We start from the raw sequence: 71912 nt of genomic DNA, 5'->3' as shown, positions 1-71912 counted from the left end.
GCGTGCCCCTAGCGTGTTGTCAGAGCAGGTCTTCAGTGCTGCTGGTGGCATCATCAGTCACTAATAAGCGCACCCGCATGTCAACTGACAGGCTGGCGTTTATTAATTTTATTATTTCTTTATTTCTTATTGCAGCCATATCCAAGCTCACTGCTAATTACCCTGTGTAGTGTATCGCCCTGTGTAGTGTATCGCCCTGTGTAGTGTATCGCCCTGTGTAGTGTATCGCCCTGTGTAGTGTATCACCCTGTGTAATTAGCAGTGAGCTTGGTTGTGTGTGACAATGGGCGGAACCTGGCGGCGGCTCTGCAACTCGGCAGCCTCCCACATGTACCATGCCTGGCCCACATCTTCAACCTAGTGTTGCTGCGCTTCCTTAAGACCTAACCCAATGTGGCTGACTTGCTCACCAAGGTGCACCACATCTGTGCGCATTTCTGCAAGTCAACCAGGGAATGTTACCCTAACTGCTACAGTCCAATTCAAAGTCGAAGCAATGGTGGGGGCAGAGAAGTGGGGAGTCACATGATGCAGGGAATGTTACCCCAACTGCTACAGTCAAATTCATAGTCTAATTCAATTTACCTTCCTTGTCTTGTCCATTTCGAACCATATTATCTGTGGATGTCATATTACGGGTGTCCTCTGCCATCCTTTCACCAGTACCGTCTACCTTCCTTTGATGTTGTAGCCGTTTTGAAGGCAGGATTGACCAGGTCTTTTTAATAGACAGGCTACTGCACTTGCCCTCTCTTAGAGACTCTTTAAAGGATTGAAAGTGTATTCATTCGATCAAATCAAATTCCGGGGCCTCTTAAGAAGACTGTATTGTTATTCTTTGTCCCTACCTCCATTGATTTTGCCTCTCAGGCACAACTGCATGAGGGTGTGAGGCTAAATCTAACCATAATCTGGCTATTTTTATTGGATGATTGTTTTGTCCATCTTGGTCTGGGTCTGTGGTGTCAGGCTAAGTTTTTGGGGTGGTTCATATGCTACCTCAATTTTTAATGGTTCTCCGTGTCCTCGCCGCCATGTTGTATCTGGCCTAATTTTTGGGAGGCTCAATTGCTTCCTCACTCGCTTTTAATAGTTCTCTGTGTCTTTGCCGATCGCGTCCCCGGCAACCAGCCTGCTGTGTTATCTTTTCTTTTGGGTGTAGCCGCGGCCAGGGCCTCACCCCCCCCTGTCGATCGGCATCGGGTGTACCCTTCATGGTAACTGACAGCTGGCTTAGCCAGTTAGCTGTCAGCACCCGGGTTCGTGTCCACTATAAATCCCAGCCCCTGGCCTCTCTCCAATTTTTTGGATGCCTCACTTGCTTCCTCACTCACTTTTAATGGTTCTCTGTGTGCTCACTGCCATGCTGTGTCTGGCCTAATTTTTGGAAAGCTCACTGGCTACCGCTTCTACTTTGGTCACTCTGTCCTCACCGCCATGCTGTGTCAGGCTAAATATTGGGGTGGTTAATCATATGCTACCTCTGTTTTAATGGTTCTCTGTGTTCTCACTGCCATGCTGTGTCAGGCTGAGTTTTTGGGTGGTCCATATGACTACCTCTGTTTTAACCAGACTGTCTCCTAGAATTCGGCGTAATGGTGCGATAAGGCAGCCTCAGAGGCATGCATACATGCTGCCCCTGCTGTTTCCTGTCCATTTCTGTGGTGTTTCCATCATTTTCTGAGGTTGACAGGTTTTTACACGACCTTCCCTCTACCGAACTTGGGTCCCCTGCAAAAATTCTCGATTTTCCCATTGACTTCAATGGGGTTCGTTACTCGAAACGAGCACTCGAGTATCGGGAAATAGTTGTCTTGAGTAACAGGCACCCGAGCATTTTAGTACTCGCTCATCACTAGTAAAGACCCGTCCTGCATTGAGAATTGGCGTCCCATAGCGCTTCTCAATGTGGACAGAAAGATTCTGGCAAAAGTACTGTTCAGTCGTCTGGTGAAGTTTGGCCCCCAGCTCCTCTCGGGCCCAGCATTGATCTGTTCCAGGCCGCAGTACCTTTAGTGCTGTGCTCTGTGTCCGGGAGGCTGTGGAGCAGGGTAGAGTGAGTACCTCTGGTCTGTCCTTCTGAGATATGGCCTGCCGGGGGGGTTGTTGATTGGCTTAAGACCTTATATGCAGGGGCAGAGAGTTTCCCGCTTGTGAATGATTGGGTTGGCCGTTCTTTTGAGGTTTGGTCTGGTGTCCGTCAGGGTTGCCCTTTGAGCCCGCTGTTGTACGTGTTTGCCATTGATCCATTCCGGCCGTTGGCAGGGGTGAGAATGGACCCTGCGGTGCCGGATTCCACTCTGAGGGTGGTAGCGTACGCCGATGATGTCACCATATTCGTCTCCTCGCAAGAGGGGGTGCAGTGTGTGATGTCAGAGGTGGAGCGCTACTCAGAGGCATCTGGGTCCAAGATCAACCAGGATAAGTGTGAGAGTCTCTGGCTGGGAGGTGGAGATCCTGGATTTGATCTCCCGGACACCATTCCAGAGCCCCAGGAGTCTGCAAAAGTCCTCGGCATCGAATTCGGCCAAGGGGATTACCCCAAACAGAACTGGGACAGCAGGCTTAAGATCACCGCTCAGAAGGTGGATCAGTGGAAGGGTTGGTCTGTGATCCTCAGGGAAGGGTTAACCTGATCAGCACCTTCTGGCTCCCTTTGGTGATATATCTGGGCAGTGTCTGTATCTCACTAGCCTCCAGTCTACAGCCTGCGGGTGTGGGGGGGGGGGGCATGGTCATTACTTACCGTATGAGGAGACTGGGGGGGGGGCATGGTCATTACTTACTGTATGAGGAGACAAGGGGGGGGGTGTATGGTCATTACTTACCGTACGAGGGGGGGGTGTATGTCATTAATTACCGTACGAGGAGACAAGGGGGTTGTGTATGGTCAACCCCGTGGTGTTCCTGGTGATGGGGGAGATTAGGACTCTGTCGAGGAAATTCCTTGACAATAGGGTCCTGTCGTCCCATTTCCAAAAACCGCTGGCGCTCAAGGATTGCCCAAGCCGGGATCTGGAGGTTGGTTTGGGCCTATTGAATTCCATCAGGATCCCCTTGAAGTTTTGGGACTTGGCTTGGCGCTGCTTCCATGGGAAACTGTATGTGAGGGACAATCTGAAGTGCAGGAGCTCTGAGGATCGGGGATGTCCCCGGGAGGAGTGTGCGGGAGCTGTGAGGATGGGGGACAGTGGCGAATTATAATATGGGCGGTTCGGGCGGCCGCCCGGGGCCCAAGGCTCCGGGGGGGCCCACGCCACGCCGCCCACATTATAGTCCGCCACTGTGAACTGTTCCCCGGCTGATGCGTGGCTGCCGACGGTGTCCCGTCCTATCCCCGGCAGCGCGCGCATCAGAGAGCTCCCCGTGCGCCTGTGGCTGTGACTTCCGGCGCACGGGGAGCTCTCTGATGCGCGCGCTGTCGGGGATAGGACGGGACACCCTCGGCAGCCGCACATCAGCCAGAGGCTGCAGAGGGAGAGAGGCTCGACGGGGGAACGGAAGGCAGGTGAGTTGTTTTTTTTTTTTTTTTTTTTGTGTTATCTGCTGGGGGGGGAAGGGGGACCATCTATAAGGGGGGCGAAGGGGAGAGGGGGGACCATCTATAAGGGGATAAGTGAATAAAATAAAAAGTCATGCACTTTGTTTTATCTGATGAAGAGGACGTATGTCTTCGAAACGCATCATATTTGTGCTATATTAAATATATTTTTCAATATATTTTTCACTATATTAAACTCATTTATTTAAGCTTTCGGCCACTTCTCTGTGTGGACAGCGCTGACCGTGAGAACCTTAATTCCTTTTTATTTTATTCACTTACTCTCTGCACGGGCCCCATTATTTTGGGAGTATCCTGTGTTTTTGGTACAGTCAGCTCAGCAGTCCCTGGAGGTAGTGGGCCCCTATACAGTGGACTGTCACCTAACAAGACCCTGGATTTGGATATGTGTATCCTGTTAAGGGGTGATATGCACAAAGCCCAAGTGGCGGCCAGGTGAGCACCTTCTCACATAATCCTTATCCTTGGTGTATTGAGGTATCACACGAGGCGCCGGTGCCCGCTGTCTTCTTTTTCTCTCCCTCATCTATAAGGGGGGAGAGGGGGGACCATCTATAAGGGGGGGGGGGAAGGGGAGAGGGGGGACCATCTATAAGGGGGGGGAAGGGGGACCAGCTATAAGGGGGGGAAGGGGGACCAGCTATAAGGGGGGGAAGGGGAGAGGGGGGACCATCTATAAGGGGGGAGAGGGGGGACCATCTATAAGGGGGGAGAGGGGGGACCATCTATAAGGGGGGGGAGAGGGGGGACAGGCTATAAGGGGGTGAAAGGGGGACCAGCTATAAGGGGGGGGGAAAGGGGGACCATCTATAAGGGGTGCGGGGGGGGAGAGGGGGGACCATCTATAAGGGGGGAGAGGGGGGACCATCTATAAGGGGGGAGAGGGGGGACCATCTATAAGGGGGGGGGGAGAGGGGGACCAGCTATAAGGGGGGGGGAGAGGGGGGACCAGCTATAAGGGGGGGGGGGGGAGAGGGGGACCAGCTATAAGGGGGGGGGGGAGGGGGACCAGCTATAAGGGGGGGGGGGAGGGGGGACCAGCTATAAGGGGGGGGGGGGAGGGGGGACCAGCTATAAGGGGGGGGGGAGAGGGGGACCAGCTATAAGGGGGGGGGGGGGGGACCAGCTATAAGGGGGGGGAAGGGGAGAGGGGGGACCATCTATAAGGGGGGAGAGGGGGGACCATCTATAAGGGGGGGGGAAGGGGGACCAGCTATAAGGGGGGGGGGAAGGGGAGAGGGGGGACCATCTATAAGGGGGGAGAGGGGGGACCATCTATAAGGGGGGAGAGGGGGGACCATCTATAAGGGGGGGAAGGGGAGAGGGGGGACCATCTATAAGGGGGGGAAGGGGAGAGGGGGACCATCTATAAGGGGGGGAAGGGGAGAGGGGGGACCATCTATAAGGGGGGAGAGGGGGGACAGGCTATAAGGGGGTGAAAGGGGGACCAGCTATAAGGGGTGGGGGGAAGGGGGACCAGCTATAGGGGGGGAAAGGGGGACCAGCTATAAGGGGGGGGGGAGGGGGACCAGCTATAGGGGGGGAAAGGGGGACCATCTATAAGGGGTGCGGGGGGGGAGAGGGGGACCAGCTATAAGGGGGGAGAGGGGGGACCATCTATAAGGGGGGGGGAGAGGGGGGACCAGCTATAAGGGGGGGGGGGGAGGGGGACCATCTATAAGGGGGGGAGAGGGGGGACCAGCTATAAGGGGGGGGAGAGGGGGGACCAGCTATAAGGGGGGGGGAAAGGGGGACCAGCTATAAGGGGGGGGAGAGGGGGACCATCTATAAGGGGGGGGGAGAGGGGGACCAGCTATAGGGGGGGGAAGGGGGACCAGCTAAAAGGGGGGGGGGAAGGGGGACCAGCTATAAGGGGGGGGAGAGGGGGACCAGCTATAAGGGGGGGGGAGGGGGACCAGCTATAAGGGGGACCATCTATGAGGGGTGCGGGGTGGAGAGGGGGGACCATCTATAAGGGGGGAGAGGGGGGACCAGCTATAAGGGGGGCAAAGGGGGACCAGCTATAAGGGGGGAAAGAGGGACCATCTATAAGGGGGGGGAGAGGGGGGACCATCTATAAGGGGGGGAGAGGGGGGACCATCTATAAGGGGGGGGGAGAGGGGGGACCATCTATAAGGAGGGGGGAGAGGGGGACCATCTATAAGGGGGGGAGAGGGGGGACCATCTATAAGGGGGGGGAGAGGGGGGACCATCTATAAGGGGGGGGGAGAGGGGGGACCATCTATAAGGGGGGGAGAGGGGGGACCGTCTATAAGGAGGGGGGAGAGGGGGACCATCTATAAGGGGGGGGAGAGGGGGGACCATCTATAAGGGGGGGGGAGAGGGGGGACCATCTATAAGGGGGGGGAGAGGGGGGACCATCTATAAGGGGGGGAGAGGGGGGACCATCTATAAGGGGGGGAAGAGGGGGACCAGCTATAAGGGGGGGAAAGGGGGACCAGTTATAAGGGGGGTGGAGAGGGGGACCAGCTATAGGGGGGGAGAGGGGGACCAGCTATAAGGGGTGCGGGGGGAGAGGGGGACCAGCTATAAGGGGTGCGGGGGGAGAGGGGGGACCATCTATAAGGGGGGGAGATGGGGGACCAGCTATAAGTGGGGGAAAGGGGGACCAGCTATAAGGGGGGGAAAGGGGGACCAGCTATAAGGGGGGGGAAGGGGGACCAGCTATAAGGGGGGAAAGGGGGACCAGCTATAAGGGGGGAAAGAGGGGGACCATCTATAAAGAAGGGAAGGGGGGGACCATCTATAAGGGGGGGGAGGGGGGGGACCAGCTATAAGGGGGGGGGAGAGGGGGACCATCTATAAGGGGGGGGGAGAGGGGGACCAGCTATAAGGGGGGGAGAGGGGGGACCATCTATAAGGGGGGGGGAGAGGGGGACCAGCTATAAGGGGGGGAGAGGGGGGACCATCTATAAGGGGGGGGGAGAGGGGGACCATCTATAAGGGGGGGGGGAGAGGGGGACCAGCTATAAGGGGGGGGAGAGGGGGGACCATCTATAAGGGGGGGGAGAGAGGGACCAGCTATAAGGGGGGGAGAGGGGGGACCATCTATAAGGGGGGGGGAGAGGGGGGACCATCTATAAGGGGGGGGGGAGAGGGGGGACCATCTATAAGGAGGGGGGAGAGGGGGACCATCTATAAGGGGGGGAGAGGGGGGACCATCTATAAGGGGGGGGAGAGGGGGGGACCATCTATAAGGGGGGGGAGAGGGGGGACCATCTATAAGGGGGGGAGAGGGGGGACCATCTATAAGGGGGGGGAGAGGGGGGACCATCTATAAGGGGGGGAGAGGGGGGACCGTCTATAAGGGGGGAGAGGGGGACCATCTATAAGGGGGGGGGAGAGGGGGGACCATCTATAAGGGGGGGGGAGAGGGGGGACCATCTATAAGGGGGGGGAGAGGGGGGACCATCTATAAGGGGGGGAGAGGGGGGACCATCTATAAGGGGGGGGAGAGGGGGACCAGCTATAAGGGGGGGAAAGGGGGACCAGTTATAAGGGGGGTGGAGAGGGGGACCAGCTATAGGGGGGGAGAGGGGGACCAGCTATAAGGGGTGCGGGGGGAGAGGGGGGACCATCTATAAGGGGGGGAGATGGGGGACCAGCTATAAGGGGGGGAAAGGGGGACCAGCTATAAGGGGGGGGAAGGGGGACCAGCTATAAGGGGGGGGAAGGGGGACCAGCTATAAGGGGGGAAAGGGGGACCAGCTATAAGGGGGGAAAGAGGGGGACCATCTATAAAGAAGGGAAGGGGGGGACCATCTATAAGGGGGGAAAGGGGGGAGGGGGGGACCAGCTATAAGGGGGGGGGGAGAGGGGGACCATCTATAAGGGGGGGGGGAGAGGGGGACCAGCTATAAGGGGGGGAGAGGGGGGACCATCTATAAGGGGGGGGGGAGAGGGGGACCATCTATAAGGGGGGGGGGAGAGGGGGACCAGCTATAAGGGGGGGAGAGGGGGACCAGCTATAAGGGGGGGAGAGGGGGACCATCTATAAGGGGGGGGGAGGGGGGACCATCTATAAGGGGGGGGGAGGGGGGACCATCTATAAGGGGGGGGAGAGGGGGGACCATCTATAAGGGGGGGGAGAGGGGGGACCATCTATAAGGGGGGGAGAGGGGGGACCATCTATAAGGGGGGGAAAGGGGGACCAGCTATAAGGGGGGTGGAGAGGGGGACCAGCTATAGGGGGGGGAGATGGGGACCAGCTATAAGGGGGGTGGAGAGGGGGACCAGCTATAAGGGGGGGGGAAGAGGGGGACCATCTATAAGGGGGGAGAGGGGGACCATCTATAAGGGGGGAGAGGGGGACCAGCTATAGGGGGGGAGAGGGGGACCATCTATAAGGGGGGAAAGGGGGACCATCTATAAGGGGTGCGGGGGGAGAGGGGGGACCATCTATAAGGGGTGCGGGGGGAGAGGGGGGACCATCTATAAGGGGGGGAGAGGGGGGACCATCTATAAGGGGGGGAGAGGGGGGACCAGCTATAAGGGGGGGAAAGGGGGACCATCTATAAGGGGGGGAAAGGGGGACCAGCTATAAGGGGGGGAAGGGGGACCATCTATAAGGGGTGCGGGGGGGGAGGGGGGGACCATCTATAAGGGGGGGAGAGTGGGACCATCTATAAGGGGGGGGGGAGTGGGACCATCTATAAGGGGGGGAAAGGGGGACCAGCTATAAGGGGGGAAGAGGGGGACCAGCTATAAGGGGGGAAGAGGGGGACCATCTATAAGGGGGGGGAGAGTGGGACCATCTATAAGGGGGGGGAGAGTGGGACCATCTATAAGGGGGGGAAAGGGGGACCAGCTATAAGGGGGGAAGAGGGGGACCAGCTATAAGGGGGGAAGAGGGGGACCATCTATAAGGGGGGGAAGGGGGACCAGCTATAAGGGGGGGAAAGGGGGACCAGCTATAAGGGGGGAGAGGGGGGACCATCTATAAGGGGGGGAGAGGGGGGACTATCTATAAGGGGGGGAGAGGGGGGACCAGCTATAAGGGGGGTGGAGAGGGGGACCAGCTATAAGGGGGGTGGAGAGGGGGACCATCTATAAGGGGGGAGAGGGGGACCATCTATAAGGGGTGCGGGGGGAGAGGGGGGACCATCTATAAGGGGGGGAAGAGGGGGACCAGCTATAAGGGGGGGAGAGGGGGGACCATCTATAAGGGGGGGGAGAGGGGGACCATCTATAAGGGGGGGGGAGAGGGGGACCAGCTATAAGGGGGGGAGAGGGGGGACCATCTATAAGGGGGGGGAGAGGGGGGACCATCTATAAGGGGGGGGGAGGGGGGACCATCTATAAGGGGGGGAGAGGGGGGACCATCTATAAGGGGGGGAAAGGGGGACCAGCTATAAGGGGGGTGGAGAGGGGGACCAGCTATAGGGGGGGAGATGGGGACCAGCTATAAGGGGGGTGGAGAGGGGGACCAGCTATAAGGGGGGAGAGGGGGACCATCTATAAGGGGGGAGAGGGGGACCAGCTATAGGGGGGGAGAGGGGGACCATCTATAAGGGGGGAAAGGGGGACCATCTATAAGGGGTGCGGGGGGAGAGGGGGGACAATCTATAAGGGGTGCGGGGGGAGAGGGGGGACCAGCTATAAGGGGGGGAAGGGGGACCATCTATAAGGGGGGGAAAGGGGGACCAGCTATAAGGGGGGGAAGGGGGACCATCTATAAGGGGTGCGGGGGGGAGGGGGGGACCATCTATAAGGGGGGGGAGAGTGGGACCAGCTATAAGGGGGGGAAAGGGGGACCAGCTATAAGGGGGGAAGAGGGGGACCAGCTATAAGGGGGGAAGAGGGGGACCATCTATAAGGGGGGGAAGGGGGACCAGCTATAAGGGGGGGAAAGGGGGACCAGCTATAAGGGGGGAGAGGGGGGACCATCTATAAGGGGGGAGAGGGGGGGACCATCTATAAGGGGGGGAGAGGGGGGACCAGCTATAAGGGGGGTGGAGAGGGGGACCAGCTATAAGGGGGGTGGAGAGGGGGACCAGCTATAAGGGGGGTGGAGAGGGGGACCATCTATAAGGGGGGAGAGGGGGACCATCTATAAGGGGGGAAAGGGGGACCATCTATAAGGGGTGCGGGGGGAGAGGGGGGACCATCTATAAGGGGGGGAAGAGGGGGACCAGCTTTAAGGGGGGTGGAGAGGGGGACCATCTATAAGGGGGGAGAGGGGGACCAGCTATATAGGGGGGGAGAGGGGGACCATCTATAAGGGGGGAGAGGGGGACCATCTATAAGGGGGGAAAGGGGGACCATCTATAAGGGGTGCGGGGGGAGAGGGGGGACCATCTATAAGGGAGCTGTGAGGATGTCCCCGGGGGGAGTGTGCAGGAGCTGTGAGGATTGGGGGTGGGGGGTGGGGATGTCCCCGGAGGGAGTGTGCAGGAGCTGTGAGGATGGGGGATGTCCCCGGGAGGAGCGTGCAGGAGCTGTGAGGATTGGGGGGGGGGGGGGGGGGATGTCCCCGGGAGGAGTGTGCAGGAGCTGTGAGGATAGGGGATGTCCCCGGGAGGAGTGTGCAGGAGCTCTGAGGATTGGGGATGTCCCCGGGAGGAGTGTGCAGGAGCTGTGAGGATCGGGGATGTCCCCGGGAGGAGTGTGCAGGAGCTGTGAGGATAGAGGACGTCCCCGGGAGGAGTGTGCAGGAGCTGTGAGGATGGGGGATGTCCCCGGGAGGAGTGTGCAGGAGCTGTGAGGATGGGGGATGTCCCCGGGAGGAGTGTGCAGGAGCTCTGAGGATCGGGGATGTCCCCGGGAGGAGTGTGCAGGAGCTCTGAGGATCGGGGATGTCCCCGGGAGGAGTGTGGAGGCATGCTGGAAAGCATGGAGCATTTTCTGCTTCATTGTCCCTTTAATACAGAGGTTTACAACAGGGTGGGCGCTTCCATCGGGTGGCCCAGGTTGGCCCGTCTCTCCTATGCGGAATGGGCCTATGGAGCATTCAGAAACCTTGGTGGCTGGGACCGGAGCACTTTATTCCTAGTCAGCATAGTGGTCAGGTACCACACGTGGAGTGCACAGTGTTTAGTGTCGCCCTCTGTGGATGAGGTGGTTAGGGGCACAGCGCCCCCTGTGGATGAGGTGGTTAGAGGCACAGCGCCCCCTGTGGATGAGGTGGTTAGGGGCACAGCGCCCCCCTGTGGATGAGGTTGTTAGGGGCACAGCGCCCCCTGTGGATGAGGTTGTTAGGGGCACAGCGCCCCCTGTGGATGAGGTGGTTAGGGGCACAGCACCCCCTGTGGATGAGGTGGTTAGAGGCACAGCGCCCCCTGTGGATGAGGTGGTTAGGGGCACAGCGCCCCCCTGTGGATGAGGTTGTTAGGGGCACAGCGCCCCCTGTGGATGAGGTGGTTAGGGGCACAGCACCCCCTGTGGATGAGGTGGTTAGAGGCACAGCGCCCCCCTGTGGATGAGGTGGTTAGGGGCACAGCGCCCCCTGTGGATGAGGTGGTTAGGGGCACAGCGCCCCCCTGTGGATGAGGTGGTTAGAGGCACAGCGCCCCCCTGTGGATGAGGTGGTTAGGGGCACAGCTCCCTCCTGTGGATGAGGTGGTTAGGGGCACAGCGCCCCCTGTGGATGAGGTGGTTAGGGGCACAGCGCCCCCCTGTGGATGAGGTGGTTAGGGGCACAGCGCCCCCCTGTGGATGAGGTGGTTAGGGGCACAGCGCCCCCCTGTGGATGAGGTGGTTAGGGGCACAGCGCCCCCCTGTGGATGAGGTTGTTAGGGGCACAGCGCCCCCTGTGGATGAGGTGGTTAGGGGCACAGCGCCCCCCTGTGGATGAGGTTGTTAGGAGCACAGCGCCCCCTGTGGATGAGGTGGTTAGGGGCACAGCGCCCCCCTGTGGATGAGGTGGTTAGGGGCACAGCGCCCCCTGTGGATGAGGTGGTTAGGGGCACAGCGCCCCCTGTAGATGAGGTGGTTAGGGGCACAGCGCCCCCCCTGTGGATGAGGTGGTTAGGGGCACAGCGCCCCCCCTGTGGATGAGGTGGTTAGGGGCACAGCGCCCCCCTGTGGATGAGGTGGATAGGGGCACAGCGCCCTCCTGTGGATGAGGTGGTTAGGGGCACAGCGCCCCCTGTGGATGAGGTGGATAGGGGCACAGCGCCCTCCTGTGGATGAGGTGGTTAGGGGCACAGCGCCCCCTGTGGATGAGGTGGATAGGGGCACAGCGCCCTCCTGTGGATGAGGTGGTTAGGGGCACAGCGCCCCCCTGTGGATGAGGTGGTTAGGGGCACAGCGCCCCCTGTGGATGAGGTGGTTAGGGGCACAGCGCCCTCCTGTGGATGAGGTGGTTAGGGGCACAGCGCCCCCCTGTGGATGAGGTGGTTAGGGGCACAGCGCCCCCTGTGGATGAGGTGGTTAGGGGCACACTCGGTGACCTGGTGAAGGTGCGCTCCCTGGAGTGTGAGAGGCTGGGGGCTGGTAGGGCCTCTTGTCTTTGTAGTGTACATCTTACAGGGAAATGATGAGATGACGGCGCCGTTCCCTGAAGAGAAATGATGGAATTAATTCTATCATATCCCTCCTGTGACATACAAGTTCCTTACGGGAGGTCCGGTGCAGAAGGTTCTGGACCGGAAACAGAGCAGCGGCTTACATGCATGGCGGTAAGCGGCACGGGAAGGCAGAAGGCGCGCACAGGTGTGTATTGTATATAGTGTATATAGGTGTGTATTGTATATAGTGTATATAGGTGTGTATTGTATATAGGTGTGTAGTGTATATAGGTATGTATTGTGTGTGTATATATTGTATAGTGTGTATTGTGTGTATTGTATATAGGTGTGTATTGTATATAGTGTATATAGGTGTGTATTGTATATAGTGTGTATTGTGTATATAGGTGTGTGTGTGTATATAGTGTATATAGGTATGTATTGTGTGTGTATATATTGTATAGTGTGTATTGTATATAGTGTATATAGGTGTGTATTGTATATAGGTGTGTATTGTATATATTGTATATAGGTATGTATTGTGTGTGTATATATTGTATAGTGTGTATTGTATATAGTGTATATAGGTGTGTATTGTGTGTGTATATATTGTGTATAGTGTGTATTGTATATATTGTATATAGGTATGTATTGTGTGTGTATATATTGTATAGTGTGTATTGTATATAGTGTATATAGGTGTGTATTGTGTGTGTGTGTATTGTGTATAGTGTGTATTGTATATAGCAGGGGTCCTCAACTGGCGGACCGCGGTCCGAACCCGGACCGCGGAGGCCAGCTGTCCAGACCCCTGGTCAGACCTCCTAACCGCCCCGGATCCGGTCTGTCCCGGGGCGGTTAGGAGGTCCCGCTCCCCACCGCACTGCCTCCCGCCCCATAGGCGTACTGTCCTTAGATGTCAGTACGCCTGTGGGGCTGGGGGCAGTGTCGGTCCGGCCCCCCGGCTGATACGCGCTCTGTAGGGATGTCCCGGGGATTCCCCAGCAGTGCGCGCACCACAGACCTCAGTGTACGCTGCCGGCCTGTCCTTCCCGGAAGTGCAGGCCGGCGGCGTACGCTGAGGTCACTGATGCGCGCTCTGCTGGGGAATCCCCGGGACATCCCTACAGAGCGCGTATCAGCCGGGGGCCGGACCGACGGGAAGAGAAGAAGACAGCCGCAGCGGGGAACGAGGTGCTAGGTGAGTTGTTTTTTGTTATTTTTTTTTTCTGTCTGGGGGGCATCTACAAGGGGAGAGGGCACAGGTGGACTATATACTACAGGGGGGACCTCACAGGGGGCTATATACTACTGAGGGGGCTATATACTACTGGGGGGAGCGCACAGGGGGCTATATACTACAGGGGGACCTCACAGGGGGCTATATACTACTGAGGGGGCTATATACTACGGGCGGAGCGCACAGGGGGTTATATACTACAGGGGGGGACCTCACAGGGGCTATATACTACAGGGGGAAAGCACAAGGGGGGCTATATACTACTGGGGGGGACCTCACAGGGGGCTATATACTACTGGGGGGAGAGCACAGGGGCGCTATATACTACTGGGGGGAGCTCACAGGGGGCTATATACTACAGGGGGACAGCGCACGGGGAGGCTATATACTACTGGGGGGAGCGCACAGGGGGCTATATACTACAGGGGGGACCTCACAGGGGGCTATATACTACTGAGGGGGCTATATACTACAGGGGGGACCTCACAGGGGGCTATATACTACAGGGGGGACCTCACAGGGGGCTATATACTACTGAGGGGGCTATATACTACTGGGGGGAGCGCACAGGGGGTTATATACTACAGGGGGGGACCTCACAGGGGCTATATACTACAGGGGGAAAGCACAAGGGGGGCTATATACTACTGGGGGGGGACCTCACAGGGGGCTATATACTACTGGGGGGAAAGCACAGGGGCGCTATATACTACTGGGGGGAGCTCACAGGGGGCTATATACTACAGGGGGACAGCGCACGGGGGGGCTATATACTACTGGGGGGAGCGCACAGGGGGCTATATACTACAGGGGGGACCTCACAGGGGGCTATATACTACTGAGGGGGCTATATACTACTGGGGGGAGTGCACAGGGGGTTATATACTACAGGGGGGACCTCACAGGGGCTATATACTACAGGGGGAAAGCACAAGGGGGCTATATACTACTGGGGGGGACCTCACAGGGGGCTATATACTACTGGGGGGAAAGCACAGGGGGGCTATATACTACTGGGGGTAGCTCACAGGGGGCTATATACTACAGGGGGACAGCGCACGGGGGGGCTATATACTACAGGGGGAGCTCACAGGGGGCTATATACTACAGGGGGAGCTCACAGGGGGGCTATATACTACTTGGGGGGAGCTCACGGGGGCTATATACTACTGAGGGAGAGCGCACAGGGGGCTATATACTACTTGGGGGGAGCTCACGGGGGCTATATACTACTGGGGGGAGCTCACAGGGGGCTATATACTACAGGGGGAGAGCACAGGGGGGCTATATACTACTGGGGGGAGCTCACAGGGGGCTATATACTACTGGGGGACAGCGCACAGGGGGCTATATACAACAGGGGGAGAGCGCACAGGGGAGCTATATACTACTGGGGGGAGCTCACAGGGGGCTATATACTACAGGGGGAGAGCACAGGGGGGCTATATACTACTGGGGGGAGCTCACAGGGGGCTATATACTACAGGGGGAGAGCACAGGGGGGCTATATACTACTGGGGGGAGCTCACAGGGGGCTATATACTACTGGGGGAGAGCACAGGGGGCTATATACTACAGGGGGAGAGCGCACAGGGGGGCTATATACTACTGGGGGGAGCGCACAGGGGGCTATATACTACAGGGGGAGAGCGCACAGGGGGGCTATATACTACTGGGGGGAGCTCACAGGGGGCTATATTCTACAGGGGGAGAGCGCGGGGAGGCTATATACTACTGGGGGGAGCTCACAGGAGGCTATATACTACTGGGTGGAGCTCACAGGGGGCTATATACTACTGGGTGGAGCTCACAGGGGGCTATATACTACAGGGGGAGAGCGCACAGGGGGGCTATATACTACTGGGGGAGCAACAGGGGGCTATATACTACTGAGGGAGAGCGCACAGGGGGGTTATACACTACTGGGGGAGCAACAGGGGGGCTATATACTACCAGGGCAGTCACCCCCTTTGTACCTAATATCAAAGGCCTGGTGAGAGAGAAAAAAATGCCAGTTTTCCCGCTAATAAGCAGCAATTCTGTATATAAATAGTTGAACGTTTGTGACAAAGTAACAAAACCCGTTTCCTACTGATGTTCAACTCGGACCTTCACCTGACAATAGACCCCGGTAAGTGACCTTCACTAAAAGTTGTTGAGTACCCCTGGTATATAGTGTATATAGGTGTGTAATGTATATAGTGTGTATTGTGTATATAGTGTATATAGGTGTGTGTGTGTATAGTGTGTATATATGTGTATATTGTATATAGTTAGTGATGAGTGAACATGCTGGTCCGAGCTTGGTACTCGATGGAGTATTAGGGTACTCGATGGTACTCGTTACTCAGACGAGCATCTCGCGATACTCGAGGAAATCTCATCATCCGTTTCCTGTAAGTTTGGGCGCTATTTCTCAGCCAATAAACATGCAGGAGACTCTTTGGTACATCCTGCGATGACGTGGGACCCATACATGTCGATAGCAGCGATTGGTTGGCCAGATCAGATGACCCTGCCGTATAAAACTCTGCGCAGTTGCTGTGAGAGATCAGGGAGAGAGCTGCTGCTGGTCAGGGAGAGGGTCAGTGTAGGATATAGCCTTCCAGTAGGCCGGGTATATACCAGCAATACAAACACACAGACCTTTTATTAATACTATTTCTACAGACTGCTGGCTGGGACTTGCAGTGCAGCTACCACGATTTTACCAGCACACTGGTGACCGGCTGCTGGCAGAAAGGGGACATTAGGTGTTGCAAACACACCCCTAAGAAGTGCTGTGTACTCTTTTTTTGATTTTGGGGCTGGTGGTCCTGCTGTACTACACTGTATTGCTGGGATTTGTAGTACACCTGCATAGAACTTCACTGCTAATTGTAAGGGGGTATCACAGAGTGTATCTAGGTCCAGCCCCCCAAAACTTGTGGGAGCATAAGTATTTTTCCTGATTTCTGTATTTTATACGCAAGGCCTATCTAAGCTCCATACTGTGCAGTGTCCATAAAATGGTGAACCCCAGGGGTAAGGGTCGAGGGCGAGGTCAAACTCAAAACAACGGTGGGGGGAGAAGTGGGGAGTCACATGATGCAGGGAATGTTACCCCAACTGCTAGAGTCAAATTCATAGTCAAATTCAATTTACCTTCCTTGTCTTGTCCATTTTGAACCATATTATCTGTGGATGTCATCTTATCTTAGGGGTGTCCTCTGCCGTCCTTTCACCAGTACAGTCTACCTTCCTTGGATGTTGTAGCCGTTTTGAAGGCAGGATTGACCAGGTCTTTTTAATAGACACTTGCCCTCTCTTAGAGATTCTTTAAGGGTATATTCACACGGACGGGCTCGCAGCGAGATTCTTGCTGCGAGCCCGGCAGGTCCTGGCAGTTCCCATACACTACATACTCGCTGCGGTCTAAACGACCGCAGCGAGTATGTAATTATACCGCCCTTAACCCCTTCTGCTCCACCGCTGTGTATATACTTTACCTGTCCTCGCTGCACTGGTCCGGCGTCCTGCTCTCCCGCCCGGCCAATTAGTGTGTTGCCCAGCCGCAGCCACTGATTGGCCGGACAGGAGAGCAGGACGCCGGACCCGTGCAGCAAGGACAGGTAATGTATGCTTTTACAGCAGGGGAGCAGAAGGGGTTAAGGGCGGTATAATTACATACTCGCTGCGGTCGTTTAGACCGCAGCAAGTATGTAGTGTATGGGAACTGCCAGGACCTGCCGGGCTCACAGCGAGAATCTCGCTGCGAGCCCGCCCGTGTGAATATACCCTAAAGGATTGAAAGTGTATTCATTCGTTCTAATCAAATTCCTCTTAAGAAGACTGAATTGTTATTCTTCGTCCCTACCTCCAAAGATATACCTCTCACGCACAACTGCATGAGGGGTGAGGCTAAATCTAGCCATAATTGTATTGTCCATCTTGGTCTGGGTCTGTGGTGTCAGGCTAAGTTTTTGGGTGGTCCATATGCTACCAGTGTTTGAATGGTTCCATGTGTTCTCACCGCCATGCTGTGTCAGGCCTATTTTTTGGGAGGCTCACTTGCTACCTCACTTTTAATTGTTCTCTGTGTCCTCACTGCCTTGCTCTGACGTCACACTACACCTGCGGAGGAGCGGGACTGGTTGCAGGGGACCCGCCGATCGCGCCCCCGCCAACCAGACAGCTGTTTTTATTTTTATTTTTTTTTACTCTTACTCTGTGTCAGGCCTAATTTTTGTGAGGTTCTACGCCTGCCTCATCTAAAGGCCGGTAATGGCCACTTTGTTTTTTTATTTTCTAACCTTCAATTTAAATTTTAAAATCAAATTGACTTCAATTCAAGTGCAATTTTGCAGGTTTGTCTGGTAATCTATTGTATCTCCAAGATACACGCCACTGTTCAAAGGTACAGACAGTGATAATGGTGGATCCTAATTTAACATCCTTGTGTTGTCCATTTCGTACCATATGATCTGTGAATGTCAACTTGCGGGTGTTTTCTGCCGTCCTTTCATTTTTTAGCTCGGGGCCTCTTAAGAAGACTGTATTGTTATTCTTCGTCCCTACCTCCAAAGAGATGCCTATCAGGCACAACTGCATGAGGGTGTGAGGCTAAATCTAGCCATAATCCGGCTAGATTATGCACCTTCTACCTTCCTTGGATGTTTTAGCTGTTTTGAAGGCAGGATTGACCAGGTCTTTTTAATACACAGGCTACCGCACTTGCCGCCTCTTAGAGACTCTCCGGGGCCTCTTAAGAAGACTGTATTGTTCTCTGTGTCCTCACTGCCATGCTCTGATGTCACACTACGTCTGCGGAGTTTTTTGTCTAGCCGTGGCCAGGGCCTTACCACCCCCGGTCGAGAGGCATCAAGTGTACCCTTGATGGTGACTGACAGCTGGCCTAGCCAGTTAGCTGTCGTGTCCACTAAATATCCCAGCCCCTGGACACACTCCAATTTTTGGGTGGGCTCACTTGCTTCCCAAGTTTGGAGTTTTTTTTAAAGAAAGTACGGATGACCGACGGACTGTAGTGTGTAACGTGTGCCATGCTAGGATCAGCAGGGGAGCCACCACTACCAGCCTCACCACTACCAGCATGCACAGGCATATGAGTGCTAAACACCCCACTCAGTGGAACCAAGGCCGTTCAGTGACTGCAGTCGCACCCCTGCTCCTTCCCCTGTGTCAGGTGCTGGCTCTGTCAGTCCCCCCGCCCAGGCCCCAGGCACGAGCGCCTCCCGCCCTACTTGCACCCCTTCACCTCCACTATGCTCCACACCCTCCAGCAAGGTGTCCAAGCGCAGCGTTCAACTGTCCCTGCAGACCTTTAAACGGACTAGCAAATACACTGCAACTCACCTGCATGCACAAGCCCTAAATGTGCACATAGACAAACTGCTGAGCTTGGAGATGCTGCCCTATCGGCTGGTAGAGACAGAGGCTTTTAGGAGCCTCATGGCGGTGGCTGTCCCTCGGTACTCTGTCCCCAGCCGCCACTACTTTTCTTGGTGTGCCATCCCAGCCCTACACCAGTTGTTGAGCGTGTATGGCCTGAAGAGGAGGAATTGGTGGAGGATGAGGAGGAGGAGGATATTGAGGCTAGTCAGGAGAGGGAGTTCTTGCGTGTTGGGACCCTGGTGCACATGGCTGACTTTATGTTGAGCTGTCTTTCCCGTGACCCTCGGGTTAAAACATTTTTTGTCAACACCGATTACTGGGTGTTCACTCTCCTGGACCCTCGGTACAAACACAACTTTTCCACTCACTTTCCTGCCAAGGAACGTAGTATGAGAGTGAATCAATATCAACAGGCCCTGGTGCAGAAGCTGAAAATGTACTCCCCATCTGACACCACTAGCACCAGAGGACGTAGTTCTCTGGGCCAAAGAGCGGGGGAGAGGAGCGGTGGAGCAGGCAGCTTGTCAAGGGGCAGGGGACACTCTCCAAGGTCTTTGACAGTTTCATGGCACCCCAGCAAGACTGTCACCCGTCCCCAGTCTAGACAGAGTAGGGTCTGGCCTAATTATTGGGAGGCTCAATTGTTTCCTCACTCACTTCTAATGGTGTCCGGTCGAGAGGCATTAGGTGTACCCTTGATGGTGACTGACAGCTGGCCTAGCCAGTTAGCTGTCAGCACCCGGGTACGTGTGTAATTAGCAGTGAACTTGCTTGCGTGTGACAAGGGGCGGAACCTGGTGGCGGCTCTGCATATGGGCAGCCTCCCACATGTACCATGCCTGGCCCACGTCTTCAACCTAGTGTTGCTGTGGTTCCTTAAAACTTACCCCAATGTGGCTGACTTTCTCACCAAGGTGCACCACATCTGTGCGCATTTCCGCAAGTCAACCAGTTAAACTAATCCCAACTGGTACAGTCAAATTCAAACTGAAAACAACGGTGGGCGGAGAAGTGGGATAGTCAAATGCAATTTACCTTCCTTGTCTTCTCCATTTCGAACCATATTATCTGTGGATGTCATCTTATCTTACGGGTGTCCTCTGCCATTCTTTCACCAGTACCTTCGACCTTTTTTCGATGATGTAGCCATTTTTAAGACAGGATTGACCAGAGCAGTAATGGACATCCATGTTGACTACTGCTGGGCCTTTACTGGCATCCATGTTGACTACTGCTGTGCCTGCCCTTGCCTCCATGTTGGCTACTGCTGGGCCTTAACTGGCACCATGTTGACTACTGGTGTGCCTGCTCTTGCCTCCATGTTGACTACTGCTTGGCCTTAAATGGCATCCATGTTGACTACTGCTGTGCCTGCCCTTGCCTCCATGTTGGCTACTGCTGGGCCTTAACTGGCATCCATGTTGACTACTGGTGTGCCTGCCCTTGCCTCCATGTTGGCTACTGCTTGGCCTTAACTGGCATCCATGTTGACTACTGGTGTGCCTGCCCTTGCCTCCATGTTGGCTACTGCTTGGCCTTAACTGGCATCCATGTTGACTACTGCTGACTACTGGTGTGCCTGCCCTTGCCTCCATGTTGGCTACTGCTAATGCTGCCTGGCCTCCATGTTAACTATTGTTGCTCCTGCCTGGCCTCTATGTTAACTACTGTTGCTCCTGCCTGGCCTCCATGTTGGTTACTGTTGCTCCTGCCTGGCCTCCATGTTGGCTACTGCTGCTCCCGGGAGTTCTGTGTGTGCTCAATGCCATGCAGTGTCTGGCCTAATTTTGGGGAGGCTCACTTGCTTCCTCATTCACTTTTAATGGTTCTCTGTGTGCTCACTGCCATGCTAGGTCTGGTATAATTTTTGGAAGGCTGACTGGCTACCGCTTCTACCTTTTTCACTCTGTCCTCACCGCCATGTTGTGTCAGGCTAAATTTTTGGGTGGTTCATGATAAGCTACCTCTGTTTTAATGGTTCCCAGTGTTCTCACTGCCATGCTGTGTCAGGCTGAGTTTTTGGGTGGTCCCTATGCCTACCTCTGTTTTTAGCAAATACCAGAAGCACCGGCACTCCGGTCTCATCTGTGGTGCGGTGCACGTAGCAATAATATTGCATCAATGAAGAAATCCCGGCACTCGCAGCTGCAATTTCATAAGTGTAAATCTTTATTGCGTGAAAGCTGCACGCGTTCCGACCGCACAGGTCTTTATCAACAGCATACAGATCACTGATTATCGGTACAATTTAAACAGAAAAACTTGCGCCAAATGTGACATCACTATTACTGGTCTCCATAGTGACAACATCAAACAAAAACAACAACAAAAACAATCCAATCACATGGCTGTAGGAGACATAAACAGAGCGCATACAATGAACGTAATGGTATAGTGCTCCGTGGACTGAGCGGAACTAGCGTTTATCCTATTGTTCCATCTTGGATCTGAAAAGGAAACATAGTAAATAAATGTATCATATAAATGTATCTAACCCAAATTGCTGATCTCGTAATCTCTGTTTAAACCGTGCGGTTCTAGTGTACGGAGGCGATGGATCCAGTACGCTTCCCTTTTCCTCAATAACTGTTTCACATCGCCTCCTCTTCTCGGCTGTTCAACCTGTTCTATAATCTGATACCTTAGTTGTGAGATCTCATGTTTATGTTCATGAAAGTGTGCAGGAACAGGTAACAATAAATTCTGACGCCGAATTGAGGATTCTCCCTGACTCGCTGTATTGTTTCACCGATATATAGGAAACCACAAGGACATTTCAGACAGTATATGACATTTCTGCTGTTACAGGTGAAATGACCCCTGATCTGGAATGTCTTGCCCGTGTGTGGATGAAAGAAGGTGTCACCTTTAATAATGTTAGAACATTGTTGGCAATTTAGACAAGGGAATGTACCATTTCTCAAGGGTCTGAGTGTCATCTGTCTGGAAGTGTCAGACGTCTGTCCTAGATCAGCTTTAACCAATTTATCTCGTAAATTGGGTGGCCGTTTGTTGCACAGGCTAGGTGGTGATTTGAACTCCTCTACTGTCGGGTGTGCCTCGCTCAAAATGTGCCAATTTCTTTGCACAGCCCTATCAACAATATAATTCAAGGGATGACATTTCCTTACAAACGGGATCCGCGATAAGGGGTTGCGTATTCTGTTGGAACCACTGCCAGTGGTGTTAGTCAGTAACTTTCTGGGATACCCTCTTGTGCAAAACGTCCCTTCATCTCTTCTAACCGTAGTTCACATTTGTCAGGATTGGTCACTATGCGTTTCACACGCTGAAATTGAGATTGTGGTATGGATTTTTTTGTAGCGTGAGCATGACCACTAGAAAAATGAAGTAAACTGTTCCTATCTGTGTCTTTGCGATACAGATCTGTGTGTATCCTGCCCGTATTGTCCTTCAGTACGGTGGTGTCCAGAAAATTCACTTCGGTCTGACTATATGTTATCGTGAATTTCAATTCATCCCAGACCTGGTTAATGACGATGTGAAACAGGAGAAGAGTGTCAAGTGGCCCCTCCCATATGCAGAACACGTCATCTATAAAGCGAAACCAGCATTTAGCATGACTCAAAAAATCATCACGGATATATATGTATCTCTCTTCAAATGACGCCATGTATGTGTTTGCATAGGGAGGGGCCACATTTGACCCCATCGCTGAGCCCCTTTACTGTACGTAATAAGAGGAGGGTTGTATGTGCTACGATTACTCAGTCCCAGGTCTTTAACCCCTAGACAACCCAGGGCGTATAGTTACGCCATGGAAGTCTGTCCCCAGACGACCTAGGGCGTAACTGTACGCCCTGGGTGTTTCTCCCGCTATGAAGCGTGCTCCGGAGCGCAGAGCGCTTCATAGCAGGTGGGGGCCGGCTGCAATCAGCAGCCGGGACCTCACCGGTAATGACACGCTGCAGCGATCGCGCTGCCGCGTGTCATTAACTCCTTAAACGCCGCGATCACGGCGCGACCGCGGCGTTTAAGTGTAAGTGACAGGGGGAGTCCCCTGTCACTTACCGATCGGGACCCCCGCAGGGGTCCCAATTGGTAAAACGGACTGCAGGAGGTCTCTCACCTGCGTCCGTGCGGTCCGATCGGCGATCTGCTACTCTTAGCCTGCACAGGCAGGCTCAATGAGCAGAGCGCCGATAACACTGATCAATGCTAGGCCTATGGCATAGCATTCATCAGTGTAGAAATCCAAGTATTGTATGTACAAGTCCCCCAAAGGGACTTCAAATGTGTAAAAAAAAAACAGTTAAAAACACACACACACTACCCCAAAACCCCTCCCCCAATAAAAGTTGAAATCACCCCCCTTTCCCATTATATAAATAAAACATATAAAAATAAATAAATAGATAAACATATAATATACCGTAGCGTGCGTAATTGTCCGATCTATTAAAATATAACAAGCGTCATTGCGAACGGTAAACGGCGCACACGAAAAGAGGGATTACCGATTTTATGTTACATTATATATATAAAAAAATTAATAAAAAGTGATCAAAACGTCCGATCTTCACAAATATGGTATTAATAAAAACTAGAGATCATGGCGGAAAAAATGACACCCCATACAGCCTCATAGGTGAAAAAATAAAACCGTTATAAGCGTCACAATAGGCCCATTTTATTTATAATTAATTGCCAAAAAAAAGGATTTCATTTAAAAAATATATAACATTAGAGAATTTGCGTAAACCTGCATATGGTTGTGTTCGGACTGACCTATAGAGTAATGGTATCATGTCGCTTTTACCATATAGTGCATTACGTAGACACAGGAACCCCCCAAACGTTACCATATTGCATTCTTTTTTGCGATTTCACCAATTTATATCTTCATAAATAATATATTTGGGGTTCCATCATACATAATATATTTGGGGTTCCATCATACATGATATACTTGGGGTTCCATCATACATAATATATTTGGGGTTCCATCATACATAATATATTTGGGGTTCCATCATACATAATATATTTGGGGTTCCATCATACATAATATATTTGGGGGTTCCATCATACATAATATATTTGGGATTCCATCATACATGTTATGGTAAAATGAAAGACGCCATTACACAGTACAACTATTCCTGTAACAAATAAGCACTTACATGGCCTGTAGATAGAAAACTGAGAGTGCTGGAGCTCTTAGAAAGGGAGGAGGGAAAAACGGAAACACTAAGATCAAAATTTGCGCGGTCCACTGGGTCCTTTTGGGCCTGGTCCTCAAAGGGTTAAGGAACAACATATCACCAGATGCATTAGTGGAAGTCACAGGGGGGATGTCCCTATCCATTTTAGAAAAATGGGTTTTAAGTTTCTGAAAAATCGTGATAAATCAATGTCCATTTGAAAAGAATCAAAACGTTCAATTGGACTAAAAGACAAACCCCTTTCCAGTACACGCATCTGTGCCGGTGTAAGAGTCATAGAAGAAATATTAATAACTAGTGATTGGTTCCTACCTGGGACCGGGTCACTGTTCCAGATGTTCCTTGGGTGTTTGCGGCCCCCTCTTCGTGTCTTTCTGGTGGCTGGCGTGGGCGGCCTCTCCGGAAAAAAGGACGTTGGTCTTGGGGGGCACGTCGATCGCTGCTCGAGCTGGATGAACGGGAACCCCCTCCGCGTCTCCTGGAAAAGCCTCCGGCAGGAAAGGTTGGATCTTGCCAGCTGTAGACTCTCTGATTGTTGTAGTCCTCAATATCACGAAGGTATTTGTTCCTTTTCTTTGTTTCTAAGTCTTTGCGATGAGAAGCCAAGTGTGTATCGACCGTTTCTTTAAGCCGTGTATATTCCTCTGAGTTCAGGGAGTCACGAAGCTGGCTCTCGGTAGTTATCACTTGTTCACGTAATACAGCCACTTCCTTTTGAATTCTTGAAATGGTCAAATTCATAATATCTTTAGCACATTTATTAAGGATTTTCTCAAAGTCAGCACAATAAGCGGTATCCTCTGTGAAGAATGTTGGTCTCACTCTCAATCCATGGGGGATTTTATCGGCTCCCACATATTCAGCAAACATTGCTGCGTGCAAATCATATCCCAAGAGTTTTTTTGAGTCCCGTTCATACGTGCGTTTCTTGAATTCACTAGGTGGTATCCGTAAGAATTCAGAATACTGTACCGCTCTCCTCTCTAATGTACTGTACAGCTGTCCTCTCTAATGTACTGTACCGTTGTCCCCTAATGTACTGTATCACTGTCCCCTCTAATGTACTGTACCACTGTCCTAATGTACTGTACCACTGTCCTTTCTAATGTACTTTCACTGTCCTCACTTATGTACTGTACCACTGTCCTCTCTAATGTACTGTCACTGTCCTCTCTAATGTACTGTACCAGTGTCCTCTCTAATGTACTGTACCACTGTCCTCTAATGTACTGTACCACTGTCCTCTCTAATGTACTGTACCACTGTCCTCTCTAATGTACTGTACCACTGTCCTCTAATGTACTGTACCAGTGTCCTCTCTAATGTACTGTACCAGTGTCCTCTCTAATGTACTGTACCACTGTCCTCTCTAATGTACTGTACCACTGTCCTCTAATGTACTGTACCACTGTCCTCTAATGTACTGTACCACTGTCCTCTAATGTACTGTACCGCTGTCCTCTAATGTACTGTACCGCTGTCCTCTAATGTACTGTACCAGTGTCCTCTCTAATGTACTGTACCAGTGTCCTCTCTAATGTACTGTACCACTGTCCTCTAATGTACTGTACCACTGTCCCCTCTAATGTACTGTACCACTGTCCTCTCTAATGTACTGTACCACTGTCCTCTAATGTACTGTACCACTGTCCCCTCTAATGTACTGTACCACTGTCCTCTCTAATGTACTGTACCACTGTCCCCTCTAATGTACTGTACCACTGTCCTCTAATGTACTGTACCACTGTCCTCTAATGTACTGTACCACTGTCCCCCCTAATGTACTGTACCACTGTCCTCTCTAATGTACTGTACCACTGTCCTCTCTAATGTACTGTACCAGTGTCCTCTCTAATGTACTGTACCAGTGTCCTCTCTAATGTACTGTACCACTGTCCTCTCTAATGTACTGTACCACTGTTGTGATTTGATTCAGAACCCTTGTAGTCTCCTCATCATTGAATGTTAGCGTGGTGCTGGTGGAGGTAGACATGTAGATCTTCACCGGGTGCTCGTATAAATATTTATAGCAAATACCAGAAGCACCGGCACTCCGGTATTGCTTTCACGCAATAAAGATTTACACTTATGAAATTGCAGCTGCGAGTGCCGGGATTTCTTTATTGATACCTCTGTTTTTAACCAGGCTGTTGCACAGAATTAGGCATAATGGTGCCATTAGGCAGCCTCAGAGGCGTCTATACATGCTGCCCCTGCTGTTTCCTGCCCATTTCTGTTGTGTTTCCATCAATTTCTGAGATTCACAGGTTTTCACACAACCTTGTCTCTACCGAACTTGGGTCCTCTGCAAAAATACTCGAGTCTTCCATTGACTTCAATGGGGTTCGTTACTCAAAACGAGCACTCGAGTATCGGGAAATACTTGTCTCAAGTAACGAGCACCCGAGCATTTTAGTACTCGCTCATCACTAAATATAGTGTACATAGGTGTGTATTGTATAGTATATAGGTGTGTGTGTATTGTGTGTATTGTGTATATAGGTGTGTGTATATAGGTGGGTATTGTGTGTGTATATAGTGTGTATTATATATGGGTGTATATTGTGTGTGTGTGTGTGTGTGTATATAGGTGTGTATTGTATATAGTGTATATAGGTGTGTACTATATATAATATAGTGATGTCTATAATTAATGTTATATTTAGTAAATATTTCCTAGAAGTCTTATTTCTCTATTTATTTTGTATAAATTTTAATAAAAGAAATACAAAGTGTGACTCGGGATCAGTACGGGACCGGTGTGACTCGGGATCAGTACGGGACCGGTGTGACTCGCGATCAGTACGGGACCGGTGTGACTCGGGATCAGTACGGGACCGGTGTGACTCGGGATCAGTACGGGACCGGTGTGACTCGGGATCAGTACGGGACCGGTGTGACTCGGGATCAGTACGGGACCGGTGTGACTCGGGATCAGTACGGGACCGGTGTGACTCGGGATCAGTACGGGACCGGTGTGACTCAGGATCAGTGTGTTGGTTGCTGATCCTCGCTGGTCTCTTAGTATGGATGGGGATCCTTGTTGTGCTGGGGTCACTTACCCCCCACCCGGCTGAGGCGTCTCGCTGACCTGGTTTCTGTGAGGGATGCTGGGAGTCATCAGTGAGATTATCCGGAGATCATGAGGACGGCGCTGGATCTGGGTTATTAGTAGATTCTCTGTGACGCACATACGGGTCATTTATAATGGAGATTATCAGTCCTCACTGGGAAGGTAGAGACCAAAGATCCATCACATCACTTCCATAGGGAAATGTCCGTGCTCAGCGTGTGGTGACAGAGGAGGCCGGAACTGAGGCTCTCGGGGGTAGGATGTCCTCCTCCCAGGTGCCGAGGCTCTCGGGGGTAGGATGTCCTCCTCACAGGTGCTGAGGCTGTCGGGGGTAGGATGTCCTCCTCACAGGTGCTGAGGCTGTCGGGGGCAGGATGTCCTCCTCACAGGTGCCGAGGCTCTCTGGGGTAGGATGTCCTCCTCACAGGTGCCAAGGCTGTCGGGGGCAGGATGTCCTCCTCACAGGTGCCGAGGCTCTCGGGGGCAGGATGTCCTCCTCACAGGTGCCAAGGCTGTCGGGGGCAGGATGTCCTCCTCACAGGTGCCGAGGCTCTCTGGGGTAGGATGTTCTCCTCACAGGTGCCGAGGCTCTCGGGGGTAGGATGTCCTCCTCACAGGTGCCGAGGCTCTCTGGGGTAGGATGTCCTCCTCACAGGTGCCGAGGCTCTCGGGGGTAGGATGTCATCCTCACAGGTGACGAGGCTGTCGGGGGCAGGATGTCCTCCTCACAGGTGCCGAGGCTGTCGGGGGCAGGATGTCCTCCTCACAGGTGCCGAGGCTGTCGGGGGCAGGATGTCCTCCTCACAGGTGCCGAGGCTCTCGGGGGCAGGATGTCCTCCTCACAGGTGCCGAGGCTCTCTGGGGTAGGATGTCCTCCTCACAGGTGCCGAGGCTCTCGGGGGTAGGATGTCCTCCTCACAGGTTCCGAGGCTCTCTGGGGCAGGATGTCCTCCTCACAGGTACCGAGGCTCTCGGGGGTAGGATGTCCTCCTCACAGGTTCCGAGGCTCTCTGGGGCAGGATGTCCTCCTCACAGGTGCCGAGGCTCTCGGGGGCAGGATGTCCTCCTCACAGGTACCGAGGCTCTCGGGGGCAGGATGTCCTCCTCACAGGTACCGAGGCTCTCGGGGGCAGGATGTCCTCCTCACAGGTACCGAGGCTCTCGGGGGCAGGATGTCTTCCTCACAGGTGCCTAGGCTCTCGGGAGCAGGATATCATATGACCAGGCGTGATGCATAGGGCCCAGATAACACGTCATATGGATTCCTATGTATGCATGATGGGGGCCCTGTATGGCGGTATATAGTGTGGCTGTATGATGGGCGCCCTGTACGGCGGCATGTAGTTTGGCAGTATGATGGGGGCCCTGTATGGCGGCATGTAGTTTGGCTGTATGATGGGGGCCCTGTATGGCGGTATATAGTGTGGGATCTCTCAGGGTGGATGTTCCCGACACCATATTGGTTGTCACCCAGGACACAGATCTAGAACTGTCTGGACAGATGATTCTTGGTGCCGGGTGTGTCTTCTATTCTGTCAGGATGAATTAGCGCATGTTTGAGTGACAACTGTGACCAATGCAGTAATATGGCGCTATGTAATGACAGATGATTCGCGTTTGCAATGATTGCAAACATTGGCGCCATGGCTGTATAATCAGCTGCTCTAATTAAACTTTAAAATTATCATTCAGCAGCTCAGAGCGAGCGAAACCTCAGAATTACATCGCTAATTGTGGCCGAGGCTGCATCTGTGCATGGGGGGCAGTATGGAGAGGAGAGAGTCCGCAGAGGGCAGGGGTCACAGGAACAGGGGCATAGCCAAATACACACCAACCCTGGGGCAAAATATCAACTTGGGTAACACCAAGCAGGGAGTACTGGATATGGCGGGGATATTGTAATAAAGAAAATAATTATCCCACTGCACCCAAATCATGTCACTTTATTGTGCCACAGCCCCTCTACTACGCCACTGTCCCCTAATGTACTGCACAACCATGCCCAAATTAGCTACTGTACTGCTCCCCTCTAATGTACTGTACCACCGTCCTCTCTAATGTACTGTACCACCGTCCTCTCTAATGTACTGTACCACCGTCCCCTCTAATGTACTGTACCACCGTCCTCTCTAATGTACTGTACCACCGTCCCCTCTAATGTACTGTACCACCGTCCCCTCTAATGTACTGTACCACCGTCCCCTCTAATGTACTGTACCGCTCTCCTCTCTAATGTACTGTATCAATGTCCTAATGTACTGTACCACTGCCCCCCCTAATGTACTGTACCGCTCTCCTCTCTAATGTACTGTACCACTGTGCTCTCTAATGTACTGTACCGCTGTCCTCTCTAATGTACTGTACCGCTCTCCTCTCTAATGTACTGTACCACTGTCCTTTCTAATGTACTGTACCACTGTCCTCATGTACTGTACCGCTCTCCTCTCTAATGTACTGTACCGCTGTCCTCTCTAATGTACTGTACCGCTCTCCTCTCTAATGTACCGTACCACTGTCCTCTCTAATGTACCGTACCACTGTCCTCTCTAATGTACCGTACCACTGTCCTCTCTAATGTACTGTACCACTGTCCCCTAATGTACTGTACCACTGTCCTCTCTAATGTACTGTACCACTGTCCTCTCTAATGTACTGTACCACTGTCCCCTCTAATGTACTGTACCACTGTCCCCCCTAATGTACTTTACCACCGTCCTCTCTAATGTACTGTACCGCTGTCCCCTCTAATGTACTGTACCGCCGTCCTCTCTAATGTACTGTACCGCCGTCCTCTCTAATGTACTGTACCACCGTCCTCTCTAATGTACTGTACCACTGTCCCCTCTAATGTACTGTACCACTGTCCTCTCTAATGTACTGTACCACTGTGTCCTCTAATGTACCGTACCACTGTCCTCTCTAATGTACCGTACCACTGTCCTCTAATGTACTGTACCACTGTCCTCTCTAATGTACTGTACCACTGCCCCCTCTAATGTACTGTACCGCACTGCTGTCCCCTCTTCCATTCTCCCAGGCTACAGAGAATCAGGTGAGCAGGATCAGCAATGGGGTCAGTGCTCTAATCGGGGCAGGTAGCTTATAATAAGGGATGAGAGAGTTTATAGGACAAGCAAAGTGCTTCGCTGGACTCAGGAGTCGGCGGCCTCTTAACTGGGAAAATTTGGATCCTGTCCTGGGAAACTAGTGGGCGCCATGCTTCATTATTACTGTAAATTTTCTCATCTCTAGTTATAATGTATTTCTAGTGAATTGTATAATGCTTAGGTGTGAGCGCCCCCTAGTGGTCAGGCTTGTGCAGTACTATAATGTGATAGGTGCTAAGAATTCTGTTCATACAACTCCTGGTATCAGAGAAAACTTCTCTCACAGCTGACAAGGTATATCACAGAGCAAACACTGAGATAAGAGGAGGGATGAGCTGCCTGTAGAGCTCAGAGACAGGACTGTGGTGAGGAGGAGGAAAGAGCTGCCTGTAGAGCTCAGAGACAGGACTGTGTGGAGGAGGAAAGAGCTGCCTGTAGAGATCAGAGACAGGACTGTGTGGAGGGGGAGGAAAGAGCTGCCTGTAGAGCTCAGAGACAGGACTGTGTGGAGGAGGAGGAAAGAGCTGCCTGTAGAGCTCAGAGACAGGACTGTGTGGAGGAGGAGTAGGAAAGAGCTGCCTGTAGAGCTCAGAGACTGGACTGTGTGGAGGAGGAGGAAAGAGCTGCCTGTAGAGCTCAGAGACAGGACTGTGTGGAGGAGGAGGAAAGAGCTGCCTGTAGAGCACAGAGACAGGACTGTGTGGAGGAGGAGGAAAGAGCTGCCTGTAGAGCTCAGAGACAGGACTGTGTGGAGGAGGAGGAAAGAGCTGCCTGTAGAGCCTAGAGACAGGACTGTGTGGAGGAGGAAAGAGCTGCCTGTAGAGCTCAGAGACAGGACTGTGTGGAGGAGGAGGAAAGAGCTGCCTGTAGAGCTCAGAGACAGGACTGTGTGGAGGAGGGGGACAAACATCTCTGCTGCACTGACAGTTCCTAAGAGCTCACTGTTCCCTATAAAGTGGGGCTGTCTCCTCCCAGAGAGACATCGCCCCCCCCCCCGGAGACTGTCTCCTCCCAGAGAGACACCGCCTCCCCCCCCGGAAACTGTCTCCTCCCAGAGAGACACCGCCTCCCCCCCCGGAAACTGTCTCCTCCCAGAGACACCGCCCCCCAGAGCAGGACTCTTCCCAGAGACACCGCCCCCCAGAGCAGGACTCTTCCCAGAGACACCGCCCCCCAGAGCAGGACTCTTCCCAGAGACACCGCCCCCCAGAGCAGGACTCTTCCCAGAGACACCGCCCCCCAGAGCAGGACTCTTCCCAGAGACACCGCCCCCCAGAGCAGGACTCTTCCCAGAGACACCGCCCCCCAGAGCAGGACTCTTCCCAGAGACACCGCCCCCCAGAGCAGGACTCTTCCCAGAGACACCGCCCCCCAGAGCAGGACTCTTCCCAGAGACACCGCCCCCCAGAGCAGGACTCTTCCCAGAGACACCGCCCCCCAGAGCAGGACTCTTCCCAGAGACACCGCCCCCCAGAGCAGGACTCTTCCCAGAGACACCGCCCCCCAGAGCAGGACTCTTCCCAGAGACACCGCCCCCCAGAGCAGGACTCTTCCCAGAGACACCGCCCCCCAGAGCAGGACTCTTCCCAGAGACACCGCCCCCCAGAGCAGGACTCTTCCCAGAGACACCGCCCCCCAGAGCAGGACTCTTCCCAGAGACACCGCCCCCCAGAGCAGGACTCTTCCCAGAGACACCGCCCCCCAGAGCAGGACTCTTCCCAGAGACACCGCCCCCCAGAGCAGGACTCTTCCCAGAGACACCGCCCCCCAGAGCAGGACTCTTCCCAGAGACACCGCCCCCCAGAGCAGGACTCTTCCCAGAGACACCGCCCCCCAGAGCAGGACTCTTCCCAGAGACACCGCCCCCCAGAGCAGGACTCTTCCCAGAGACACCGCCCCCCAGAGCAGGACTCTTCCCAGAGACACCGCCCCCCAGAGCAGGACTCTTCCCAGAGACACCGCCCCCCAGAGCAGGACTCTTCCCAGAGACACCGCCCCCCAGAGCAGGACTCCTCCCAGGGTCTTGATGAGAGGAGACCCCACTGGTGACTATTGACCCTGGTCATGAGGGAGGTTATTACTGGGAGTGGGCGGAGTATAAATGGCGCTCCCGGTGTCGCTGCACATCACACACTTACACCAATCTGATTTCTAATATTTTATTAAAAAAAAAGACAAAAATAAGAAATAAAATATTTAAGTTTCTGCGATGGATACGGAGTGCACAGAAAGCACCTGGCGGGGGCAGAAGTGCTTCAATGTCACCGCACTCACCGGCCACCTTGTGGGCGGGGCTACACCTGGGCTGAGATAAAGGTGCTTGCGGTGTATACAGCGCCGGGAACTCGCGGCCGTCGCGGTATTTACAGAGAATCTCGCGCCTCAAAAACAAAACTCTACAGTAATCTCCATAATACAAAAATATATTACAAATCTGCAGTATGTACAGGGCGCGGCCGGGGGCAGAACACACTCCTTCCCTTCGGCGCAGTGTAGGGGGTTTCCGTCGACTATGGGAGGGGGAAGTTGTCACATGGCAGGAGGTCACATCACAGGTCATGTGACCAGATTCACATGACGCCACAAACTACGGCAAACAAGACACAGCAGTCGCCATGCAGGGGAAGCGGCTACGGACAGAAGCGGACATCACCCACGACACGCGGACGATCACACAGGGGCGGGGACATCCAGGGCGACCGCTGCCACGCCTCATCTTCTCATCCACCGCTCCGGGGGAAACTCTCTGCAACACAAGGACAACCAGTCAGTGCAGCACATTCCCAGCATGTCCTCAGCACACAGCTGGGGGTCTGTCACTATGGATCAGGGCAGGCAGCACTAACCTACCTCCTGCCCCGATACACTGCAACAAACCTTCAGATGTGAGGAGAGAACTGGACGCCGGCCCTTTCATCCCTCTCAGCTCTGCTACATCTACGCTCAATAAAATCAGTGTAATAAGTCATACAAACCGGAGGCGACCTTAGGAGAAGGGATCGGCCAGGGATCCACCGCCAACGGACGCAATCCGCTTACTAGAATCTCTGCATCAAGGAGAAGAGGGTGAGCGAGGAGAAGGAAGCGGGGCAGGGCGAGGGGAAGGGAGCGGGGCAGGGTGACTACCTGTAGATGTTGGGGTCCAGGAGCAGAGCCGTGTCCTTAGGGAGTTTGGACAGATGGACGACCTTAGTCTTCAGCTGGTGACGGTCGTTCTCATTCACCCAAACGTCCGGAAGGCTGTGCGAGAAACGGCTGTCATGTGACCATACACCTGGCCTGAGAGCACGATCCCCATCACCGTCACACCCGGCCCCTGGGACACCCCCCCTTCCCCCGTCACACCCGGCCCAGGGACCACCCCCCTCCCCGTCACACCCGGCCCCTGGGACACCCCCCCTTCCCCCGTCACACCCGGCCCAGGGACCACCCCCCTCCCCGTCACACCCGGCCCAGGGATCACCCCCCTCCCCCACACACCCGGCCCAGGGACCACCCCCCTCCCCGTCACACCCGGCCCAGGGACCACCCCCCTCCCCGTCACACCCGGCCCAGGGACCACCCCCCTCCCCCACACACCCGGCCCAGGGACCACCCCCCTCCCCCACACACCCAGCCCAGAGACACCCCCCCTCCCCGTCACACCCAGCCCCTGGGACACCCCCCCTTCCCATCACACCCAGCCCCTGGGACACCCCCCCTTCCCCCTTCTCACCCGGCCCAGGGACCACCCCCCTCCCCGTCACACCCGGCCCAGGGACAACCCCCCTCCTCGTCACACCCGGCCCAGGGACCACCCCCCTCCCCGTCACACCCAGCCCAGGGACCACCCCCCTCCCCGTCACACCCAGCCCCTGGGACACCCCCCCTTCCCCCGTCTCACCCGGCCCAGGGACCACCCCCCTCCCCGTCACACCAGGCCCAGGGACCACCCCCCTCCCCGTCACACCCGGCCCAGGGACCACCCCCCTCCCCGTCACACCCGGCCCAGGGACCACCCCCCTCCCCGTCACACCCGGCCCAGGGACCACCCCCCTCCCCGTCACACCCAGCCCAGGGACCACCCCCCTCCTCGTCACACCCGGCCCGCCACACTCACATGTCTTCTGGAGTCCAGTGCAGCAGGAGTTTTATCTTCCCAGAATCCTCCTTCCTCTTGGCGATCACCTATGATAATAAGGCACGGGGGGTTAGCAGTGCGGCCAGTAACGTCAGGGCAGCCCGGTGACGGCCATGAAGGCCGCTCATACTCACCGTACTATGGAATACCACGCTGTGCCCATTTCCCAGGGAGTCAATCTGGGCGGAAAGGTTGAAGCAGATGGCGCGGTGGCGAATGGCGTCCAGAGTCTGCGCATCAAAGAAGTCGTGTGGGCGCGCTGTGGTGCAAGAAAACAGAGGGTCACAATCCGCTGCTGCACCGCCTCACCTACCGGGCCCACAGCTGGCACCCAAGGATATTACACACCAGACTCCGCCCACATGGCACATCACCCCCGCAGGACACAAGGATTGGGGGCACTCACAGTTCTGTAGAGGATCGGGTGCACCTCTCATCTGTCCAGAAATCACAACCATCAGCTGAGCGCGCAAGAGAAGGCGGGGCCTGGGGAGGGGCTACAGGAGTCAATGAGGAGGAGCCAGGGTTGGGGCTACTGGAGCTAAGGAGGAAGCAACATGGGCACGGAGGCAGGTGTAGAGGCGGCACAGGACCCAGAACCTACAGGAGGGGGAGATGTGCAGAGAGGCCGCCTCCTCCGCCGGGAGGTCACATCTGCAGGAGAGGGAGGGGGAGATGTGCAGAGAGGCCGCCTCCTCCGCCGGGAGGTCACAGCTACAGGAGAGGGAGGGGGAGATGTGCAGAGAGGCCGCCTCCTCCGCCGGGAGGTCACATCTACAGGAGAGGGAGGGGAAGATGTGCAGAGAGGCCGCCTCCTCCGCCGGGAGGTCACATCTGCAGGAGAGGGAGGGGGAGATGTGCAGAGAGGCCGCCTCCTCCGCTGTGGGGACATCACATCTGCAGGAGAGGGAGGGGGAGATGTGCAGAGAGGCCGCCTCCTCCGCCGGGAGGTCACATCTGCAGGAGAGGGAGGGGGAGATGTGCAGAGAGGCCGCCTCCTCCGCCGGGAGGTCACATCTGCAGGAGAGGGAGGGGGAGATGTGCAGAGAGGCCGCCTCCTTAGCCGGGAGGTCACAGCTACAGGAGAGGGAGGGGGAGATGTGCAGAGAGGCCGCCTCCTCCGCCGGGAGGTCACATCTGCAGGAGAGGGAGGGGGAGATGTGCAGAGAGGCCGCCTCCTCCGCCGGGAGGTCACATCTGCAGGAGAGGGAGGGGGAGATGTGCAGAGAGGCCGCCTCCTCCGCCGGGAGGTCACATCTGCAGGAGAGGGAGGGGGAGATGTGCAGAGAGGCCGCCTCCTCCGCCGGGAGGTCACATCTGCAGGAGAGGGAGGGGGAGATGTGCAGAGAGGCCGCCTCCTCCGCCGGGAGGTCACATCTGCAGGAGAGGGAGGGGGAGATGTGCAGAGAGGCCGCCTCCTCCGCCGGGAGGTAACAGCTACAGGAGAGGGAGGGGGAGATGTGCAGAGAGGCCGCCTCCTCCGCCGGGAGGTCACATCTGCAGGAGAGGGAGGGGGAGATGTGCAGAGAGGCCGCCTCCTCCGCCGGGAGGTCACATCTGCAGGAGAGGGAGGGGGAGATGTGCAGAGAGGCCGCCTCCTCCGCCGGGAGGTCACATCTGCAGGAGAGGGAGGGGGAGATGTGCAGAGAGGCCGCCTCCTCCGCCGGGAGGTCACATCTGCAGGAGAGGGAGGGGGAGATGTGCAGAGAGGCCGCCTCCTCCGCCGGGAGGTCACAGCTACAGGAGAGGGAGGGGGAGATGTGCAGAGAGGCCGCCTCCTCCGCTGTGGGGACATCACATCTGCAGGAGAGGGAGGGGGAGATGTGCAGAGAGGCCGCCTCCTCCGCCGGGAGGTCACATCTGCAGGAGAGGGAGGGGGAGATGTGCAGAGAGGCCGCCTCCTCCGCTGGGACATCACATCTGCAGGAGAGGGAGGGGGAGATGTGCAGAGAGGCCGCCTCCTCCGCCGGGAGGTCACAGCTACAGGAGAGGGAGGGGGAGATGTGCAGAGAGGCCGCCTCCTCCGCCGGGAGGTCACAGCTACAGGAGAGGGAGGGGGAGATGTGCAGAGAGGCCGCCTCCTCCGCTGTGGGGACATCACATCTGCAGGAGAGGGAGGGGAGATGTGCAGAGAGGCCGCCTCCTTAGCCGGGAGGTCACATCTGCAGGAGAGGGAGGGGGAGATGTGCAGAGAGGCCGCCTCCTCCGCTGTGGGGACATCACATCTGCAGGAGAGGGAGGGGGAGATGTGCAGAGAGGCCGCCTCCTCCGCCGGGAGGTCACATCTGCAGGAGAGGGAGGGGGAGATGTGCAGAGAGGCCGCCTCCTCCGCTGGGGGGCGCTTACACCTCCGGTAACCCGAGCAGTGCGGCGGCTACAGCAGCAGGCGGCGGCAGCTATTGCGGCAGGCGGCGGCAGCGCTATGTGCTACAGACACAGAGAAAGGATAAGACAACATGGAGGCGTCACCTCCCGACACTGAGGACTCAGCAGATCTAGAGATAAAGACAGTTATTACAGGATATAACAGGCAGCACTGGGACACTGTGACGACAGCTGCAGCTGTGCAGGGTGAGAGGGGGGGGGGGGGGCCTCGTCCACTGAGGGGCAACAACAATGACCACCACAAGAGCCACAGCCGCGGGACGATGAGGTCACATGACCCTCACCATTCACAGACCCCGCCCACACCATGACATCACCTCCACCCACACATTGTACAGCAGCATAGGAGGAGAGGCGGCAGAGCACAAGCCTATAATATACGGGGGATGGAGACCTGTATTATCCTCTAGAGCTGCGCTCACTATTCATTATACACGAGTTATGCAGTATTGTCTTCCAGAGCTGCGCTCCCTGTAATCTCTATGGAGAGGTAAGTATACACACAGTGACAAGTCACTATGGGGGATGTAAGACATGGAGGAGCTGCTGCTCTATCAGGTTACACAACAGCTCCCAGCATGCATTCTGCAGCCATGTGACACGTGCGTCATGTGATGGATGAGGGGATCCCTGGCAGGTCACATGATGGGATGGATGAGGGGGTCCCTGGTAGGTCACATGATGGGATGGATGAGGGGGTCCCTGGCAGGTCACATGATGGGATGGATGAGGGGGTCCCTGGTAGGTCACATGATGTGACTGGATGAGGAGGTCCCAGGTAGGTCACATGATGTGACTGGATGAGGGGGTCCCTGGCAGGTCACATGATGAGATGGATGAGGGGGTCCCTGGCAGGTCACATGATGGGATGGATGAGGGGGTCCCTGGCAGGTCACATGATGGGATGGATGAGGCGGTCCCTGGTAGGTCACATGATGTGACAGGATGAGGGGGTCCCTGGCAGGTCACATGATGGGATGGATGAGGCGGTCCCTGGTAGGTCACATGATGTGACAGGATGAGGGGGTCCCTGGTAGGTCACATGATGGGATGGATGAGGCGGTCCCTGGCAGGTCACATGATGTGACAGGATGAGGGGGTCCCTGGTAGGTCACATGATGTGACAGGATGAGGGGGTCCCTGGCAGGTCACATGATGTGACAGGATGAGGGGGTCCCTGGCAGGTCACATGATGGGATGGATGAGGGGGTCCCTGGCAGGTCACATGATGGGATGGATGAGGCGGTCCCTGGCAGGTCACATGATGTGACAGGATGAGGGGGTCCCTGGCAGGTCACATGATGGGATGGATGAGGGGGTCCCTGGTAGGTCACATGATGTGACAGGATGAGGGGGTCCCCGGCAGGGTGAGAGCTGGAGGGGTATAGAGAAGAGAAGCGGGATCTACCTTTCATCTGTACGGGGGCGGAGGAATAAGGAGCGGATCCCAGCGCTGCGGCTGAAGACGAGACAGAGAGACAATTACCAGGAGGAGTGACAGCGCCCCGGCTGCCCCTGCTGTCACTGCTGACGCTCACACTTACGTAGCGTTCTCTTGCGCTTGTTCTTCAGCTTGCGGCGCTTGTTCAGTCCGGCCTTGGAGGGAGATTCGTCCTTAGACTTGGAGTGTCCCGAGAGCTTCGAGGAATTCTGCTGACTGAAGTGCGTGGGAACATGGCGGGCGAGCCCCCCCTGCGAGGCAAAGCTGGCGGTACACCCTCCGACGACACACTGTAACGACACCGCTGCATCAGAGACCGCGGAACTGACATGTCACTGCCACGTCATGAAAATGGGGGCAGGGTCAGTGGTGATGATAAGGATGGGGTGGGGCAGTGATAATGATTGGGGTGGGGCCTCACCTTGAAGGGCTTGTCTCCGCTGTGGGTCAGCATGTGGCGCTGTAGCCAGCTCTGGCTGGTGGACGGAGTGTTGTACACCTTACATCCCTTCCAGAAACACACAAAGACCTGTAACACACACAGCTCAGCATGAGGAGGAGCAGCAGAGGGGGGGGGCAAGAGGAGAACGGAGGGGGGGGGGAAGAGGAGGACGGAGGGGGGGGGGAAGAGGAGGACGGAGGGGGGGAAGAGGAGGACGGAGGGGGGGGGGAAAGAGGAGGACGGAGGGGGGGGGGGAAAGAGGAGGACGGGGGGGGGGGGGGGGGGGGGGGAAGAGGAGGACGGGGGGGGGGGGGGGGGGGGGGGGGGGGGGGGGGAGAGGAGGGGGGGGGGGGAGAGGAGGACGGAGGGGGGGGGGGGAGAGGAGGACGGGGGGGGGGGAAGAGGAGGACGGACGGAGGGGGGGGGAGAGGAGGGGGGGGGAGAGGAGGACAGACGGAGGAGGGGGGAGGAGGACGGAGGGGAGGAGGACGGAGGGGAGGAGGACGGAGGGGAGGAGGACGGAGGGGAGGAGGACGGAGGGGAGGAGGACGGAGGGGAGGAGGGGGGGGGGGAAGAGGAGGAGGACGGAGGGGAGGAGGGGGGGAGGACGGAGGGGAGGAGGGGGAAGACGGAGGGGAGGAGGGGGGGGGGAGGGGGGGGAGGACGGAGGGGAGGAGGGGGGGGAGGACGGAGGGGGGGAGGGGGGGGAGGACGAGGGGGGGAGGATGAGGGGAGAGAGCAGCGGCAGTGGAGGAGGATGACGAGGGAAGCAAGCAGCAGTGGAGATATGGGGAGAGGATGAGGGGGGAGAGGATGAGGGGAGAGAGCAGAGTGGGGGGAAGGGGGGGAAGAGGGGGAGAGGATGGGGGGAGAGGATGAGGGGGGGGAGGATGAGGGGAGAGAGGTTACCCCGCCACGCTGGGCGTCCACATGGAAGGCGCGGATGTGTTCGGCCAGGTCGGGGCTGGAGGAGAAGCAGGTCTGGCACTGGTCCCAGCAGCAGTTGTAGTTGAGGGTCTTGCTGGAGGTGGTGGACATCCCCCCATTCATCATGGACGGAGTGGAACGGCCACTGGAGATTGTGCTGTCCACGTCCATGAGGGTGCTGCTGATACTGAAGAGGGAAACCACCAGAGGATGAGACTCCCCCCCATCATCCTCCTCCTCCCCCATCACACTGCCCATCATCCTCCTCCTCCCCATCACACTGCCCATCATCCTCCTCCTCCTCCTCCCCCCCATCACACTGCCTATTATCCTACCCCTCCCCATCACACTGCCCATCATTCTCCTCCTCCTCCTCCCCATCACACTGCCCATCATCCTCCTCCTCCCCATCACACTGCCCATTAACCTACCCCTCCCCATCACACTGCCCATCCACCTCCCCATCACACTGCCCATCATCATCCTCCTCCTCCCCATCACACTGCCCATCATCATCCTCCTCCTCCCCATCACACTGCCCATTATCCTACCCCTCCCCATCACACTGCCCATTATCCTACCCCTCCCCATCACACTGCCCATCATCCTCCTCCTCCTCCCCATCACACTGCCCATCATCCTCCTCCTCCTCCCCATCACACTGCCCATCATCCTCCTCCTCCTCCCCATCACACTGCCCATCATCCTCCTCCTCCATCACACTGCCCATCCTCCTCCCCATCACACTGCCCATCATCATCCTCCTCCTCCCCATCACACTGCCCATCATTCTCCTCCTCCTCCTCCCCATCACACTGCCCATCATCCTCCTCCTCCCCATCACACTGCCCATTATCCTACCCCTCCCCATCACACTGCCCATCCACCTCCCCATCACACTGCCCATCATCATCCTCCTCCTCCCCATCACACTGCCCATCATCATCCTCCTCCTCCCCATCACACTGCCCATTATCCTACCCTCCCCATCACACTGCCCATTATCCTACCCCTCCCCATCAACATGCTGCCCATCATCCTCCTCCTCCTCCCCATCAACACTGCCATCATCCTCCTCCTCCTCCCCATCACACTGCCCATCATCCTCCTCCTCTCCCATCACACTGCCCATCATCCTCCTCCTCCCCATCACACTGCCCCATCCTCCTCCCCATCACACTGCCCATCCTCCTCCCCATCACACTGCCCATCATCATCCTCCTCCTCCCCATCACACTGCCCATCATCATCCTCCTCCTCCCCATCACACTGCCCATTATCCTACCCCTCCCCATCACACTGCCCATCATCCTCCTCCTCCTCCCCATCACACTGCCCATCATCCTCCTCCTCCTCCCCATCACACTGCCCATCCTCCTCCTCCTCCCCATCACACTGCCCATTATCCTACCCCTCCCCATCACACTGCCCATTATCCTACCCCTCCCCATCACACTGCCCATCCTCCTCCCCATCACACTGCCCATCCTCCTCCCCATCATCATCCTCCTCCTCCCCATCACACTGCCCATCATCATCCTCCTCCTCCCCATCACACTGCCCATTATCCTCCTCCTCCCCATCACACTGCCCATTATCCTCCTCCTCCCCATCACACTGCCCATTATCCTCCTCCTCCCCATCACACTGCCCATTATCCTCCTCCTCCCCATCACACTGCCCATTATCCTCCTCCTCCCCATCACACTGCCCATTATCCTCCTCCTCCCCATCACACTGCCCATTATCCTCCTCCTCCCCATCACACTGCCCATCCTCCTCCTCCTCCTCCTCCCCATCACACATCATCCTCCTCCTCCCCATCACACTGCCCATCATCCTCCTCCTCCCCATCACACTGCCCATCATCCTCCTCCTCCCCATCACACTGCCCATCATCCTCCTCCTCCCCATCACACTGCCCATCATCCTCCTCCTCCCCATCACACTGCCCATCATCCTCCTCCTCCCCATCACACTGCCCATCATCCTCCTCCTCCCCATCACACTGCCCATCCTCCTCCTCCCCCATCACACTGCCCATCATCCTCCTCCTCCTCCCCATCACACTGCCCATCATCCTCCTCCTCCTCCCCATCACACTGCCCATCATCCTCCTCCTCCTCCCCATCACACTGCCCATCATCCTCCTCCTCCTCCTCCCCATCACACTGCCCATCATCCTCCTCCTCCTCCTCCCCATCACACTGCCCATCATCCTCCTCCTCCTCCTCCCCATCACACTGCCCATCATCATCATCATCCTCCCCATCACACTGCCCATTATCCTACCCCTCCCCATCACACTGCCCATCCTCCTCCCCATCACACTGCCCATCATCATCCTCCTCCTCCCCATCACACTGCCCATTATCCTCCTCCTCCCCATCACACTGCCCATTATCCTCCTCCTCCCCATCACACTGCCCATCATCCTCCTCCTCCCCATCACACTGCCCATCCTCCTCCTCCTCCTCCTCCCCATCACACTGCCCATTATCCTCCTCCTCCCCATCACACTGCCCATCACACTGCCCATCATCCTCCTCCTCCTCCCCATCACACTGCCCATCCTCCTCCTCCTCCCCATCACACTGCCCATCCTCCTCCTCCTCCTCATCACACTGCCCATCCTCCTCCTCCTCCTCATCACACTGCCCATCCTCCTCCTCCTCCCCATCACACTGCCCATCCTCCTCCTCCTCCCCATCACACTGCCCATCCTCCTCCTCCTCCCCATCACACTGCTAATCCTCCTCCTCCCCATCACACTGCCCATCCTCCTCCTCCCCATCACACTGCCCATCCTCCTCCTCCTCCCCATCACACTGCCCATCCTCTTCCCCATCACACTGCCCATCCTCCTCCTCCTCCCCATCACACTGCCCATCCTCCTCCCCATCACACTGCCCATCCTCCTCCTCCTCCCCATCACACTGCCCATCCTCCTCCTCCTCCCCATCACACTGCCCATCCTCCTCCTCCTCCCCATCACACTGCCCATCCTCCTCCTCCTCCCCACCACACTGCCCATCCTCCTCCTCCTCTCCCATCACACTGCCCATCCTCCTCCTCCTCTCCCATCACACTGCCCATCCTCCTCCTCTCCCATCACACTGCCCATCATCCTCCTCTCCCATCACACTGCCCATCATCCTCCTCCTCTCCCATCACACTGCCCATCATCCTCCTCCTCCCCATCACACATCATCCTCCTCCTCCTCCTCCCCATCACACTGCCCATCCTCTTCCCCATCACACTGCCCATCCTCCTCCTCCTCCCCATCACACTGCCCATCCTCCTCCTCCTCCCCATCACACTGCCCATCCTCCTCCTCCTCCCCATCACACTGCCCATCATCCTCCTCCTCCCCATCACACTGCCCATCATCCTCCTCCTCCCCATCACACTGCCCATCATCCTCCTCCTCCCCATCACACTGCCCATCATCCTCCTCCTCCCCATCACACTGCCCATCATCCTCCTCCTCCCCATCACACTGCCCATCAGCCTCCTCCTCCCCATCACACTGCCCATCATCCTCCTCCTCCCCATCACACTGCCCATCATCCTCCTCCTCCCCATCACACTGCCCATCATCCTCCTCCTCCTCCTCCCCATCACACTGCCCATCATCCTCCTCCTCCTCCTCCCCATCACACTGCCCATCATCCTCCTCCTCCTCCTCCCCATCACACTGCCCATCATCCTCCTCCTCCTCCTCCCCATCACACTGCCCATCATCCTCCTCCTCCTCCTCCCCATCACACTGCCCATCATCCTCCTCCTCCTCCTCCCCATCACACTGCCCATCATCATCATCATCCTCCCCATCACACTGCCCATTATCCTACCCCTCCCCATCACACTGCCCATCCTCCTCCCCATCACACTGCCCATCATCATCCTCCTCCTCCCCATCCACACTGCCCATGATCCTCCTCCTCCCCATCACACTGCCCATTATCCTCCTCCTCCCCATCACACTGCCCATTATCCTCCTCCTCCCCATCACACTGCCCATCCTCCTCCTCCTCCCCATCACACTGCCCATCCTCCTCCTCCTCCCCATCACACTGCCCATCCTCCTCCTCCTCCTCCTCCCCATCACACTGCCCATTATCCTCCTCCTCCCCATCACACTGCCCATCACACTGCCCATCATCCTCCTCCTCCTCCCCATCACACTGCCCATCCTCCTCCTCCTCCCCATCACACTGCCCATCATCCTCCTCCTCCTCCTCCCCATCATCATCATCATCCTCCCCATCACACTGCCCATTATCCTACCCCTCCCCATCACACTGCCCATCCTCCTCCCCATCACACTGCCCATCATCATCCTCCTCCTCCCCATCACACTGCCCATTATCCTCCTCCTCCCCATCACACTGCCCATTATCCTCCTCCTCCCCATCACACTGCCCATCATCCTCCTCCTCCCCATCACACTGCCATCCTCCTCCCCATCACACTGCCCATCCTCCTCCTCCTCCCCATCACACTGCCCATCCTCCTCCTCCTCCCCATCACACTGCCCATCCTCCTCCTCCTCCCCATCACACTGCCCATCCTCCTCCTCCTCCCCACCACACTGCCCATCCTCCTCCTCCTCCCCACCACACTGCCCATCCTCCTCCTCCTCCCCATCACACTGCCCATCCTCTTCCCCATCACACTGCCCATCCTCCTCCTCCTCCCCATCACACTGCCCATCCTCCTCCTCCTCCCCATCACACTGCCCATCCTCCTCCTCCTCCCCACCACACTGCCCATCCCTCCCTCCTCCTCCCCATCACACTGCCCATCCTCCTCCTCCTCCCCATCACACTGCCCATCCTCCTCCTCCTCCCCATCACACTGCCCATCCTCCTCCTCCTCCTCCTCCCCATCACACTGCCCATTATCCTCCTCCTCCCCATCACACTGCCCATCACACTGCCCATCATCCTCCTCCTCCTCCCCATCACACTGCCCATCCTCCTCCTCCTCCCCATCACACTGCCCATCCTCCTCCTCCTCCCCATCATCATCATCATCCTCCCCATCACACTGCCCATTATCCTACCCCTCCCCATCACACTGCCCATCCTCCTCCCCATCACACTGCCCATCATCATCCTCCTCCTCCCCATCACACTGCCCATTATCCTCCTCCTCCCCATCACACTGCCCATTATCCTCCTCCTCCCCATCACACTGCCCATTCATCCTCCTCCTCCCCATCACACTGCCCATCCTCCTCCCCATCACACTGCCCATCCTCCTCCTCCTCCCCATCACACTGCCCATCCTCCTCCTCCTCCCCATCACACTGCCCATCCTCCTCCTCCTCCCCATCACACTGCCCATCCTCCTCCTCCTCCCCACCACACTGCCCATCCTCCTCCTCCTCCCCCATCACACTGCCCATCCTCCTCCTCCCCATCACACTGCCCATCCTCCTCCTCCTCTCCCATCACACTGCCCATCCTCCTCCTCTCCCATCACACTGCCCATCATCCTCCTCCTCTCCCATCACACTGCCCATCATCCTCCTCCTCTCCCATCACACTGCCCATCATCCTCCTCCTCTCCCATCACACTGCCCATCATCCTCCTCCTCCCCATCACACATCATCCTCCTCCTCCTCCTCCCCATCACACTGCCCATCCTCTTCCCCATCACACTGCCCATCCTCCTCCTCCTCCCCATCACACTGCCATCCTCCTCCTCCTCCCCATCACACTGCCCATCCTCCTCCTCCTCCCCATCACACTGCCCATCATCCTCCTCCTCCCCATCACACTGCCCATCATCATCCTCCTCTTCATCACACTGCCCATCATCCTCCTCCTCCCCATCACACTGCCCATCATCCTCCTCCTCCCCATCACACTGCCCATCATCCTCCTCCTCCCCATCACACTGCCATCATCCTCCTCCTCCCCCATCACACTGCCCATCATCCTCCTCCTGCCCATCACACGGCCCATCATCCTCCTCCTCCCCATCACACTGCCCATCATCCTCCTCCTCCCCATCACACTGCCCATCATCCTCCTCCTCCCCATCACACTGCCCATCATCCTCCTCCTCCCCATCACACTGCCCATCATCCTCCTCCTCCCCATCACACTGCCCATCATCCTCCTCCTCCCCATCACACTGCCCATCATCCTCCTCCTCCCCATCACACTGCCCATCATCCTCCTCCTCCCCATCACACTGCCCATCATCCTCCTCCTCCCCATCACACTGCCCATCATCCTCCTCCTCCCCATCACACTGCCCATCATCCTCCTCCTCCCCATCACACTGCCCATCATCCTCCTCCTCCCCATCACACTGCCCATCATCCTCCTCCTCCCCATCACACTGCCCATCATCCTCCTCCTGCCCATCACACGGCCCATCATCCTCCTCCTCCCCATCACACTGCCCATCATCCTCCTCCTCCCCATCACACTGCCCATCATCCTCCTCCTCCCCATCACACTGCCCATCATCCTCCTCCTCCCCATCACACTGCCCATCATCCTCCTCCTCCCCATCACACTGCCATCATCCTCCTCCTCCCCATCACACTGCCCATCATCCTCCTCCTCCCCATCACACTGCCCATCATCCTCCTCCTCCCCATCACACTGCCCATCATCCTCCTCCTCCCCATCACACTGCCCATCATCCTCCTCCTCCCCATCACACTGCCCATCATCCTCCTCCTCCCCATCACACTGCCCATCATCCTCCTCCTCCCCATCACACTGCCCATCATCCTCCTCCTCCCCATCACACTGCCCATCATCCTCCTCCTCCCCATCACACTGCCCATCATCCTCCTCCTCCCCATCACACTGCCCATCATCCTCCTCCTCCTCCTCCTCCCCACTGCCCATCCTCCTCCTCCTCCTCCTCCCCATCACACTGCCCATCATCCTCCTCCTCCTCCTCCCCATCACACTGCCCATCATCCTACCCCTCCCCATCACACTGCCCATCATCCTCCTCCTCCTCCTCCCCATCACACTGCCCATCATCCTCCTCCTCCTCCTCCCCATCACACTGCCCATCATCCTCCTCCTCCTCCTCCCCATCACACTGCCCATCATCCTCCTCCTCCTCCTCCCCATCACCCTGCCCATCATCCTCCTCCTCCTCCTCCCCATCACACTGCCCATCATCCTCCTCCTCCTCCTCCCCATCACACTGCCCATCATCCTCCTCCTCCTCCTCCCCATCACACTGCCCATCATCCTCCTCCTCCTCCTCCTCCCCACTGCCCATCATCCTCCTCCTCCTCCCCATCACACTGCCCATCATCCTCCTCCTCCTCCCCATCACACTGCCCATCATCCTCCTCCTCCTCCTCCCCATCACACTGCCCATCATCATCATCATCCTCCCCATCACACTTCCCATCATCATCATCATCCTCCCCATCACACTGCCCATTATCCTACCCCTCCCCATCACACTGCCCATCCTCCTCCCCATCACACTGCCCATCATCATCCTCCTCCTCCCCATCACACTGCCCATTATCCTCCTCCTCCCCATCACACTGCCCATCCTCCTCCTCCTCCCCATCACACTGCCCATCCTCCTCCTCCTCCTCCTCCCCATCACACTGCCCATTATCCTCCTCCTCCCCATCACACTGCCCATCACACTGCCCATCATCCTCCTCCTCCTCCCCATCACACTGCCCATCCTCCTCCTCCTCCCCATCACACTGCCCATCATCCTCCTCCTCCTCCTCCCCCATCACACTGCCCATCCTCTTCCCCATCACACTGCCCATCCTCCTCCTCCTCCCCCATCACACTGCCCATCCTCCTCCTCCTCCCCATCACACTGCCCATCCTCCTCCTCCTCCCCATCACACTGCCCATCCTCCTCCTCCTCCCCATCACACTGCCCATCCTCCTCCTCCTCCCCATCACACTGCTAATCCTCCTCCTCCCCATCACACTGCCCATCCTCCTCCTCCTCCTCCCCATCACACTGCCCATCCTCCTCCTCCTCCTCCCCATCACACTGCCCATCCTCCTCCTCCCCATCACACTGCCCATCCTCCTCCTCCTCCCTATCACACTGCCCATCCTCCTCCTCCCCATCACACTGCCCATCCTCCTCCCCATCACACTGCCCATCCTCCTCCCCCCCCCCATCACACTACCCATCATCCTCCTCCTCTCCCATCACACTGCCCATCCTCCTCCTCTCCCATCACACTGCCCATCATCCTCCTCCTCCTCCTCCCCATCACACTGCCCATCCTCTTCCCCATCACACTGCCCATCCTCCTCCTCCTCCCCATCACACTCCCCATCCTCCTCCTCCTCCTCCCCATCACACTGCCCATCCTCCTCCTCCTCCCCATCACACTGCTAATCCTCCTCCTCCCCATCACACTGCCCATCCTCCTCCTCCTCCTCCTCCCCATCACACTGCCCATCCTCCTCCTCCTCCTCCCCATCACACTGCCCATCCTCCTCCTCCCCATCACACTGCCCATCATCCTCCTCCTCCTCCCCATCACACTGCCCATCCTCTTCCCCATCACACTGCCCATCCTCCTCCTCCTCCCCATCACACTGCCCATCCTCTTCCCCATCACACTGCCCATCCTCCTCCTCCTCCCCATCACACTGCCCATCCTCCTCCTCCTCCCCATCACACTGCCCATCCTCCTCCTCCTCCCCATCACACTGCCCCATCCTCCTCCTCCTCCCCATCACACTGCCCATCCTCCTCCTCCTCCCCATCACACTGCCCATCCTCCTCCTCCTCCTCCCCATCACACTGCCCATCCTCCTCCTCCCCATCACACTGCCCATCCTCCTCCTCCCCATCACACTGCCCATCCTCCTCCTCCTCCCTATCACACTGCCCATCCTCCTCCTCCCCATCACACTGCCCATCCTCCTCCCCCCCCATCACACTGCCCATCCTCCTCCCCCCCCCCCATCACACTACCCATCATCCTCCTCCTCTCCCATCACACTGCCCATCCTCCTCCTCTCCCATCACACTGCCCATCATCCTCCTCCTCCTCCTCCCCATCACACTGCCCATCCTCTTCCCCATCACACTGCCCATCCTCCTCCTCCTCCCCATCACACTCCCCATCCTCCTCCTCCTCCTCCCCATCACACTGCCCATCCTCCTCCTCCTCCCCATCACACTGCTAATCCTACTCCTCCCCATCACACTGCCCATCCTCCTCCTCCTCCTCCTCCCCATCACACTGCCCATCCTCCTCCTCCTCCTCCCCATCACACTGCCCATCCTCCTCCTCCCCATCACACTGCCCATCATCCTCCTCCTCCTCCCCATCACACTGCCCATCCTCTTCCCCATCACACTGCCCATCCTCCTCCTCCTCCCCATCACACTGCCCATCCTCTTCCCCATCACACTGCCCATCCTCCTCCTCCTCCCCATCACACTGCCCATCCTCCTCCTCCTCCCCATCACACTGCCCATCCTCCTCCTCCTCCCCATCACACTGCCCATCCTCCTCCTCCTCCCCATCACACTGCCCATCCTCCTCCTCCTCCCCATCACACTGCCCATCCTCCTCCTCCTCCCCATCACACTGCCCATCCTCCTCCTCCTCCCCATCACACTGCCCATCCTCCTCCTCCTCCCCATCACACTGCCCATCCTCCTCCTCCTCCCCACCACACTGCCCATCCCTCCTCCCCATCACACTGCCCATCCTCCTCCTCCTCCCCATCCTCCTCCTCCTCCCCATCACACTGCCCATCATCCTCCTCCTCCCCATCACACTGCCCATCCTCCTCCTCCTCTCCCATCACACTGGCCATCCTCCTCCTCCTCTCCCATCACACTGGCCATCCTCCTCCTCCTCTCCCATCACACTGGCCATCCTCCTCCTCCTCTCCCATCACACTGGCCATCCTCCTCCTCCTCTCCCATCACACTGCCCATCCTACTGCCCATCATCCTCCTCCTCTCCCATCACACTGCCCATCCTCCTCCTCTCCCATCACACTGCCCATCATCCTCCTCCTCCCCATCACACTGCCCATTATCCTCCTCCTCCCCATCACACTGCCCATCCTCCTCCTCCTCCCCATCACACTGCCCATCCTCCTCCTCCTCCTCCTCCCCATCACACTGCCCATCATCCTCCTCCTCCCCATCACACTGCCCATCACACTGCCATCATCCTCCTCCTCCTCCCCATCACACTGCCCATCCTCCTCCTCCTCCCCATCACACTGCCCATCATCCTCCTCCTCCTCCTCCCCATCACACTGCCCATCCTCTTCCCCATCACACTGCCCATCCTCCTCCTCCTCCCCCATCACACTGCCCATCCTCCTCCTCCTCCCCATCACACTGCCCATCCTCCTCCTCCTCCCCATCACACTGCCCATCCTCCTCCTCCTCCCCATCACACTGCCCATCCTCCTCCTCCTCCCCATCACACTGCTAATCCTCCTCCTCCCCATCACACTGCCCATCCTCCTCCTCCTCCTCCCCATCACACTGCCCATCCTCCTCCTCCTCCTCCCCATCACACTGCCCATCCTCCTCCTCCCCATCACACTGCCCATCCTCCTCCTCCCCATCACACTGCCCATCCTCCTCCTCCTCCCCATCACACTGCCCATCCTCCTCCTCCCCATCACACTGCCCATCCTCCTCCCCCCCCATCACACTGCCCATCCTCCTCCCCCCCCCATCACACTACCCATCATCCTCCTCCTCTCCCATCACACTGCCCATCCTCCTCCTCTCCCATCACACTGCCCATCATCCTCCTCCTCCTCCTCCCCATCACACTGCCCATCCTCTTCCCCATCACACTGCCCATCCTCCTCCTCCTCCCCATCACACTGCCCATCATCCTCCTCCTCCTCCTCCCCATCACACTGCCCATCATCCTCCTCCTCCTCCTCCCCATCACACTGCCCATCATCCTCCTCCTCCTCCTCCCCATCACACTGCCCATCATCCTCCTCCTCCTCCTCCCCATCACACTGCCCATCATCCTCCTCCTCCTCCTCCCCATCACACTGCCCATCATCCTCCTCCTCCTCCTCCCCATCACACTGCCCATCATCCTCCTCCTCCTCCTCCCCATCACACTGCCCATCATCCTCCTCCTCCTCCTCCCCATCACACTGCCCATCATCCTCCTCCTCCTCCTCCCCATCACACTGCCCATCATCCTCCTCCTCCTCCTCCCCATCACACTGCCCATCATCCTCCTCCTCCTCCTCCCCATCACACTGCCCATCATCCTCCTCCTCCTCCTCCCCATCACACTGCCCATCATCCTCCTCCTCCTCCTCCCCATCACACTGCCCATCATCCTCCTCCTCCTCCCCATCACACTGCCCATCATCCTCCTCCTCCTCCCCATCACACTGCCCATCATCCTCCTCCTCCTCCTCCCCATCACACTGCCCATCATCATCATCATCCTCCCCATCACACTGCCCATCATCATCATCATCCTCCCCATCACACTGCCCATTATCCTACCCCTCCCCATCACACTGCCCATCCTCCTCCCCATCACACTGCCCATCATCATCCTCCTCCTCCCCATCACACTGCCCATTATCCTCCTCCTCCCCATCACACTGCCCATCCTCCTCCTCCTCCCCATCACACTGCCCATCCTCCTCCTCCTCCTCCTCCCCATCACACTGCCCATTATCCTCCTCCTCCCCATCACACTGCCCATCACACTGCCCATCATCCTCCTCCTCCTCCCCATCACACTGCCCATCCTCCTCCTCCTCCCCATCACACTGCCCATCATCCTCCTCCTCCTCCTCCCCATCACACTGCCCATCCTCTTCCCCATCACACTGCCCATCCTCCTCCTCCTCCCCCATCACACTGCCCATCCTCCTCCTCCTCCCCATCACACTGCCCATCCTCCTCCTCCTCCCCATCACACTGCCCATCCTCCTCCTCCTCCCCATCACACTGCCCATCCTCCTCCTCCTCCCCATCACACTGCTAATCCTCCTCCTCCCCATCACACTGCCCATCCTCCTCCTCCTCCTCCCCATCACACTGCCCATCCTCCTCCTCCTCCTCCCCATCACACTGCCCATCCTCCTCCTCCCCATCACACTGCCCATCCTCCTCCTCCCCATCACACTGCCCATCCTCCTCCTCCTCCCCATCACACTGCCCATCCTCCTCCTCCCCATCACACTGCCCATCCTCCTCCCCCCCCATCACACTGCCCATCCTCCTCCCCCCCCCCATCACACTACCCATCATCCTCCTCCTCTCCCATCACACTGCCCATCCTCCACCTCTCCCATCACACTGCCCATCATCCTCCTCCTCCTCCTCCCCATCACACTGCCCATCCTCTTCCCCATCACACTGCCCATCCTCCTCCTCCTCCCTATCACACTGCCCATCCTCCTCCTCCACCTCTCCCATCACACTGCCCATCATCCTCCTCCTCCTCCTCCCCATCACACTGCCCATCCTCTTCCCCATCACACTGCCCATCCTCCTCCTCCTCCCCATCACACTGCCCATCCTCTTCCCCATCACACTGCCCATCCTCCTCCTCCTCCCCATCACACTGCCCATCCTCCTCCTCCTCCCCATCACACTGCCCATCCTCCTCCTCCTCCCCATCACACTGCCCATCCTCCTCCTCCTCCCCATCACACTGCCCATCCTCCTCCTCCTCCCCATCACACTGCCCATCCTCCTCCTCCTCCCCATCACACTGCCCATCCTCCTCCTCCTCCCCATCACACTGCCCATCCTCCTCCTCCTCCCCATCACACTGCCCATCCTCCTCCTCCTCCCCACCACACTGCCCATCCTCCTCCCCATCACACTGCCCATCCTCCTCCTCCTCCCCATCCTCCTCCTCCTCCCCATCACACTGCCCATCCTCCTCCTCCTCCTCCCCATCACACTGCCCATCCTCCTCCTCCTCTCCCATCACACTGGCCATCCTCCTCCTCCTCTCCCATCACACTGGCCATCCTCCTCCTCCTCTCCCATCACACTGGCCATCCTCCTCCTCCTCTCCCATCACACTGGCCATCCTCCTCCTCCTCTCCCATCACACTGCCCATCCTACTGCCCATCATCCTCCTCCTCTCCCATCACACTGCCCATCCTCCTCCTCTCCCATCACACTGCCCATCATCCTCCTCCTCCCCATCACACTGCCCATTATCCTCCTCCTCCCCATCACACTGCCCATCCTCCTCCTCCTCCCCATCACACTGCCCATCCTCCTCCTCCTCCTCCTCCCCATCACACTGCCCATTATCCTCCTCCTCCCCATCACACTGCCCATCACACTGCCCATCATCCTCCTCCTCCTCCCCCATCACACTGCCCATCCTCCTCCTCCTCCCCATCACACTGCCCATCATCCTCCTCCTCCTCCTCCCCATCACACTGCCCATCCTCTTCCCCATCACACTGCCCATCCTCCTCCTCCTCCCCCATCACACTGCCCATCCTCCTCCTCCTCCCCATCACACTGCCCATCCTCCTCCTCCTCCCCATCACACTGCCCATCCTCCTCCTCCTCCCCATCACACTGCCCATCCTCCTCCTCCTCCCCATCACACTGCTAATCCTCCTCCTCCCCCATCACACTGCCCATCCTCCTCCTCCTCCTCCCCATCACACTGCCCATCCTCCTCCTCCTCCTCCCCATCACACTGCCCATCCTCCTCCTCCCCATCACACTGCCCATCCTCCTCCTCCCCATCACACTGCCCATCCTCCTCCTCCTCCCCATCACACTGCCCATCCTCCTCCTCCCCATCACACTGCCCATCCTCCTCCCCCCCCCATCACACTGCCCATCCTCCTCCCCCCCCCCATCACACTACCCATCATCCTCCTCCTCTCCCATCACACTGCCCATCCTCCTCCTCTCCCATCACACTGCCCATCATCCTCCTCCTCCTCCTCCCCATCACACTGCCCATCCTCTTCCCCATCACACTGCCCATCCTCCTCCTCCTCCTCCCCATCACACTGCCCATCATCCTCCTCCTCCTCCTCCCCATCACACTGCCCATCATCCTCCTCCTCCTCCTCCCCATCACACTGCCCATCATCCTCCTCCTCCTCCTCCCCATCACACTGCCCATCATCCTCCTCCTCCTCCTCCCCATCACACTGCCCATCATCCTCCTCCTCCTCCTCCCCATCACACTGCCCATCATCCTCCTCCTCCTCCTCCCCATCACACTGCCCATCATCCTCCTCCTCCTCCTCCCCATCACACTGCCCATCATCCTCCTCCTCCTCCTCCCCATCACACTGCCCATCATCCTCCTCCTCCTCCCCATCACACTGCCCATCATCCTCCTCCTCCTCCCCATCACACTGCCCATCATCCTCCTCCTCCTCCTCCCCATCACACTGCCCATCATCATCATCATCCTCCCCATCACACTGCCCATCATCATCATCATCCTCCCCATCACACTGCCCATCATCATCATCATCCTCCCCATCACACTGCCCATTATCCTACCCCTCCCCATCACACTGCCCATCCTCCTCCCCATCACACTGCCCATCATTCATCCTCCTCCTCCCATCCACTGCCCATTATCCTCCTCCTCCCCATCACACTGCCCATCCTCCTCCTCCTCCCCATCACACTGCCCATTATCCTCCTCCTCCCCATCACACTGCCCATTATCCTCCTCCTCCCCATCACACTGCCCATCCTCCTCCTCCTCCCCATCACACTGCCCATCCTCCTCCTCCTCCCCATCACACTGCCCATCATCCTCCTCCTCCTCCTCCCCATCACACTGCCCATCCTCTTCCCCATCACACTGCCCATCCTCCTCCTCCTCCCCCATCACACTGCCCATCCTCCTCCTCCTCCCCATCACACTGCCCATCCTCCTCCTCCTCCCATCACACTGCCCATCCTCCTCCTCCTCCCCATCACACTGCCCATCCTCCTCCTCCTCCCCATCACACTGCTAATCCTCCTCCTCCCATCACACTGCCCATCTCTCCTCCTCCTCCTCCCCATCTACACTGCCCATCCTCCTCCTCCTCCTCCCCATCACACTGCCCATTCCTCCTCCTCCCATCACACTGCCCATCCTCCTCCTCCCCCATCACAACTGCCCATCCTCCTCCTCCTCCCCCATCACACTGCCCATCCTCCTCCTCCTCCCCATCACACTGCCCATCCTCCTCCTCCCCATCACACTGCCCATCCTCCTCCCCCCCCATCACACTGCCCATCCTCCTCCCCCCCCCCATCACACTTACCCATCATCCTCCTCCTCTCCCATCACACTGCCCATCCTCCACCTCTCCCATCACACTGCCCATCATCCTCCTCCTCCTCCTCCCCATCACACTGCCCATCCTCTTCCCCATCACACTGCCCATCCTCCTCCTCCTCCCTATCACACTGCCCATCCTCCTCCTCCTCCTCCCCATCACACTGCCCATCCTCCTCCTCCTCCCCATCACACTGCTAATCCTCCTCCTCCCCATCACACTGCCCATCCTCCTCCTCCTCCTCCTCCCCATCACACTGCCCATCCTCCTCCTCCTCCTCCCCATCACACTGCCCATCCTCCTCCTCCCCATCACACTGCCCATCATCCTCCTCCTCCTCCCCATCACACTGCCCATCTCTCTTCCCCATCACACTGCCCATCCTCCTCCTCCTCCCCATCACACTGCCCATCCTCTTCCCCATCACACTGCCCATCCTCCTCCTCCTCCCCATCACACTGCCCATCCTCCTCCTCCTCCCCATCACACTGCCCATCCTCCTCCTCCCCATCACACTGCCCATCCTCCTCCTCCTCCCCATCACACTGCCATCCTCCTCCTCCTCCCCATCACACTGCCCATCCTCCTCCTCCTCCCCATCACACTGCCCATCCTCCTCCTCCTCCCCATCACACTGCCCATCCTCCTCCTCCTCCCCATCACACTGCCCATCCTCCTCCTCCTCCCCATCACACTGCCCATCCTCCTCCTCCTCCCCATCACCACTGCCCATCCTCCTCCTCCTCCCCATCACACTGCCCATCCTCCTCCTCCTCCCCACCACACTGCCCATCCTCCTCCCCATCACACTGCCCATCCTCCTCCTCCTCCTCCTCCTCCTCCCTCCTCCCCCATCACACTGCCCATCCTCCTCCTCCTCCTCCCCATCACACTGCCCATCCTCCTCCTCCTCTCCCATCACACTGGCCATCCTCCTCCTCCTCTCCCATCACACTGGCCATCCTCCTCCTCCTCTCCCATCACACTGGCCATCCTCCTCCTCCTCTCCCATCACACTGGCCATCCTCCTCCTCCTCTCCCATCACACTGCCCATCCTCCTCCTCTCCCATCACACTGCCCATCATCCTCCTCCTCTCCCATCACACTGCCCATCCTCCTCCTCTCCCATCACACTGCCCATCATCATCCTCCTCCTCCCCATCACACTGCCCATTATCCTCCTCCTCCCCATCACACTGCCCATCCTCCTCCTCCTCCCCATCACACTGCCCATCCTCCTCCTCCTCCTCCTCCCCATCACACTGCCCATTATCCTCCTCCTCCCCATCACACTGCCCATCACACTGCCCATCATCCTCCTCCTCCTCCCCATCACACTGCCCCTTCCTCCTCCTCCTCCCCATCACACTGCCCATCATCCTCCTCCTCCTCCTCCCCATCACACTGCCCATCCTCTTCCCCATCACACTGCCCATCCTCCTCCTCCTCCCCCATCACACTGCCCATCCTCCTCCTCCTCCCATCACACTGCCCATCCTCCTCCTCCTCCCCATCACACTGCCCATCCTCCTCCTCCTCCCCCATCACACTGCCCATCCTCCTCCTCCTCCCCATCACACTGCTAATCCTCCTCCTCCCCATTCACACTGCCCATCCTCCTCCTCCTCCTCCCCATCACACTGCCCATCCTCCTCCTCCTCCCCATCACACTGCCCATCCTCCTCCTCCCCATCACACTGCCCATCCTCCTCCTCCCCATCACACTGCCCATCCTCCTCCCCATCACACTGCCCATCCTCCTCCTCCCCATCACACTGCCCATCCTCCTCCTCCTCTCCCATCACACTGCCCATCCTCCTCCCCCCCCCCATCACACTACCCATCATCCTCCTCCTCTCCCATCACACTGCCCATCCTCCTCCTCTCCCATCACACTGCCCATCATCCTCCTCCTCCTCCTCCCCATCACACTGCCCATCCTCTTCCCCATCACACTGCCCATCCTCCTCCTCCTCCCCATCACACTGCCCATCCTCCTCCTCCTCCTCCCCATCACACTGCCCATCCTCCTCCTCCTCCCCATCACACTGCTAATCCTCCTCCTCCCCATCACACTGCCCATCCTCCTCCTCCTCCTCCTCCCCATCACACTGCCCATCCTCCTCCTCCTCCTCCCCATCACACTGCCCATCCTCCTCCTCCCCATCACACTGCCCATCATCCTCCTCCTCCTCCCCATCACACTGCCCATCCTCTTCCCCATCACACTGCCCATCCTCCTCCTCCTCCCCATCACACTGCCCATCCTCTTCCCCATCACACTGCCCATCCTCCTCCTCCTCCCCATCACACTGCCCATCCTCCTCCTCCTCCCCCATCACACTGCCCATCCTCCTCCTCCTCCCCATCACACTGCCCATCCTCCTCCTCCTCCCCATCACACTGCCCATCCTCCTCCTCCTCCCCATCACACTGCCCATCCTCCTCCTCCTCCCCATCACACTGCCCATCCTCCTCCTCCTCTCCCATCACACTGCCCATCCTCCTCCTCTCCCATCACACTGCCCATCCTCCTCCTCTCCCATCACACTGCCCATCCTCCTCCTCTCCCATCACACTGCCCATCCTCCTCCTCTCCCATCATCCTCCTCCTCTCCCATCACACTGCCCATCATCCTCCTCCTCTCCCATCACACTGCCCATCCTCCTCCTCTCCCATCACACTGCCCATCCTCCTCCTCTCCCATCACACTGCCCATCCTCCTCCTCTCCCATCATCCTCCTCCTCTCCCATCACACTGCCCATCATCCTCCTCCTCTCCCATCACACTGCCCATCATCCTCCTCCTCTCCCATCACACTGCCCATCATCCTCCTCCTCTCCCATCACACTGCCCATCATCCTCCTCCTCCCCATCACACTGCCCATCATCCTCCACCACCATCACTCCCCCCCAACGGCACTGTGGGAGGAGTCAGTTTAATAGGAGGGGTCACAGTAGCAGGGTTTCTCAATGTGGGCGGGGCCAATGACATAGGGGCGGAGACCATGCTGTTTACAGGAGTTTAGGCGGGTGATTCATGGACATTATATTATGGGTGTGGCCAAAACAGTGTGGGGTTATGGTGAGGGCGGGGTTATGGTGAGGGGCGGGGCTAGGCGCGGGCTCACCTGTCCTCGGAGTCCATGCGGCTCAGTGGCTCCCCCTCCAGGCTGGAGGGGCGGGGTTATGGTGAGGGGGCGGGGCTAGGCGCGGGCTCACCTGTCCTCGGAGTCCATGCGGCTCAGTGGCTCCCCCTCCAGGCTGGAGGGGCGGGGTTATGGTGAGGGGGCGGGGCTAGGCGCGGGCTCACCTGTCCTCGGAGTCCATGCGGCTCAGTGGCTCCCCCTCCAGGCTGGAGGGGCGGGGTTATGGTGAGGGGGCGGGGCTAGGCGCGGGCTCACCTGTCCTCGGAGTCCATGCGGCTCAGTGGCTCCCCCTCCAGGCTGGAGGGGCCGCTCTGTCCGGCGCTGCTGTAGCCGTCGTCTCCCCCGGAGCTGCTGCCGGCCGTACTGCTGCCCGTACTGCTGGGGGCGCTGCTCCCCGGGCTCGGTCCATCCTCCGGGCGGCTGCTGCCCCGCTCCCCGTCCAGGCTGCTCCCGGCCGGGCTGTCTGACCGCTCGGACACGCCGCTGCTCTCCGAGTCCTCCTCATCTTCTTCGTCGTCGTCGTCGTCCTCCTCCTCGGGCTCCCTGCCGCCTCCCCTTCCGGCCGCTGCCTCCTCTTGCTGCTCCCCGTGCGGCTCCGGGGCTGCGGCCTGTTCGGGGCTCCCGGCTGCGGACGACTGCTGCTCTACACTAGCGGCGGCCATAACTACCAGGCTGTGACGTCACTGCGGGGAGGGGGGCGGGGCTACAGACTGTGGGGACATGCGCTACCGGGCGCCGGGAGGGACAAACATCACTGATAAGCGAATCTACCGCAAACCGCAGCGGTTCCGCTCCGGCAGCGTCCTCATTATGTCCTGATGACATACCAGTATAACCCCCGATCACAGACCAGATATCACTGTAATTCCTATAATCACTACAGGAAGTATAACACCTTTCCTCCTATCTCCTGTAGGGGGCAGTATAACACCTTTCCTCCTATCTCCTGTAGGGGGCAATATAACACCTTTCCTCCTATCTCCTGTAGGGGGCAGTATAACACCTTTCCTTCTATCTCCTGTAGGGGGCAGTATAACACCTTTCCTTCTATCTCCTACAGGGGGCAGTATAACACCTTTCCTTCTATCTCCTGTAGGGGGCAGTATAACACCTTTCCTATCTCCTGTAGGGGGCAGTATATATAACACCTTCCTCCTATCTCCTACAGGGGGCAGTATAACACCTTTCCTTCTATCTCCTGCAGGGGGCAGTATAACACCTTTCCTATCTCCTACAGGGGGCAGTATAACACCTTTCCTCCTATCTCCTGTAGGGGGCAGTATAACACCTTTCCTCCTATCTCCTGTAGGGGGCAGTATAACCCCTTTCCTTCTATCTCCTGTAGGGGGCAGTATAACCCCTTTCCTATCTCCTGTAGGGGGCAGTATAACACCTTTCCTCCTATCTCCTGTAGGGGGCAGTATAACACCTTTCCTCCTATCTCCTGTAGGGGGCAGTATAACACCTTTCCTATCTCCTACAGGGGGCAGTATAACACCTTTCCTTCTATCTCCTGTAGGGGGCAGTATAACTCCTTTCCTTCTATCTCCTGTAGGGGGCAGTATAACCCCTTTCCTTCTATCTCCTGTAGGGGGCAGTATAACACCTTTCCTCCTATCTCCTGTAGGGGGCAGTATAACACCTTTCCTATCTCCTGTAGGGGGCAGTATAACACCTTTCCTCCTATCTCCTGTAGGGGGCAGTATAACACCTTTCCTATCTCCTACAGGGGGCAGTATAACCCCTTTCCTATCTCCTGTAGGGGGCAGTATAACACCTTTCCTCCTATCTCCTGTAGGGGGCAGTATAACACCTTTCCTCCTATCTCCTGTAGGGGGCAGTATAACACCTTTCCTATCTCCTACAGGGGGCAGTATAACACCTTTCCTTCTATCTCCTGTAGGGGGCAGTATAACTCCTTTCCTTCTATCTCCTGTAGGGGGCAGTATAACACCTTTCCTATCTCCTGTAGGGGGCAGTATAACACCTTTCCTCCTATCTCCTGTAGGGGGCAGTATAACACCTTTCCTATCTCCTGTAGGGGGCAGTATAACACCTTTCCTCCTATCTCCTGTAGGGGGCAGTATAACACCTTTCCCCCTATCTCCTGTAGGGGGCAGTATAACACCTTTCCTATCTCCTGTAGGGGGCAGTATAACACCTTCCTTCTATCTCCTGTAGGGGGCAGTATAACACCTTTCCTTCTATCTCCTGTAGGGGGCAGTATAACACCTTTCCTTCTATCTCCTGTAGGGGGCAGTATAACACCTTTCCTTCTATCTCCTGTAGGGGGCAGTATAACACCTTTCCTTCTATCTCCTGGAGGGGGCAGTATAACACCTTTCCCCCTATCTCCTGTAGGGGGCAGTATAACACCTTTCCTATCTCCTGTAGGGGGCAGTATAACACCTTTCCTATCTCCTGTAGGGGGCAGTATAACACCTTTCCTATCTCCTGTAGGGGGCAGTATAACACCTTTCCTTCTATCTCCTACAGGGGGCAGTATAACACCTTTCCTTCTATCTCCTACAGGGAGCAGTATAACACCTTTCCTCCTATCTCCTACAGGGGGCAGTATAACACCTTTCCTCCTATCTCCTACAGGGGGCAGTATAACACCTTTCCTATCTCCTACAGGGGGCAGTATAACACCTTTCCTCCTATCTCCTACAGGGAGCAGTATAACACCTTTCCTTCTATCTCCTGTAGGGGGCAGTATAACACCTTTCCTATCTCCTGTAGGGGGCAGTATAACACCTTTCCTCCTATCTCCTACAGGGAGCAGTATAACACCTTTCCTCCTATCTCCTGTAGGGGGCAGTATAACACCTTTCCTCCTATCTCCTGTAGGGGGCAGTATAACACCTTTCCTCCTATCTCCTACAGGGAGCAGTATAACACCTTTCCTATCTCCTGTAGGGGGCAGTATAACCCCTTTCCTCCTATCTCCTGTAGGGGGCAGTATAACACCTTTCCTCCTATCTCCTACAGGGGGCAGTATAACACCTTTCCTCCTATCTCCTGTAGGGGGCAGTATAACACCTTTCCTATCTCCTACAGGGGGCAGTATAACACCTTTCCTATCTCCTACAGGGGGCAGTATAACACCTTTCCTTCTATCTCCTACAGGAGGCAGTATAACACCTTTCCTTCTATCTCCTGTAGGGGGCAGTATAACACCTTTCCTATCTCCTGTAGGGGGCAGTATAACACCTTTCCTCCTATCTCCTGTAGGGGGCAGTATAACACCTTTCCTCCTATCTCCTGTAGGGGGCAGTATAACACCTTTCCTCCTATCTCCTGTAGGGGGCAGTATAACACCTTTCCTCCTATATCCTACAGGGAGCAGTATAACACCTTTCCTCCTATCTCCTGTAGGGGGCAGTATAACACCTTTCCTATCTCCTGTAGGGGGCAGTATAACACCTTTCCTCCTATCTCCTGTAGGGGGCAGTATAACACCTTTCCTCCTATCTCCTGTAGGGGGCAGTATAACACCTTTCCTCCTATCTCCTACAGGGGGCAGTATAACACCTTTCCTTCTATCTCCTGTAGGGGGCAGTATAACACCTTTCCTATCTCCTGTAGGGGGCAGTATAACACCTTTCCTCCTATCTCCTGTAGGGGGCAGTATAACCCCTTTCCTCCTATCTCCTGTAGGGGGCAGTATAACACCTTTCCTTCTATCTCCTGTAGGGGGCAGTATAACACCTTTCCTCCTATCTCCTGTAGGGGGCAGTATAACACCTTTCCTCCTATCTCCTGTAGGGGGCAGTATAACACCTTTCCTCCTATCTCCTGTAGGGGGCAGTATAACACCTTTCCTTCTATCTCCTGTAGGGGGCAGTATAACACCTTTCCTTCTATCTCCTGTAGGGGGCAGTATAACACCTTTCCTCCTATCTCCTACAGGAGGCAGTATAACACCTTTCCTCCTATCTCCTACAGGGAGCAGTATAACACCTTTCCTCCTATCTCCTGTAGGGGGCAGTATAACACCTTTCCTCCTATCTCCTGTAGGGGGCAGTATAACACCTTTCCTTCTATCTCCTGTAGGGGGCAGTATAACACCTTTCCTCCTATCTCCTGTAGGGGGCAGTATAACACCTTTCCTTCTATCTCCTGTAGGGGGCAGTATAACACCTTTCCTTCTATCTCCTGTAGGGGGCAGTATAACACCTTTTCTTCTATCTCCTGTAGGGGGCAGTATAACACCTTTCCTCCTATCTCCTGTAGGGGGCAGTATAACACCTTTCCTCCTATCTCCTACAGGGGGCAGTATAACACCTTTCCTCCTATCTCCTGTAGGGGGCAGTATAACACCTTTCCTTCTATCTCCTGTAGGGGGCAGTATAACACCTTTCCTATCTCCTGTAGGGGGCAGTATAACCCCTTTCCTTCTATCTCCTGTAGGGGGGCAGTATAACACCTTTCCTTCTATCTCCTGTAGGGGGCAGTATAACACCTTTCCTCCTATCTCCTGTAGGGGGCAGTATAACACCTTTCCTCTATCTCCTGTAGGGGGCAGTATAACACCTTTCCTCCTATCTCCTGTAGGGGGCAGTATAACACCTTTCCTTCCTATCTCCTGTAGGGGGCAGTATAACACCTTTCCTCTATCTCCTGTAGGGGGCAGTATAACACCTTTCCTTCTATCTCCTGTAGGGGGCAGTATAACACCTTTCCTTTCCTATCTCCTGTAGGGGGCAGTATAACACCTTTCCTTCTATCTCCTGTAGGGGCAGTATAACACCTTTCCTTCTATCTCCTGTAGGGGGCAGTATAACACCTTTCCTCCTATCTCCTGTAGGGGGCAGTATAACACCTTTCCTTCTATCTCCTGTAGGGGGCAGTATAACACCTTTCCTCCTATCTCCTGTAGGGGGCAGTATAACACCTTTCCTCTATCTCCTGTAGGGGGCAGTATAACACCTTTCCTTCTATCTCCTGTAGGGGGCAGTATAACACCTTTCCTTCTATCTCCTGTAGGGGGCAGTATAACACCTTTCCTCTATCTCCTGTAGGGGGCAGTATAACACCTTTCCTCCTATCTCCTGTAGGGGCAGTATAACACCTTTCCTCCTATCTCCTGTAGGGGGCAGTATAACACCTTTCCTCCTATCTCCTGTAGGGGGCAGTATAACACCTTTCCTCTATCTCCTGTAGGGGCAGTATAACACCTTTCCTCCTATCTCCTGTAGGGGCAGTATAACACCTTTCCTTCTATCTCCTGTAGGGGGCAGTATAACACCTTTCCTTCTATCTCCTGTAGGGGGCAGTATAACACCTTTCCTTCTATCTCCTGTAGGGGGCAGTATAACACCTTTCCTATCTCCTGTAGGGGGCAGTATAACACCTTTCCTTCTATCTCCTGTAGGGGGCAGTATAACACCTTTCCTTCTATCTCCTGTAGGGGGCAGTATAACACCTTTCCTCCTATCTCCTGTAGGGGGCAGTATAACACCTTTCCTTCTATCTCCTGTAGGGGGCAGTATAACACCTTCCTTCCTATCTCCTGTAGGGGGCAGTATAACACCTTTCCTTCTATCTCCTGTAGGGGGCAGTATAACACCTTTCCTTCTATCTCCTGTAGGGGGCAGTATAACACCTTTCCTTCTATCTCCTGTAGGGGGCAGTATAACACCTTTCCTTCTATCTCCTGTAGGGGGCAGTATAACACCTTTCCTCCTATCTCCTGTAGGGGGCAGTATAACACCTTTCCTTCTATCTCCTGTAGGGGGCAGTATAACACCTTTCCTCCTATCTCCTGTAGGGGGCAGTATAACCCCTTTCCTTCTATCTCCTACAGGGGGCAGTATAACACCTTTCCTTCTATCTCCTGTAGGGGGCAGTATAACCCCTTTCCTTCTATCTCCTGTAGGGGGCAGTATAACACCTTTCCTCCTATCTCCTGTAGGGGGCAGTATAACACCTTTCCTTCTATCTCCTGTAGGGGGCAGTATAACACCTTTCCTCCTATCTCCTACAGGGGGCAGTATAACACCTTTCCTTCTATCTCCTGTAGGGGCAGTATAACACCTTTCCTCCTATCTCCTGTAGGGGGCAGTATAACACCTTTCCTTCTATCTCCTGTAGGGGGCAGTATAACACCTTTCCTTCTATCTCCTGTAGGGGGCAGTATAACACCTTTCCTTCTATCTCCTGTAGGGGGCAGTATAACACCTTTCCTATCTCCTGTAGGGGGCAGTATAACACCTTTCCTATCTCCTGTAGGGAGCTGTATAACACCTTTCCTATCTCCTGTAGGGGGCAGTATAACACCTTTCCTTCTATCTCCTGTAGGGGGCAGTATAACACCTTTCCTCCTATCTCCTGTAGGGGGCTGTATAACACCTTTCCTATCTCCTGTAGGGGGCAGTATAACCCCTTTCCTATCTCCTGTAGGGGGCAGTATAACCCCTTTCCTATCTCCTGTAGGGGGCAGTATAACCCCTTTCCTTCTATCTCCTGTAGGGGGCAGTATAACCCCTTTCCTTCTATCTCCTGTAGGGGGCAGTATAACACCTTTCCTCCTATCTCCTACAGGGGGCAGTATAACACCTTTCCTCCTATCTCCTGCAGGGGGCAGTATAACCCCTTTCCTTCTATCTCCTGTAGGGGGCAGTATAACACCTTTCCTTCTATCTCCTGTAGGGGGCAGTATAACACCTTTCCTCCTATCTCCTGTAGGGGGCAGTATATATAACACCTTTCCTATCTCCTGTAGGGGGCAGTATAACACCTTTCCTTCTATCTCCTGTAGGGGGGCAGTATAACACCTTTCCTCCTATCTCCTGTAGGGGGCAGTATAACACCTTTCCTCCTATCTCCTGTAGGGGGCAGTATAACACCTTTCCTATCTCCTGTAGGGGGCAGTATAACCACCTTTCCTCCTATCTCCTGTAGGGGGCAGTATAACACCTTTCCTATCTCCTGTAGGGGCAGTATAACACCTTTCCTATCTCCTGTAGGGGGCAGTATAACACCTTTCCTATCTCCTGTAGGGGGCAGTATAACACCTTTCCTATCTCCTGTAGGGGGCAGTATAACACCTTTCCTTCTATCTCCTGTAGGGGGCAGTATAACACCTTTCCTTCTATCTCCTGTAGGGGGCAGTATAACACCTTTCCTCCTATCTCCTGTAGGGGCAGTATAACACCTTCCTTCTATCTCCTGTAGGGGGCAGTATAACACCTTTCCTCCTATCTCCTGTAGGGGGCAGTATAACACCTTTCCTATCTCCTGTAGGGGGCAGTATAACACCTTTCCTCCTATCTCCTGTAGGGGGCAGTATAACACCTTTCCTATCTCCTGTAGGGGGCAGTATAACACCTTTCCTATCTCCTGTAGGGGGCAGTATAACACCTTTCCTATCTCCTGTAGGGGGCAGTATAACACCTTTCCTCCTATATCCTACAGGGAGCAGTATAACACCTTTCCTCCTATCTCCTGTAGGGGGCAGTATAACACCTTTCCTTCTATCTCCTGTAGGGGGCAGTATAACACCTTCCTTCTATCTCCTGTAGGGGGCAGTATAACACCTTCCTTCTATCTCCTGTAGGGGGCAGTATAACACCTTCCTTCTATCTCCTACAGGGGGCAGTATAACACCTTCCTTCTATCTCCTGTAGGGGGCAGTATAACACCTTTCCTTCTATCTCCTGTAGGGGGCAGTATAACACCTTTCCTCCTATCTCCTACAGGGGGCAGTATAACACCTTTCCTCCTATCTCCTACAGGGGGCAGTATAACACCTTTCCTTCTATCTCCTGTAGGGGGCAGTATAACACCTTTCCTATCTCCTGTAGGGGGCAGTATAACACCTTTCCTCCTATCTCCTGTAGGGGGCAGTATAACACCTTTCCTTCTATCTCCTGTAGGGGGCAGTATAACACCTTTCCTCCTATCTCCTGTAGGGGGCAGTATAACACCTTTCCTCCTATCTCCTGTAGGGGGCAGTATAACACCTTTCCTCCTATCTCCTGTAGGGGGCAGTATAACACCTTTCCTCCTATCTCCTGTAGGGGGCAGTATAACACCTTTCCTTCTATCTCCTGTAGGGGGCAGTATAACACCTTTCCTATCTCCTGTAGGGGGCAGTATAACACCTTTCCTCCTATCTCCTGTAGGGGGCAGTATAACACCTTTCCTCCTATCTCCTGCAGGGGGCAGTATAACACCTTTCCTTCTATCTCCTGTAGGGGGCAGTATAACACCTTTCCTCCTATCTCCTGTAGGGGGCAGTATAACACCTTTCCTTCTATCTCCTGTAGGGGGCAGTATAACACCTTTCCTATCTCCTGTAGGGGGCAGTATAACACCTTTCCTATCTCCTGTAGGGGGCAGTATAACACCTTTCCTCCTATCTCCTGTAGGGGGCAGTATAACACCTTTCCTCCTATCTCCTGTAGGGGGCAGTATAACACCTTTCCTCCTATCTCCTGTAGGGGGCAGTATAACACCTTTCCTCCTATCTCCTGTAGGGGGCAGTATAACACCTTTCCTCCTATCTCCTGTAGGGGGCAGTATAACACCTTTCCTATCTCCTGTAGGGGGCAGTATAACACCTTTCCTATCTCCTGTAGGGGGCAGTATAACACCTTTCCTATCTCCTGTAGGGGGCAGTATAACACCTTTCCTTCTATCTCCTGTAGGGGGCAGTATAACACCTTTCCTTCTATCTCCTGTAGGGGGCAGTATAACACCTTTCCCCCTATCTCCTGTAGGGGGCAGTATAACACCTTTCCTCCTATCTCCTGTAGGGGGCAGTATAACACCTTTCCTTCTATCTCCTGTAGGGGGCAGTATAACACCTTTCCTCCTATCTCCTGTAGGGGGCAGTATAACACCTTTCCTCCTATCTCCTGTAGGGGGCAGTATAACACCTTTCCTATCTCCTGTAGGGGGCAGTATAACACCTTTCCTCCTATCTCCTGTAGGGGGCAGTATAACACCTTTCCTCCTATCTCCTGTAGGGGGCAGTATAACACCTTTCCTATCTCCTGTAGGGGGCAGTATAACACCTTTCCTTCCTCCTGTAGGGGGCAGTATAACACCTTTCCTTCTATCTCCTGTAGGGGGCAGTATAACACCTTTCCTCCTATCTCCTACAGGGGGCAGTATAACACCTTTCCTTCTATCTCCTGTAGGGGGCAGTATAACACCTTTCCTTCTATCTCCTACAGGAGGCAGTATAACACCTTTCCTATCTCCTGTAGGGGGCAGTATAACACCTTTCCTATCTCCTGTAGGGGGCAGTATAACACCTTTCCTCCTATCTCCTGTAGGGGGCAGTATAACACCTTTCCTCCTATCTCCTGTAGGGGGCAGTATAACACCTTTCCTTCTATCTCCTACAGGAGGCAGTATAACACCTTTCCTATCTCCTGTAGGGGGCAGTATAACACCTTTCCTATCTCCTGTAGGGGGCAGTATAACCCCTTTCCTCCTATCTCCTAGAGCTGATGTTATACAGAGCTGTATACAGGGGTGTCTGTATACCCCCTCCCCCCACCACACACACACACAGTTAAACAACAATGACGTTTATTGGACGTGTTATAAAAGGCGGCAGCTCCGGACGTGTCAGAATATACAATGAACATAATTACATTTTTACAGCTCTTATTGCTGGACACCCCTGGGAGAATGGCAGAAAACATGGCGGCCAGGAGGAGGGGGCAGAGGGGAGTGGGGCAGCCACATCTCCCCCCTCCACTCCGCCTCTCCTTGTGCAAGAAGAACATAGCAGCAAGCGGGAAGTCGGGTCACACGGGGGCGCCATTCCAGATTTGGTTATAAACTGTACAGTGATGATCGTCCTGCGGGGACAGAAAGGAAGTTACAGCGCAGTGAACCACGATATCACCGAGCGACCAATCACATCATCCAGAGGCTAATACGGCTGGGGGGTGCTAGGTATCGGTGATAGAGCTGAGGAGCCGTTACTATGTATCGGTGATAGAGCTGAGGAGCCGTTACTATGTATCAGTGATAGAGCTGAGGAGCCGTTACTATGTATCAGTGATAGAGCTGAGGAGCCGTTACTATGTATCGGTGATAGAGCTGAGGAGCGGTTACTATGTATCAGTGATAGAGCTGAGGAGCCGTTACTATGTATCGGTGATAGAGCTGAGGAGCGGTTACTATGTATCGGTGATAGAGCTGAGGAGCCGTTACTATGTATCAGTGATAGAGCTGAGGAGCCGTTACTATGTATCGGTGATAGAGCTGAGGAGCCGTTACTATGTATCAGTGATAGAGCTGAGGAGCTGTTACTATGTATCAGTGATAGAGCTGAGGAGCGGTTACTATGTATCAGTGATAGGGCTGAGGAGCGGTTAGTATGTATCAGTGATAGAGCTGAGGAGCGGTTACTATGTATCGGTGATAGAGCTGAGGAGCCGTTACTATGTATCAGTGATAGAGCTGAGGAGCCGTTACTATGTATCAGTGATAGAGCTGAGGAGCAGTTACTATGTATCGGTGATAGAGCTGAGGAGCCGTTACTATGTATCGGTGATAGAGCTGAGGAGCCGTTACTATGTATCAGTGATAAAGCTGAGGAGCAGTTACTATGTATCGGTGATAGAGCTGAGGAGCCGTTACTATGTATCGGTGATAGAGCTGAGGAGCCGTTACTATGTATCAGTGATAGAGCTGAGGAGCCGTTACTATGTATCGGTGATAGAGCTGAGGAGCCGTTACTATGTATCGGTGATAGAGCTCTAATATGTATCTGTCTTACTAGGTTACTATTACTACTCTGTTCACACTGCAGGTTGCATGCTGCTTGTAGCTTAAGTACAGACAAAAAAAACAAAAGGTGTAACAGCAACCAACAGGTGCAGGGGCTTACCGTATATACTCCCCCCAGCGTACACACGATAAATACCTGCTCTGTAGATATTAAAACGTGAGGATCTTAGAAAACTATTTGATGAAACTGAGTGTACCGTGTCACCAACGTTACAGAGTGTCTATGTAATACCTGGCGGGCAGGCTCCTCTCTCCCTATGTAATACCTGGCGGGCAGGCTCCTCTCTCCCTATGTAATACCTGGCGGGCAGGCTCCTCTCTCCCTATGTAATACCTGGCGGGCAGGCTCCTCTCTCCCTATGTAATACCTGGCGGGCAGGCTCCTCTCTCCCTATGTAATACCTGGCGGGCAGGGTGCTCTCTCCCTATGTAATACCTGGCGGGCAGGCTCCTCTCTCCTATGTAATACCTGGCGGGCAGGCTCCTCTCTCCCTATGTAATACCTGGCGGGCAGGCTCCTCTCTCCCTATGTAATACCTGGCGGGCAGGCTCCTCTCTCCCTATGTACTACCTGGCGGGCAGGCTCCTCTCTCCCTATGTAATACCTGGCGGGCAGGCTCCTCTCTCCCTATGTAATACCTGGTGGGCAGGCTCCTCTCTCCCTATGTAATACCTGGCGGGCAGGCTCCTCTCTCCCTATGTAATACCTGGCGGGCAGGCTCCTCTCTCCCTATGTAATACCTGGCGGGCAGGCTCCTCTCTCCCTATGTAATACCTGGCGGGCAGGCTCCTCTCTCCCTATGTAATACCTGGCGGGCAGGCTCCTCTCTCCCTATGTAATACCTAGCGGGCAGGCTCCTCTCTCCCTATGTAATACCTGGGGGGCAGGCTCCTCTCTCCCTATGTAATACCTGGCGGGCAGGCTCCTCTCTCCCTATGTAATACCTGGCGGGCAGGCTCCTCTCTCCCTATGTAATACCTGGCGGGCAGGCTCCTCTCTCCCTATGTAATACCTAGCGGGCAGGCTCCTCTCTCCCTATGTAATACCTGGCGGACAGGCTCCTCTCTCCCTATGTAATACCTGGCGGGCAGGCTCCTCTCTCCCTATGTAATACCTGGCGGGCAGGCTCCTCTCTCCCTATGTAATACCTGGCGGGCAGGCTCCTCTCTCACTATGTAATCCCTGGCGGGCAGGCTCCTCTCTCCCTATGTAATACCTGGCGGGCAGGCTCCTCTCTCCCTATGTAATACCTGGCGGGCAGGCTCCTCTCTCCCTATGTAATACCTGGCGGGCAGGCTCCTCTCTCCCTATGTAATACCTGGCGGGCAGGCTCCTCTCTCCCTATGTAATACCTGGCGGGCAGGCTCCTCTCTCCCTATGTAATACCTGGCGGGCAGGCTCCTCTCTCCCTATGTAATACCTGGCGGGCAGGCTCCTCTCTCCCTATGTAATACCTGGCGGGCAGGCTCCTCTCTCCCTATGTAATACCTGGCGGGCAGGCTCCTCTCTCCCTATGTAATACCTGGCGGGCAGGCTCCTCTCTCCCTATGTAATACCTGGCGGGCAGGCTCCTCTCTCCCTATGTAATACCTGGCGGGCAGGCTCTTTCCTATGTAATACCTGGTGGGCAGGCTCCTCTCTCCCTATGTAATACCTGGCGGGCAGGCTCCTCTCTCCCTATGTAATACCTGGCGGGCAGGCTCCTCTCTCCCTATGTAATACCTGGTGGGCAGGCTCCTCTCTCCCTATGTAATACCTGGCGGGCAGGCTCCTCTCTCCCTATATAATACCTGGTGGGAAGGCTCCTCTCTCCCTATGTAATACCTGGCGGGCAGGCTCCTCTCTCCCTATGTAATACCTGGCGGGCAGGGTCCTCTCTCCCTATGTAATACCTGGCGGGCAGGCTCCTATCTCCCTATATAATACCTGGCGGGCAGGCTGCTCTCCCTATGTAATGCCTGGTGGGCAGGCTCCTCTCTCCCTATGTAATACCTGGCGGGCAGGCTCCTCTCTCCCTATGTAATACCTGGCGGGCAGGCTCCTCTCTCCCTATGTAATACCTGGCGGGCAGGCTCCTCTCTCCCTATGTAATACCTGGCGGGCAGGCTCCTCTCTCCCTATGTAATACCTGGCGGGCAGGCTCCTCTCTCCCTATGTAATACCTGGCGGGCAGGCTCCTCTCTCCCTATGTAATACCTGGTGGGCAGGATCCTCTCTCCCTATGTAATACCTGGCGGGCAGGCTCCTTTCTCCCTATGTAATACCTGGCGGGCAGGCTCCTCTCTCCCTATGTTAGGCCTGGCGGGCAGGCTCCTCTCTCCCTATGTTAGGCCTGGCGGGCAGGCTCCTCTCTCCATATGTAATACCTGGCGGGCAGGCTCCTCTCTCCCTATGTAATACCTGGCGGGCAGGCTCCTCTCTCCCTATGTAATACCTGGCGGGCAGGCTCCTCTCTCCCTATGTTAGGCCTAGCGGGCAGGCTCCTCTCTCCCTATGTAACCCCTGGCGGGCAGGGTCCTCTCTCCCTATGTAAGGCCTGGCGGGCAGGCTCCTCTCTCCCTATGTTAGGCCTAGCGGGCAGGCTCCTCTCTCCCTATGTAATACCTGGCAGGCAGGCTCCTCTCTCCCTATGTAATACCTGGCGGGCAGGCTCCTCTCTATGTAATACCTGGCGGGCAGGCTCCTCTCTCCCTATGTAATACCTGGGGGGCAGGCTCCTCTCTCCCTATGTAATACCTGGCGGGCAGGCTCCTCTCTCCCTATGTAAGGCCTGGCGGGCAGGCTCCTCTCTCCCTATGTTAGGCCTAGCGGGCAGGCTCCTCTCTCCCTATGTAATACCTGGCAGGCAGGCTCCTCTCTCCCTATGTAATACCTGGCGGGCAGGCTCCTCTCTATGTAATACCTGGCGGGCAGGCTCCTCTCTCCCTATGTAATACCTGGGGGGCAGGCTCCTCTCTCCCTATGTAATACCTGGCGGGCAGGCTCCTCTCTCCCTATGTTAGGCCTGGCGGGCAGGCTCCTCTCTCCCTATGTTAGGCCTGGCGGGCAGGCTCCTCTCTCCCTATGTTAGGCCTGGCGGGCAGGCTCCTCTCTCCCTATGTTAGGCCTACCGGGCAGGCTCCTCTCTCCCTATGTAATACCTGGCGGGCAGGCTCCTCTCTCCCTATGTAATACCTGGTGGGCAGGCTCCTCTCTCCCTATGTAATACCTGGCGGGCAGGCTCCTCTCTCCCTATGTTAGGCCTGGCGGGCAGGCTCCTCTCTCCCTATGTTAGGCCTACCGGGCAGGCTCCTCTCTCCCTATGTAATACCTGGCGGGCAGGCTCCTCTCTCCCTATGTTAGGCCTAGCGGGCAGGCTCCTCTCTCCCT

At 56.2% G+C, this 71912-nt stretch overlaps 2 protein-coding genes across 6 annotated transcripts in view; both read right to left on the bottom strand.

Moving 5' to 3' along the window:
• Positions 1 to 32172: 32172 nt before the first annotated feature.
• Positions 32173 to 58485, bottom strand: AEBP2 (AE binding protein 2). 2 transcript variants are annotated; one of them, XM_069963664.1, is made up of 10 exons: positions 58040 to 58485; positions 39325 to 39529; positions 38395 to 38502; positions 38077 to 38263; positions 37941 to 37991; positions 34282 to 34406; positions 34127 to 34194; positions 33154 to 33267; positions 33003 to 33074; positions 32173 to 32773 (listed from the first exon to the last, which is right to left on the bottom strand). In XM_069963664.1, the coding sequence occupies exons 1-9, from the start codon at positions 58444 to 58446 to the stop codon at positions 33014 to 33016; spliced, it is 1326 nt and encodes a 441-aa protein (XP_069819765.1). In that variant the 5' UTR covers positions 58447 to 58485; the 3' UTR covers positions 32173 to 32773; positions 33003 to 33013. The 2 variants fall into 2 exon arrangements, with proteins under 2 accessions (XP_069819765.1, XP_069819773.1); XM_069963672.1 differs by lacking the exon at positions 37941 to 37991 and having other exon boundaries at positions 58040 to 58484.
• Positions 58486 to 67313: 8828 nt separating this feature from the next.
• The window catches only part of PLEKHA5 (pleckstrin homology domain containing A5), a 110596-nt gene continuing 105997 nt past the window's right edge, over positions 67314 to 71912 (bottom strand). For all 4 annotated transcript variants that reach the window (XM_069963630.1, XM_069963635.1, XM_069963641.1 and 1 more), the window contains one exon: positions 67314 to 67605. The gene's annotated coding sequence lies outside the window, so the exon portion shown is untranslated. The remainder of the gene's footprint in view (positions 67606 to 71912) is intronic.

This window comes from Dendropsophus ebraccatus, chromosome 1, assembly GCF_027789765.1.
Source record: "Dendropsophus ebraccatus isolate aDenEbr1 chromosome 1, aDenEbr1.pat, whole genome shotgun sequence".
NCBI lineage: Eukaryota > Metazoa > Chordata > Amphibia > Anura > Hylidae > Dendropsophus > Dendropsophus ebraccatus.
This window is presented reverse-complemented; position numbering and strand designations above follow the sequence as displayed.

Excerpts from the sequence above, each read along its gene's own strand:
- AEBP2 (XM_069963664.1), bottom strand. The coding sequence starts at position 58,446 with ATGGCCGCCGCTAGTGTAGAGCAGCAGTCGTCCGCAGCCGGGAGCCCC. Across the intron at positions 38,503-39,324 it reads TGGACGCCCAGCGTGGCGGG|GTCTTTGTGTGTTTCTGGAA; the intron begins GTAACCTCTCTC and ends TGTGTGTTACAG. Across the intron at positions 34,195-34,281 it reads GCGTGGTATTCCATAGTACG|GTGATCGCCAAGAGGAAGGA; the intron begins GTGAGTATGAGC and ends TTATTATCATAG.